This window comes from Salvelinus namaycush, chromosome 18, assembly GCF_016432855.1.
Source record: "Salvelinus namaycush isolate Seneca chromosome 18, SaNama_1.0, whole genome shotgun sequence".
NCBI lineage: Eukaryota > Metazoa > Chordata > Actinopteri > Salmoniformes > Salmonidae > Salvelinus > Salvelinus namaycush.
The window spans coordinates 14,726,872-14,793,989 of record NC_052324.1 but is presented as its reverse complement, the minus strand read 5'-3'; the positions used below and the strand labels follow the sequence as shown (position 1 = coordinate 14,793,989).

Below are 67,118 nucleotides of genomic sequence, written 5' to 3'. Positions count from 1 at the left end.
ACAAAGGGGTTGAATACTTGACTCAACATTTTAAACTGTAAACCAACAAAATGTGGGGAAAGTCGGAGTGTGACTACTTTCTGAAGGCACTGTATATCTGGATAGGTTGTAACTCCCATACTTCACCATCATTCCTGTAAATATCTATTGGGAATGTAATATGTACATTTTCACTCTCGTGATTCTATTTGTAGTGGTATTTTATTTAAACGTTTGAGACGCAATTCAACATCCTAGGTGTATAGTGTGAGATTGTAGTTTTCTTCCCAATTTGAATGTTCAGCGCTCTCCTCCTTCACTGTTGTTTCACTTGTGCCTTCAACGCTGCTCTGGTTAACCTTATGAAACTATTTTGACATCATTCATAAATTGCTGTTTTGTTATGGAAATGTGGGTAGATTTTTGTTTTACATATTCATGGTGTGGAATAAGGAATGTCATTTTCCAACAGTCTTTCAACCATTTGCTGGATGTACTTCCGTAACTTTCAAACTGCATGCACTTATAGTACATATCACGAATAAGGGCTCTGCTTGCTATTCCTCTTTCACATTTCTGATCAGTTGATATACTGCTGGTTGGATTTCAGATTCCTTTTTTAGAACTGTTATGTTTCTCAAAATGGATTCTAAACTTTTATAAACCAAAGATATCCTGGTTATTACAATATCTGGAATGAATCTACACATCATTCTGTGAGGATTGACAAAATAAGCCATTTCCCTAAGCCATGTTTTATAACAATGTAAACTAAGGACTATTGGAGTTTTTGATACAGCATCTGAAGTCAGCTGTTAGCTAACCAAGGTCAACAGCGTGTTAATACTGTCTTGGTTAATCACGTCTGCTGCTGTTCTGATTCCCTCAAGCTGTGGAGGACCATTTTATTTCAAACTGCTAATGCCATATACCCACCTGGGATCTCAAGGCAAAATAAGAAATATAAGTTATTGTATTTTTCTTGCATATTGTAAACATTTGCAGTCAATGTTACACATTGGTCAGAATCTCTCCATTTCAATTCAACTATGCGCCTATGACATTTGCAACACTGTATTTTGGAACAGCCCGTGTGATGAGACCGCAACACCAGTGACTCAGATGGAAAGTAGTACACCCATGTCTTGATTTAAATCTCTTTCAACTTGGGCATGAACATGCTAAACCAAGGGCTGGGAGCTAATGGGACCAGTGTTTCTGGGTCTGTGAACGGTTTTTAAGTCATGACCTTTCAAAATGTGTTATGAATCATGTCACTTAGTTTTATTAAACCATGGACCAGCTTTAATTTTGTATAAATGTCAACATTAAAACACTTTATAGAACATGTGTCACAATTCTGTCACTTGATCATTACAATCCATGTCGAGGTCATTTCATCAGTATTTCTCCCCCCTCCATTTTCACCCACTAGGCGATGGTATCTGACTCCATCTTACAGGCCTTTATAACAGATGCCGGATCAGCGTCATTGGCCTCTCTGGGAAGTAAGATCGCATGGGATAATATTAGCATTGAATTGAAACCATGCCAGTGGTGGTAGCTTATAAAATACTAAATTAATATTCTAGAGTAAATAATTGTAAACTGTTTGAATTTACAGTAGTTGATTGTGGAATGGAAGAAAGTCAAGTGTGATTTCGAATGACACGTTCTCTCACCTAAAATCCAAATGATGAGCCCCCTCTGCAATCAGTGATGAGCTTAAGGACTTTCTCACCTACAGAACAAAAATCATACACATTTTATTCATATCTTACCATTCCATTTGCCCATGTGTCCAGATCTCCATTGGAGAAAATAATGTTGCTGGCTGTGGAGAGGGCTGATCAAGGCAACAAAGAACAGAAACATAAAGAACAAAACATCACTGAAGAAACCATACTATGGAAAAATCAAGCAGACTAGGGTGACATTACAGCCAAGTGTTCTAGAAGCAAGCCATGTGTACTGCATGGGAATTTCAGATGATGTTGAAATGAGCAAGGCAGCAGGGTCATTCCACCAAACAGTTGTCATCTCAAGAATTTAAAAAAGACTATAGTAAGTGCCTATTAAGTGCCAAATAAAGTAACAGGGTTGATGACTTAAAATGCTCAGTCTGATCGTGTGGGCGTGCTGATACAAAGTTAAATAGATTTACATACACAGCTCTGATTAGCGGATAGGATCGTCTAAGCTCTATAGCCTACCCTGCTTACCCATTTAAAGAAGGAGGTTACATATGCAAATAAAAGATAAGTGGTCATTGGTCAGAATAATCAGATTGTGATGTCATGCTGTGGGCCAAAAAATCCATCCCACCTGAACAGGCTGAAATTCCAGGGGGGGGGTTTTTCTTCAAAAATGGTGTTATCATTTTCACAATTTCAGAGTGTTAATTCAACCTCATAGTGTGGAAATATATACACTGCTCAAAAAAATAAAGGGAACACTTAAACAACACAATGTAACTCCAAGTCAATCACACTTCTGTGAAATCAAACTGTCCACTTAGGAAGCAACACTGATTGACAATAAATTTCACATGCTGTTGTGCAAATGGAATAGACAAAAGGTGGAAATTATAGGCAATTAGCAAGACACCCCCAATAAAGGAGTGGTTCTGCAGGTGGTGACCACAGACCACTTCTCAGTTCCTATGCTTCCTGGCTGATGTTTTGGTCACTTTTCACTAGAATGCTTTCACTCTAGTGGTACCATGAGACGGAGTCTACAACCCACACAAGTGGCTCAGGTAGTGCAGCTCATCCAGGATGGCACATCAATGCGAGCTGTGGCAAGAAGGTTTGCTGTGTCTGTCAGCGTAGTGTCCAGAGCATGGAGGCGCTACCAGGAGACAGGCCAGTACATCAGGAGACGTGGAGGAGGCCGTAGGAGGGCAAAAAACCAGCAGCAGGACCGCTACCTCCACATTTGAGCAGGAGGAGCACTGCCAGAGCCCTGCAAAATGACCTCCAGCAGGCCACAAATGTGCATGTGTCTGCTCAAACGGTCAGAAACAGACTCCATGAGGGTGGTATGAGGGCCCGACGTCCACAGGTGGGGGTTGTGCTTACAGCCCAACACCGTGCAGGACGTTTGGCATTTGCCAGAGAACACCAAGATTGGCAAATTCGCCACTGGCGCCCTGTGCTCTTCACAGATGAAAGCAGGTTCACACTGAGCACGTGACAGACGTGACAGAGTCTGGAGACGCCGTGGAGAACGTTCTGCTGCCTGCAACATCCTCCAGCATGACCGGATTGGTGGTGGGTCAGTCATGGTGTGGGGTGGCATTTCTTTGGGGGGACGCACAGCCCTCCATGTGCTCGCCAGAGGTAGCCTGACTGCCATTAGGTACCGAGATGAGATCCTCAGACCCCTTGTGAGACCATATGCTGGTGCGGTTGGCCCTGGGTTTCTCCTAATGCAAGACAATGCTAGACCTCATGTGGCTGGAGTGTGTCAGCAGTTCCTGCAAGAGGAAGGCATTGATGCTATGGACTGGCCCTCCCGTTCCCCAGACCTGAATCCAATTGAGTACATCTGGGACATCATGTCTCGCTCCATCCACCAACGCCACGTTGCACCACAGACTGTCCAGGAGTTGGCAGATGCTTTAGTCCAGGTCTGGAAGGAGATGCCTCAGGAGACCATCCGCCACCTCATCAGGAGCATGCCCAGGCGTTGTAGGGAGGTCATACAGGCACGTGGAGGCCACACACACTACTGAGCCTCATTTTGACTTGTTTTAAGGACATTACATCAAAGTTGGATCAGCCTGTAGTGTGGTTTTCCACTTTAATTTTGAGTGTGACTCCAAATCCAGACCTCCATGGGTTGATAAATTTGATTTCCATTGATAATTTTTGTCTGATTTTGTTGTCAGCACATTCACCTATGTAAAGAAAAAAGTATTTAATAAGAATATTTCATTCATTCAGATCTAGGATGTGTTATTTTAGTGTTCCCTTTATTTTTTTGAGCAGTGTATATTTTTAAAGAACTAACATCCCATTTTTGACTGCACTGCCCCTTTAAAACGAGGGAGGGTTTTTGGACCTTAAATTGATTACTAATCTCATCAAATAAATAATGATCTTCAGAAATGACGTTGTCAAAGCAACAAAATAACCAAAGCTTTAAAATGGTGAAAACTTGGAGAATAGTTGGGGTTTTGTGGGTTAAAATCTTCCTAGAAGTCACAGAGGGTGCTTAGAGAGAGGATAATAGTGAACATATCACAACTCTGAAATAACATATGGAATCTTAAAAAGTGGTAAACAAATCAAAATATATTTAATATTTGAGAGTCTTCAAAGTAGCCACCTTTTGCCTTGATAACAGCTTTGCGCAGTCTTGGCATTCTCTCAACCAGCTTCACCTGGAATGCTTTTCCAACAGTCTTGAAGGAGTTCCCACATATGCTGAATGCTTATTGGCTCCTTTTCCTTCACTCTGCGGTCGAACTCCTCCCAAACGACTCAATTGGGTTGAGGTTGGGTGATTGGGTGATTGTGGAGGCCAGGGGCCTCATTTATTAAAAAAATACTAGAACTTAGTTGTGAGATAATTTCCGACAGTGTGCTTACGTTCGATTTATAAAAGATACTGAGCATAAAAAACCTTGCTTACACAGGTTATAAGAAGCCCATTTGTAACTTACGCACCTGTGATCATATAAATCTCAAATTAACTTAAAATTGACGGCACCTGAACGTGCATTACAGTCAGCGATTTCCCCTTATAGAATGCTAGCACAAATGAGGATTTAGTCAGGAATAGCCATGGACCAAAAGAGAAAAGCAAACTTTTTGGAAGACGAGACCACGGCGATGGTAGAGGAGATTGAAGACAGGCAACATGTATTATTCAGTGAATTAAATAGTGGGTTGACAAAGAAAGCCAAAACAGGTAGCTTGGGAGTGTGTCGCCGCTGCAGTGAACGAGGTGGGGCAGCACGACAGAACTGTAGCTGATGTGAAAAATTAATGGTCTGACCTTAAACTGCAAGGGAAAAAAAGAATAGCCATACATAACCAGCAGGGAAATCACTCACGTCAGGTCGAGACTTGGCATAGAGATAAGATCGTTTCCACGTCAAAGTAATGTTTTATAAATAACTACCTATACGTAGTTTTCTGCGTAAGTCATACTTAAGATCAAAATGGATCAGTTTTATAAATGAGGCCCTAGGTCATCTGATGCAGCACTCCATCACTCGCCTTCTTAGTCAAATAGTCCTTACACAGCCTGGAGGTGCGTTGGGTCAATATCCTGATGAAAAACAAATGATAGTCACACTAAGGGCAAACCAGATGGGATGGCGTATTGCTGCAGAATGCTGTGGTAGCCATGCTGCGTAACTGTGCCTTGAATTCTAAATAAATCACAGACAGTGTCACCAGCAAAGCACCATCACACCTCCTCCTCCATGCTTCACAGAGGGAACCACACATGCGGAGATCATCCGTTCACCTACTCTGCGTCTCACAAAGACACGGCGGTTGGAACCAAAAATCTCACATTTGGACTCATCAGACCAAAGGACAGATTTCCACCGGTCTATTGTCCATTGCTCATGTTTCTTGGCCCAAGCAAGTCTCTTTTTCTTATTGGTGTTCTTTAGTAGTGGTTTCTTTGCAGCATTTCGACCATGAATGCCTGATTCCCGCAGTCTCCTCTGAACAGTTGATGTTGAGATGTGTCTGTTACTTGTGAACTCTGTGAAGCATTTATTTGGGCTGCAATCTGAGGTGCAGTTAACTCTAATGAACTTATCCTCTGCAGCAGAGGTAACTCTGGGTCTTCCTTTCCTGTGGCGGTCCTCATGAGAGCCAGTTTTATAATGGCGCTTGATGGTTTTTGCGACTGCACTTGAAGAAACTTTCAAAGATCTTGAAATGTTCCGGATTGACTGACCTTCATGTCTTATTGTAATGATGGACTGTCGTTTCTCTTTGCTTATTTGAGCTGTTCTTGCCATAATATGGACTTGGTCTATGGACCATAATATGCACTCAGAAGTACGAGATGGGGACTGGGGTAGGTTGACCTCAGATCTCCCCACTGGAAGCCCAAGGTAGGGGGAGCGGGGGGATCTATCAAATAGCACACCTCTAACTTTGTACAGTACTAATGCAATTAGTCAAATCGGTCACACTACGAAATGCTACCAAATAAACCACAATTCATTCATAATACTGTGAATACAGTTGAAGTCGGAAGTTTACATACACCTTAGCCAAATACATTTAAACTCAGGTTTTCACAATTCCTGACATTTAATCATAGTAAAGAATTCCCTGTCTTAGGTCAGTTAGGGTCACCACTTTATTTTAAGAAGGGTGAAATGTCAGAATAATAGTAGAGAGAATGATTTATTTCAGCTTTTATTTATTTCAGTGGGTCAGAAGTTTACATACACTCAATTAGTTTTTGGTAGCATTGCCTTTAAATTGTTTAACTTGGGTCAAACGTCTCGGGTAGCCTTCCACAAGCTTCCCACAATACATTGGGTGAATTTTGGCCCATTCCTCCCGACAGAGCTGGTGTAACTGAGTCAGGTTTGTAGGCCTTGCTCGCACACGCTTTTTCAGTTCTGCCCACAAATGTTCTATAGGATTGAGGTCAGGGCTTTGTGATGGCCACTCCAATACCTTGACTTTGTGGTCCTTAAGCCATTTTGCCACAACTTTGGAAGTATGCTTGGGGTCATTGTCCATTTGGAAGACCCATTTGCCACCAAGCTTTAACTTCCTGACTGATGTCTTGAGATGTTGCTTCAATATATCCACATAATTTTCCTCCCTCATGATGCCATCTATTTTGTGAAGTGCACCAGTCCCTCCTGCAGCAAAGCACCCCCAGAACATGATGCTGCTACCTCCGTGCTTCACAGTTGGGATGGTGTTCTTCGGCTTGCAAGCCTCCCCCTTTTTCCTCCAAACATAACGTTGGTCATTATGGCCAAACAGTTCTATTGTTGTTTCATCAGACCAGAGGCTTCTTCCTTGCTGAGCGGCCTTTCAGCTTATGTCGATATAGGACTCGTTTTACTGTGGCTATAGATACTTTTGTACCTGTTTCCTCCAGCATCTTCACAAGGTCCATTGCTGTTGTTTTGGGATTGATTTACACTTTTCACACCCAAGTACATTCATCTCTAGGAGACAGAATGCGTCTCCTTCTTGAGCGGTATGACGGCTGCGTGGTCCCATTGTGTTTATACATGCATACTATTGTTTGTACAGATGAACGTGGTACCTTCATTTGGAAATTGCTCCCGAGGATGAACCAGACTTGTGGAGGTCTACAATTTTGGGGGGCTGATTTCTTTTGATTTTCCCAAGAGGCACTGAGTTTGAAGGTACACCTCCAATTGACTCAAATTATGTCAATTAGCCAGAAGCTTCTAAAGCCATGATATCATTTTCTGGAATTTTACAAGCTGTTTAAAGGCACAGTCAACTTAGTGTTTGTAAACTTCTGACCCACTGGAATTGTGATACAGTGAATTATAAGTGAAATAATCTGTCTGTAAACAATTGTTGGAAAAATTACTTGTGTCGTGCACAAAGTAGATGTTCTAACCGACTTGCCAAAACTATAGTTTGTTAACAAGAAATTTGTGGTTGAAAACCGAGTTTTAATGACTTCAACGTAAGTGTCACAGACATATTGTTGCATTTTTTTCTGGTTTGTGCGAAATTGTTATGAATAATATAAAACCAGTCTGCACACCACCAAGGTGAAATGGTTTAGTCTTAACTCTTGGTTGACATTGTTTGGGGATGGGTAATGTATTGATGCTCGAGTGCCAAATCAACACAAATTTGTTTCCATTTGTCTTTGTTACTTTTTTTTATATTGATGAGTCTTATTTTTGTATATATTTTTATATTTATATAGTTTTAAATGTTGTGATTATTTATTTTTGTTGTTCCAAATGTCTGAATAAAAATGTCTTAGTGCAGAATGGTCCCAGATGTCTCCCTCGTTGCCAGTGTAGAGGAAGATGTGTCCATAGCTTCTCTTCCAGTACTCATCTAGGACATAGAGCATGACAATAGTCAAAAGTGGGCATGCAGGTTGGACAGAATAAGATAGGCCAGTACAAAGTGTACGAAATGTCAATTGATGGATGCTCATTGCTCACCTGTGAGTAGGTACCGCTCCTCATAGGTGCCATTGCCCATGCTGTTGAAGTGGTCCAGTATTTGGGGAAAGTATTTATCTTTAAATTGGGGTTTTGGGTCAGTGCTGTGCTCATGATTCTTGACCTAATAAGTATGAGATATTCAGAGGAACAAATCTAATGTCTTACCTGAAAATGCCTGTACCTGAAAATGCCTGTACCTGAAAATGCCTGTACCTGAAAACGCCTGTACCTGAAAACGCCTGTACCTGAAAATGCCTTTACCTGAAAACGCCCCTTGCGTCTTGGAGTAAAGGGTGAGCAAAACAATAATGCTAATAAAACAGAGTTGGCATCTTGAAAGGCCTGTTGGTGAAAGCCTCAGCAAATCATTGTTTTTATGAAATGTTCATTGTCTGAATCATATAACATAGGTTTGTTTATTGACCTCTGAACCCAGGCAACATATTGGGCCCTATGCATAGTGGGAGTTGTAGTTCTTTCAATCGACTCAGCTGTGAAGTCCTAAAAGGCCCTTTCACAAGGGAGACACTACTAAATATTGCCCCACTAAGGTATCCCATTATGGCAGCTACAGCATCCGCCTCATGCAGGAATAAATTACTTTTCAATACTTGACTAATTTGTCCAGATACTGTCAATAGATATCAATAAGATGTGAATGTTGGTGGGGAAAAAGTGTAGTCTCTGAAGACAATGTTAAAATCTGTCAATAAATAAAAAACGTAATCCATTAGAGATTGCTGTTGAGTGTGAAACCTCTACTAATAACATTAAGTATCAATTTGGAGAGGCATGTCTCTCGCTCACTGTCACTTTCTGTTTTTCTGTATCAGTATTATCAATTGAGTTTGATTGTGCTTGCATGGTTGCCGAGTCCATATCGGTAAACTACAGCAGACTGGGTTTAGGAGACCAACGTTTCTATATTGAGTACTTGGTATATTTTACAAGGAGGAGTTATTACCTCCAGTCAATTGATCTTCAGAACGCAAAGATCAAAGACGCAATGATGTCTTTTATTATACGATTTTTTGTATATCTTTTTTTTTTTAAGTCAGGTAGAGGAAGAAGAATACTTTTTATGCAAATTGCAACTTTGCAGGAAGGTAACATTTTATTGCAGATACTACAGCCTTTAATGAATAAAATTGAGAACGTATACCATTCTGAGTGTCTCACAAATTATCAGGGAAGGACACACTATAGAAACCGGACACCTCAGTCTTCCTTTTTACATAGAGTAAAAATTCATCCAACATTTGTCCAAATAGTAATCTGTGAATAATTTTGCATCACAGAAACAGTCAATAAATAAGTCCTCAATATTTCTGTTATTCTTTATCTGTAAGGGCTTAAAATATCTATATTTATGTTGTTTGCATACATCTTTCAGACCTCTTTTCCTCAGTGATACTGAGTCAAATATATGTTCTGTATGTATATATATTTTTTAATTACTGTGGATCATTGTGAAACCTCTTGTCCGAATGGCATGCTTAAGATTTTTGAAACAAAATCCTGTTTATAAGGGAAATGCATATTCATATTTACATTGAAACTCCCTGCCACAGGCTCAAACAGTTGGAGGGCGAGGGTAAGTTCATTTCCAAATGATCCCTCAGAATAACATCTGAAACATTTTGACAACCCGGCCATTTCTTGAACGACTAAAAGTAACAAGGGACACAGACTCGAGCCCAGTCTATTAACTGCCAATCTCAAAGCTTGGGTTATGCTGTACATTACCCCACCCTGCTCCCTACCCCCAACACATACACGCTCCACACACATACAAACAATCCAATCTAGAGGCTTACGCTCCATTGATCCAAGAACTACCTATACCTACTAGCACCTAATTTAGCTGATTCTTGGTTTTGGTCAGATGACCTGTTTGAAATGTTAACATGGAAACCAGCTAATGTAGTATATATAATATTCATACATACAGCATCCCTGACCACAGATGGGAAAAATAAGACTGACTTTTATGAATGTCGACAAATAAATGCAGTTCTTGAATTCGCAAGAGTATTTAACAAAACTCAAACACATTGAAATAACACTGGATTTAAGAATGTGCTCTATAGAATGACTTAAATCACGGTTGTTTTTACAAGATTATACCATTTAAAAAAAAATCAACTATAAACAAGATTTTGATGAAAGATATGAAAATTAAAAGGCAAAATTTCTACAAAAATAAATACCCAGTGTACGTCAGAATAACTTGGTATACTGCAGACAAAAGCACTACATAAAAAAAAAGAAGCAAAGCTACAGTATGTCTATAAGTTTCACTTTCCCCTGACTATGGCCTGACACCTTGGATCCAACATTTCTGTAAGCACATGAAAAAAAGGTATAAATAAGACATTAATAAATAAAAACAGAATGAATAAAACATAGGTAATTCTTACTGTTAGTATAAAAGCATTTAAAAAGATCCTTCGGTCAAATCAGTTCATAGCTCTGTCTTTTTGTTCTGTTTTCTCAAGAGTGCCTTTTCATACAAAAATATCAAAATCAGTCCATCTTGTCATAACTCTCTACTTGAACTGGTCGGGGATATGTCCGATCTGAGACTGCATGCTGCTGGTTGGTGGACTCGAGATGCCCTCTGACCAGTCGGACATGTTAGAATGCGGGGAGGAGCTAGACCATTGGTCGGGAGACCCGGGGGAGGGGGTCAGAAAGGGGTGGTCGGGGACCTGTAGCTGGTGGTTCGGGGTGTTGTCCATGGGTCCGGAGTAGCTGTGCTGGGAGGGAGGGGTGAGGTACTGGGTGCTGGGCAGGTTCTGGCTCATGATCTGGGTCTCCTGGGGTAGGATGGTGTGGATAGGCATGGAGCCCTGGTTCCCTGTGCCCTGCTGGAGCTCTGAGCCACTCAGCTCGCTGCTGATGAAGTTCTGGCTGATGGAATGGCCACTGGTGCCAGTGTTAGAGTTCTGGTGCTGCAGCTGGATGCTCTGTTGCTGCTGCTGGAGCTGCTGCTGCAGGTTCTGTTGGTGCTGCATCTGCTGCTGCATCTGCTGCTGGGCCTGCTGCAGAAGGTGGGGCTGCGAGGCCAGCCGGGTGTTCTGCAGGCCCTGGTAGCTCATCATCTGGGACAGGCTGGTGGTGGGGAGCCCGTTGTGGAGGATTATGCCTTGCTGCCCGCCCCCCTGGTGCAGACCGCCCTGCCCACCGACAGGACCAACCCTCATGGGATTGAACTGGCTGGGCTGGCCCATGCTGGCGTGCATCCTGGAGAGCCAATCACACTGGCCATTCATGCCCCCCGAGCCGTTGGAACCTGGAAGGTGGGTGAGACGGGGCGGGAGTGGGTCGAACTGCATGTGTGCCAGCTCCTGCTTGTTGGGCATGCCCATGTGGTTGACCCCCATGTGGGGGTCGGACATCCCCTGGAGGTGGTTGAGCGACATGGACGGGGACTGCTGGAAGGGGGACGTCATCATGGGAGGGGACGCCACGTCAGAGATATACCCGTGTGGAGACTCCAGGGAGTCCACCGGGGACAGAACAGCTGAGCTATCCAGCACACTCCCTCCCTTCCCATCCTGGGAGGCTTTCTTCTTGTTCTTCATGTCCTTGCCGTCCTTGCAGCCGATGCCCTTGGCGCTGGGCTTGCGGGCCTTCTTGCCCTGGACCTTCATGCTGCCCAGGTAGCCATTGGGGGAGCAGAGAGGGGGGGACAAGGTCGTGCCCATGGAGCCTCCATGGCCATGGCTGTGCACGGGTGCACTGCGGACCAGGTTGTACTCATCCATGAGACGGACAATGTCGTGGTGCATCCTCTCTTGCGCAATGTCTCGGGGCAGCCGGTCCATGTGATCAGTTATCTCGCGGTTAGCAAAGTGCTCCAGCAGAACCTTGGCGGTCTCGTAGCTTCCTTCCCTGGCAGCAAGGAACAGAGGGGTCTCCTCCTGAGGAAGACACACAGTGAAAAACATGTTTACAGTGGGTCACAGACAGACAGCTCTCTCTTGCAAAATTGATTGTATCTCAGTAACCACGTTTATATCCTTAGTTTTTATGCGAGCAAAGTCACCATATTTTTAAGAAATCACGACAGCTGTGATGGAAGTTTCAGGACAATTTGATAAACGCTGACAGATCATTTATTCGTTCGACATGGTGGGATGTTTTTGTGTCAGTAAAAGTAATTATGCGAGAAATGGCGGTGGAAACGCCAGAATAACCCTTATATAGAAGTAAACTCGTAGTCACGCGATGATATGGTTTATGGTCCTCCTACTACGACCCGGGAAAGACTGCAGTTTATTAGGCTACAGATGAAATAAGTTCTGATGAACTTTACAGGGTGGTGAACGTGCACGGTGATGAGCTTGATGCTCCTTTCCAATATTCTCACTCTTATCCATAATAATCTCATCATGTAGACTAGCCTACCCACACTGCATCTGTGAGCTGTTGGCTAGAGCACATGTGCCAAAACCAGATTAGGCACACTTGCTATTTAACAGTTTTTGTGACAGATCTATCGGTAGAGTTGAAGATGCAATGGAAACACACTGAACTTCCGATTTGTATCCGGTAGATGAAGAAGTACTGTACATTTGTGTGCACTACGTCATCACGCACAGATTTGGAAACACACCACTGGTGGGAAAACGCGCATCTTTTTTTTACAGGATTTTTGAAAAATATTTGCATGAAAATGTCACCAATTGGATGGAAACCTAGCTACTGAGAATAACCTGCATGAATAACGGTTCAATAAAAAAGCAATGTAGCTTATGGAGACAGCTTATTCTATGGTGTTTTATCAGGCGGCAGAGATGCCTTACCTTGTTGTTCTGCATGTCCTTGTTGGCGCCGTTCTTCAGTAGTACGATAGCTGCTTCCACGTTGTTCACTGCTGCTGCCCAGTGCAGAGCAGATTTGCCTGGTGAAAGAGAGCGGGAGAGACAAACGTTCAGTACACATCAAGCCATGCCTGTCTAAACTGACCTAAAGAAACCTGACTATCATTTCTTTCCAAACCCCACATTATTTCAACATTTTGTAAAATAACATTTTTTATTTTATTCTGCCCATTTCCAATGACAAATGTAACGTTTGATTAAATTCATGGATCGAAAGTGCTCCACTTATAGCTCTGGTTGAAAGAGTACGATGAGGCTAAGGAGCCGATAGAGATACAACATTGATATAAGAGCCCTACCGAAGTCATCGATAGCGTTGACGTCAGCGTGGCAGTTGATGAGCTCCTCCACCATGCCCTCCACTGCCAGGCGGGCTGCCAGGATCAGAGGGGTGGTGCCATCGTGCATGCGGGCATCCAGGTCTGTGGCACGATTCCTGATCAAAATCTACAGGAAGACACGAGCTGGTTAACCTTGTATGAGATTATCTATAGAGATACTAAGGAAGAAAGGTCACATTGCCAATCCAATACAGTAGATCTCTTTGCTACTCAAAACCACAAATGAGTCTGCATTTGACCCCAACCTGGAAGACGCCCTGAGCGTCGGCAGCCACGGCAGCATGTAGCGGGGTCTTGCCCATGTTGTCCTGGATGTTGGCATCTGCACTGGCCTCCAGCAGACGCTTGGCAGCGTCGGATCGGGCGTAGCGGGCAGCGAGATGGAGGGCGGTCTCCCCCGTGCGGTCCGTCTGACTGTGGAGTTTGGCACCCTGGTAGATGAAATCATTGATCACGTTGGCAGAGGCATCTTCCTCCTCCTCGCTGTTGCCGGTTTCCAGACCTCCACCACTGCAGGAGGCGATCATCAGGGGGGTGAAGCCATCTGGGCAGAGGGAGGGAGGGAGAGACCATACTTTAGGACCAGGGGAGTTGACTATACCTCAGCATTGGCAGTCAGTGCACTAGTGCAGGGTCAGCATGAGACGGAGCCCAGTTCCTGGTACAAACGGTAAGAGTCAGTACTTCAAAGCACGGGGAAGATCAAAACAAAACAACAAACAAATCGAATGTGGATTTGATGCGTTTGCCTGGGTGAATCATCACAGCTCTTTTCGATAACGGATTCTGATCAAGCCCGGCATTGGGGAGCTTGGGGAAACGGGCCAGGCTATGTGAAACCTAGGCAGCTGGAAAACTGAGCATTATCATCTCTGAGGGGAGGCTCAGCCAGTCGACCTGGATAGGTTTCTCCTCTTCAAAAGAATAGCGAGCCCCAGATCTCACAGATTCAATTCAGGCTCATTGATCGGTTAGGGAGAGAAAACGTGTGTGTGCTGTGCTTTAGTTCGAGGAGCATGTTACTGTTGATTTTCTTAAAACACCCTTCAGGGGGTTTGACACTTAATAAAAGGGTGTTCTTGTATATTGGCCCGCTATTGGTTTGATTAATAAAGCATATGAAGAGATAGGCCTATTAGTGGTCCAATGATGAATGTAAGCAGGAATCAGGAAGGGAGTTTTCCCCTGGGCTCAGGGCTTCTAGCCGCATGCTTTGATCTGGATCCCCTTACCCTGAGGACACAGGGCTTTAGCTACTCCTACACACACACACACACACACACACACACACACACACACACACATCTGAGGCAGAAAAATACCTTAAAATATGACCATAAGTTTAGTTTGACGTCTATACAAAGCAAGATTTTAAGGTGATATAATTCAGTTGAATAGGAATACATATTTTGTGAGTAATACAAATTATTAGAATGATCATATTTAAATACTTTGTTATTTTTTTCTTCAATATTTGTATCCACATTTTTCCTGCCACTTCTATTGACATCATTATGAAGACCTCTCATCTCTCCTTTTCTAACACCAGTACTGACAACTGAAATGTGACTCAAAAAAACTACTTGGTACATGACCTCTGCACCGTAAATATAAGAGTAGCTGGGGCAAAATACAACAATTCCATACAACAGTATTACTGAAGTCCTACACACCTGATACACACCAAATTAAATACATACATTCTATATTCACCAAAAAATAATACAATTTCATGAAATGTAATAATCAACTCAATCCTTGTCAGTAGATATTGAGGTAAAAAAAAGAAGAAAAAATCTCCCCAAAATCAGTCAAATCCACAGCTAAAATCTGTCTTAATTTCCCTAACGATGAAACAAGTGACTGAACACACCTGGTCCCCGTACGTTGACGTCCATGCAGTCGTTCTCGATCTCCCCCTGAGGGGGTGTGGGGGCGATGGAGGGGATACGGAGATCAGCCGCATCCAGGTGCTGCTGGGTCCACTGGCGGTGGTCCGTCTGGTCATCCAGGTCCAGCATCACCTGCTCCTCAAACTGCTGGAACCAGACCAAGGGGTGGACGGACAATCAATTAGCTCACACCGCATCCAAAGCATTTCATCTCAAACCTATTTGAAAACTAAGGTTTAATTAACCGACTTTTATATATTAAAATGCTGACATTCTGGACAATAAAACCAAAAGCCAATAGAAATGAGACTACATTTTCAATATCTTAATATTAAATTAAAGCGAATTAAATTCAATAGCTTATGTAAATGTATACATCTTGAAACGAAACTGAAATCAAGTGATATTTGAAGGCTATTATCAATGATGAAAAAGAGAAAATCCCTGACTGAATATATTTTCTTCATATATTTCTTTAGGTATTTCTTAAGGAATCCATGTTCTACTCTTATTCCTGTCTTTCTCTCCAACAGTAGGTCCCAATGCCAGTATGTGGTGTCCTTAGACTTCTTACCCTAAAGCGCTTGGCGTCTGAAGGCTCCTCTTCTCCCCATTCATTCTGCTTGTTGTCCATCAGTGATATGTCCAAGGAATTTTTCAGTGGCCTGTGGTCAGACAGAAATCCCATTGAAAATCCGGATGCAGCACGTGAGCTAGCCAACTATCCCAGCTGAGCCCTCTTCCTCAGTGGCAGTGCACCAACACCGAAACAAAAGCATTGATTGAGCCCCCCCACCCTGTCCCGTCCCACCACTATCGCCCAGACAAGTCAATTAATACGCCCGTTACCTAAACCTGCTGCAACATTATCATTAATGATCCGAGCGAACACCGTTCACCCCTCTTTCTAATCGCCAACTACACCCCTCAGCCCCAAAAACTCTCGTTACCGCTCCACACCCTGCTACGACCAAATCCACGAAAAAACAAACTGTGACCCATGGTGGGAAAACAATGTGGTGCCGCATGGAAACCCGGGAAACTTACTTCAATCCCACCGAATCCTCCCCGACGGGCTCTCTCCTCTTCTTCTTGTTGGGCTCACTGGTCTTGAAGCCCTCCGGCAACCACAATTGGCCGTGCTCGCGACGACGCTTCCGTGAGGCGACCATCCCCACGCCCGCGAAGGCCAGGAGAGCCAGCCCGGCTAGGACCACGTAGATGGGATAGAGCTCCGACGGAAGCTGGGGGTCAACCTCACCTGGAGGGGAAAGGGACAACATGGTAAGGCGGACAGCAGCGGAGCCTGAGAAGCCAGGTAGGCAGGCAGGCAGGCGTTGGGTTGGTCGCAGGACTGCTAGTCCAGCTCCTCTAGTCTAGTGAAACCCCCTCCTGGAGCCTGGTCCTAGTTGTCCATGGCCAGAGCTACAACGGGAATGAGGAGCGCCGTTTGTAAAACAAGGTTGGTCCTATTCTGTAATCATCAGAATTGCTAACCACTTCTCATCAAATAGAGCTAGAGATAAAATAAAATATACAAAAAAAACACCACCTCCTCTCCCCTCTCAGCCCAGGGTACCAGGAGACAACTCTACCATTTCTTCTTTAAGGGGAAAAAAGGGAGGGATTAATGAACTTCAAATTACTGCACGCGCTTTAAGCTGTAAAGACGAAGGATTTATTAGGATTTTCAAGATAACAAAGACTCCCAACTTCTAGCACACTCCCGATCAATTTTTCCCCTTCGCTTTTTTTCCACTAACGATTTTGAAATGATAAACTCTCCCAACCCAAACCCTTAGAGATGCATTAAGTCCTGGTATTACATTCAGCGAGGTGAAGGTTGCAGCAGCCTCACACTGTGGGATGAAGTGTGTGTGTGTGTGTGTGTGTGTGTGTGTGTGTGTGTGTGTGTGTGTGTGTGTGTGTGTGTGTGTGTGTGTGTGTGTGTGTGTGTGTGTGTGTGTGTGTGTGTGTTAGAATGGTATGTGGATGGGGTAGGGGGGTGGATGAGTTGATTTACGGCAATTAACCATTTTGGAGCCTGAAGCCATTGGATTTAAACACAGACTGCTGCATTGATTGTTTAGTACATGTGATTCAAAAGTACATTTGTTTCATTGTTGAATACCAAATACACAATCAAAGAACACCCCATCATCACAGTGTGGTGTTGGAGGGTTAAGACCTAGGGGAAGAAAACCTTCACCGTGTGTGTGTGTGTGTGTGTGTGTGTGTGTGTGTGTGTTAGGGGTACAGTCCCGGGCTGTTTCAGCAGTACTCTTGGCCTGGTGACTGTTAGAATGGAAGAAGATAGAAACTCACTGTGAACAGCCTCTATGATGTAGGGAACGTTGAGGTTCCCACTGGAGGCCAGGGCCCCTAGGAAGGCTGCTACGTCAGTGGCACTCTGGAAGCACTCCGTGGACTGCTGGACGCACTGGCGGTTGTCAATCTCCAGGTACACTATGGAGCTGTGGAGGACAGAGTCATGTGACACACGTTAGACCTGATCTAAAAACCTCAGAGAGACGAAAGGATAGCTCAGTGGTTCCTGTTCAGGGAACTAGGAGCAGTTCTTCAAAAGATAGACACCAGTTTTCCATCACAATGGATGATTATACAACACATCGCTACCAAATACGTGGAAGGGCAGTTCACACAGAAACTAGCTCGACTTCCACGTAAATGGGAGGTTTGCATGAAAATTCCATTGAAATCCAGATTCCAAATGACGATTGTTCCCGAACATTTGTCTCACCCTTTGATCTGCATGGGGTCCAGCTCCCTGCGTCTGCGTCTGCTTCCATTGGCTATAGTATACATGCTGTTCTTCATGGAGCTGAGAACGGTGTCAGGGATCTCTGTCCAGCCCACCGAGCGCTTCATGTTGTGTTTCTTCAGCTCCTGCTCACTGCCGTAATACGGGTAGATCATCGTCTGTCCCTTAGCGTCCTGCTGGAACACCACATTGGTGTGGATCACGCGGCTCAGCTCGCGCAGGAAGCCAAGCGAGTTGTTCCGGAGCTGGTCGGGCATGATGTGGACCACGATGACCAGGCGGCCCACCGCCAGCTTCTCTGGCATGTTGTTGGCACAGTCCAGACCGTCCCACTCACACTCTGCGTTGTTGCAGCCCTGGTCACAGTGGCCGTCCGCATAGTGATCTTTACAGTACTGGTCGTACAGAGGACTGGAGGGACAAGAGGAAATAGTATTATTCACTATGGCTTTTAATGGGATGTATATTGTTTAAATAGAAAGCTCAGACTGTTGTTCAGGCCTTGAACTGCTACTCAGACTTGATGTATTATCTACAGCATTAGCTGAATCAAGTGAGTTATAGTAGGTCTGGAGCAGAACCCTGCATAGCCAGTAGGTCTCAAGGTGGATTGGCCTCCCCTTATCGGGTATTGTATTCAGCCCCTGATGGCAAGCGTCTCACTCACTTGCACTGGCCCTCCAGGTTCTGACAGTCAAAGCCATCGTAGAGACACCCGGCGTTGTTGCACTGCTCGTCACACTTCCCGTCGTTGAAGTAGCGCCAGCACTGCAGGGACGACGTGCAGTTCTTCCACGGGTCGTTGAAGTTGAGCGAGCAGTCGCCCCCGTCCCAGCCACACGCGTGGTTGTTACACAACATATCACAGAACTTGTTCCCCTTCGTTTCCTCACACTGGGGGATCTCACAGCTCACCTCCACCTCCGGCGGGGGGGTGATGTCACGGCCGAACCCACCCAGGAAGCTGTAGTCCAGGATGTGACATAGCAGGCCGTTGAAGTTGGTGGGGCAGACGCAGTGGTAGTACGGAGCCTCTGAGCTGTACTCACAGGTTCCCCCGTTGTAGCAAGGGTTGGTGTTACAAGGGTTGTCTGTGGGGTATTCACACTCTGGCCCCGTGAACGAGGAGGTACAGAGACACTTCGGGTTCTTGTGTCCGGAGACGCAGGTGCCACCGTTACGACAGTGAAGATTGCCACAGGAGTGGGCATCGTACTCACAGGTGGAGCCAGTGTAGCCCTGTAGAGGGGAAGGAGAGGAAACGTGTCAATGTAGTAATACTATTAAATGTATTACAGGATGTTGAATGAATGAAAACACAGTGCAACACATCTGCTGAATGTCTCTTATAAGGTGTCTTTGGCAGAACTACGGCAGCAGCCGTGCTTGTGTGTGAACTTACAGGTGGACACTTGCAGATGAAGCCGTGAGGAGTGTTGCTGGCTACGGCACATGTCCCTCCGTTACGACAGGGTTTGCCCTTACAGCCGTCAAACACCGTGTCACAACGCTCTCCTGTAGGGTCACAGAGAGAGATGGTTACATCAAGGATATGAAACGTTCCCTTATCAATAAGACAATCACAGGTTAACGTTTAATGCCATGGAGCAGGAGTCTCCAACCCTGTTCCTGGTGAGTTACCCTCCTGTAGGTTTTCACTCCAACCCCAGGTGTAACTAAGCCGATTCAGCTTATCAACCAGTTAATTATTGGAATCGGGTCCACTAGAGTAGGGTTGGAGCGAAAACCTACAGGAAGGTAGCTCTCCAGGAACAGCATTAGAGAGTCCTGTCATATAGGGTAAATACTTATCATTTGGGACTATAGAAAAAATTAAGGTATTTTTTGGGGGGGACATTTCTCCTGCAAGTCCAAGGTGATTCGTCTCGAAAAAGACTATATAAAAAAAAGTCTACATTATTGTCCCCTAGTCTTTGCTTTCCCATACTCAACCCCATGAAATAACTGTAATTAACATGAAACTAAACCCAATCCTGCGCTGCAGTCACTCTCCAGCCAGATCCATCACATCACCCTCCTGCACGTTAAATATTACCTGTGTATCCAGTACGGCAATCGCAGCGGTAGTTGTTGGTGAGCTGGACGCAGTTGTGTGTCCCGCGGGGGTCACATGGGTTGGACAGGCACTCGTTGACGTCCCCCTCACAGCGCTCCCCTACGTAGCCGGCGGGACAGATACAGTGGTAACCTCCCACCCTGTCAACACACTTCCCCTTGTTGAAGCACTTGGGCTCATTGGTGACGGGGTCTGTGAAGGGGTTGCAGTCATCTATGTTGATCTCACAGTGAACGCCTGAGAGGTAAAGGTCAGGAGGGAGGGAGGAAGAGGGGAGGCACAGTCAGCCTAAACACTCAGACGGGACACCATCAAGGCATCATAGGAGGATCCTACGACCTGCAATGGTTCAATACACATTTTAATTTACCGTTTTGTGATGTTTGCTCTTGTTTGCTCCCTATATAACCACACTTTTTAGGGAGCAACATTCATTTCAACAGTACTTCAGCTGACCTACAAGAAACACACCCTTTATGTCCAGGAGATAAATCAATCCTGCATTTGACGGGGAGGAGAGTTTCAGACATGTGCTGGACGCTGTTAAGCCCTAATTAATGAAGTGTGGTGGATTGAGAGAGGTAGGTAGAGCGAGAGAGAGAAACAAAGAGTGGGAGTACGGAGAGGAACAGAGGAGTGAGGGATAGAGAGTAAGAGAGAGTGGGAGGGTGGAGAAGAGCAGAGGAGAGGAGAGAGGGATAGAGAAAGAGGGAGAAGACACCAGAGGAGAGGATGGACGGATAGAAGTGGGAGATGGTGTGTGTGGAGGTGGGTGGTGGGGCTCTGACCTTGGGTTCCCCTGGGACAGGAGCATTTGTAGGTATTGATCAGGTCAATGCAGGTGCCCCCATTCTGGCACGGCTGGGAGAAACACTCATTGATCTCGTTGGAGCAATTCGTCCCGACGTATCCTGCCACGCACTGAGAGAGGAGAAAAAGCCAAATCAACGACTGACATGAAACAAGGCCGTTTCTGTTTACCCGGCTGTTTTTGCCAGTTTTCCACACAGGTCAGCAAATTCTCCTTCATCAGAGATCTCCACAAATGAGCAGTGTGTGGGTCTGTTTATAAACATCCTTCACCAGTCTAGACAGTGGGGGTTTAATAGGGAGAATCACTTAGAAAGGACACCATTACACTTATTTACACGACCCAAAAACGTGACGATCATTTCAAAGTGAGAATGTCTGACAATGTTTCTACCAGACCAAGACCAGGAAACACTTCAAAACATTAACATTAACATAAACATTTCTGGGGGCGTAGAATCACTGTTCAGCCTAGGTATCGTTTCACCATCAGGTCACATTTGTTATGAGTTTCACCCAGGGCCTGAGAAATAAGTGGATAGTGCTGTGTTCCCAGTGAGCAGCCTACCTTGCAGGAGTACCCTCCTAGGAAGTCAGTGCAGGTGGCTCCATTCTGACAGGGGTTGGGGGTGCACTCATCCACCTGCTCCTCACAGTAGCTGCCAGTGTAGCCCGCCTGGCAGTGGCAGTAGTGGGTGTTCCCAGCGTCCAGACACTGGCCTGAGTTTCGACACAGAGCAACTACCTCCACACCTGGAGGCGGGAGGGCAGAGAGAGGAAGAACATGTAGTCAGGTGTTTATGTTACAGGTGTGAGATTGATACTAACACAACAAAAAAACACATCCAACCTCATACATGCAGGCGTTCACACACACACACACACACACACACACCCAATGTTACCTCTTTGTTTGGCTGCCACCTCGCAGGAGACGCTTGGCACATCGCAGTAGAGCCCTGTCCAGCCGGTCTGGCACTCACAGCTGTAAGTGGTGCCAGTCTGCCAACAGGTGCCCCCGTTCTTACAGGGAGACGAGTCACACCAGCGTACCAGATTCTGAGGAGAAACAGACACACCATAGACACAGTTAGTCACTAGGTGAGTAGACAGGTGAAAGTGACTGGAAATGTACACGGTTGTTTCGCAGCTACAAACATCATTATAGCGAACGTTTGCAGTGCGCGTTAACTTAAATGTATTCATACCACCTTTGTTTAGCCAAGTATTTGATTCCTAAAAGCACATTTTATTTGACAATAGCAACATGGTATATTGCCTACAGCCAGTATAAAGTCACATTTTACTGGGCCTACACTGTACCTGGCAGTTGAGTCCAATGTAGCCCTGGGGACAAGTACACTTGTAGGTTCCATAGCTGTCCTGGCAGGTGCCTCCGTTCAGGCAGGGCCTGGAGTCACACTCGTTGATGTCGTGTTGGCAGTAGCTGCCAGTGAAGCCAGGTGGGCACAGGCAGGTGTAGGTGTTGATGCCGTCCAGACAAGTCCCACCGTTGAAACAAGAGCTGGGGATAAAAGACCATCAAAACATCAATAAATCAATACCAGACGTATCATGTTAAAGCCGGATTCAATGTTTTTATTAGTCCAATTAGTAAAGTGACTTAATAAGTGTGAACATCTTAGGCTATAACAGGATAGTCATTTAGTGTTATTAAACTTTCTGCCACAGGGGGCAGAAGTGGACAGGAGAAAAAAGAGTTTGGTCAAAGCTATATTCATCGTTTGTGACAGAGACGCAACAGGCCATGTGAGGAAGATAAAACAGAAAGAAATAGGAGTCCGAGCTCTCTTCACCTCTCAGTGCAGTCAGGTGTGTTGTTCTCACAGTGTATCCCACTGAAGCCAGAGGGACAGGTGCAGGTGTAGCTGTTGACACAGTCTGTACAGTTGGCTCCATTCTTACATGGGTTACTGTCACACTCATTGATGTCCTCCTCACACTTAGTGCCACGGAAACCAGGCAGGCAGGTGCACACAAAGTTGTCCACTTCGTCCCGGCAGAAACCTCCATTGCTGCAGGGGTCTAAGGACGAGAGCGAGGAGGGAGAAAAGTTAGCTGATAGCTTAGCACACTGGCTGGGGCTCAATAGTCTCGATTAGCTTCCTTTCTTGTATTTTTTTTTCTCCCCCCACTGATCACAAGGCAGATGTTATAGAGATATTTTAGAGGCCTATCGAGTTTTTAACCTATCAGTCATAAAAAAAGAGCCCAGGAGAGGGAGCAACTTTACAGAATTGAGACATGGCCACTGTCTCATATCCACCTGTTTTCATGAGGAAGTCATGAAGATGAGAGGAAAGGAGACTTACTGGGCTTGCAGTCGTCAATGTTGGTCTCGCAGTTGCGACCAGCGTAGCCGGCCTTGCAGCCACAGCGGTAGTTGCCTTTGGTGTTCTCGCAGGTGGCCCCATTGAGACAGGGGTTCTTCACACACTCGTTAATGTCCACCTCACAGGTCTGGCCTATAGACGGTAGGGGAGAGGAGGGAGGGGCGAGGCTTACTACACATACATCACTGAGATCGTTTGCCCATTTTTTTTAATAGATATTTTGTCTATTTTCATATGTGTATATAAATGCATAAGAATGACACAATCTACTATTAAGATATTGCTCCCTCACCTTGCCAGCCCTCTGGACACACACAGGAGAAGTTCTCGTAGTCCTCAGACTCCTGACACACACCTGCGTTCTTGCAGGGTTTGGTGCTGCAGGGTGCCAGCAGGGTCTCACAGTTCTCACCTATCACACACACACACACACACACACACACAAACTTTTAGATAATGGACATTAACTATGCTCAATATTAAAATGCTCATATTATTATCATGTCTAATACTATTGTTTGTTGGAACCAGAGTATCATGACAGGAAGTAGTGGGTGTCTGGATAGACCGCCCCTATGTAGATAATGCTTTCATTGGACATTTAAACACTTCATTCAGGAGGATATCAGGAGGCTTCTTGCCCACAGTGTAAAGCTCTGTGAGTGTTCAAGAGCAGAGCTGTTTGGGCCTGCAGAGACAATTCCCTTTCTGTTTTCACGACACCCAGCGCGGACAGGAAGCAGGCTGACGTTTCCTGCTATTGTCAAGGCATTTGCTGTTCTGTGAGACAGGAAGTCTGCAAACAGGAAATGTGTCAAGCAGCCGGGTCGTTCGTTCCCAACCCCTATTATTTCAGGTCCCAACGCTGTGTGAATTTTTCCAAAAAGGCTGGGAATAAATAACAAATGTGCTTGCCCAAAGGCAGTCCATCATTATCTGTTTTTTCAAATAATACAACAAGGGAGGAAAGGAAAGGACGTGATAAAATATTGTGTTGTTATCAGGGACACTTGCAAAGTTGTCATGGAGGGCCAACGTCAACACACCAGACGCTGGAGTCTTTTAGCCAAGAGGAAGGATTGCTGCTGAACTTTCATCGACAGCTTGGTCTTCCAGAGCGTGTTTTTCCTGTATGTCCAATGCCGTAGAGAAGCAACAACGTAGAGCCCCACAGCAAGGGAATACAAAACAGCACACTTAGACAGACAGACACTCAGACAATACCGGTATATGGGAGTAGGCAGTTGCACTTGTAGCCAGCGACATCATCGATGCAGGTCCCTTGGTTCAGACATGGATTGGAGGCACATTCGTTGATGTTCGTCTGACAACTTGGACCTGGAATCAAAAGGTCAAGAAGATATGAAGCACATGAGTTGGAGTTTGAGTCCGGGTCAAATAGATAAAAACAGTACAATGTATTGATGGTGGGAGTGCGATCTAGAGGACCACACACACAAAGACACACACACACTAACTCACCAGTGAAGCCCACTCTACATGAGCAGACGTATCCGCTGGTCATATCCTTGCAGGTGCCTCCGTTCATGCAGGGGTTGGACTCGCACTCGTTGTTGTTGATGTCACAGTTCTTGCCACTCCAGCCATTGTCACACAGACAGTTGTAACTAAGGACAAGATGGAAAAGCTCAGTATTAGAGAAACATACATTATCTTTCACTTTGATACTGTATATTCATAGTTCCATACCATACATGTAGGGAAGATTTCTAGATGTAAATTAAACACAATTATGTAGTTTCCTTCGGAGGAGGAGCCATGGAGACAGATGAAAGAGGCAGACTCACCCGTTGACTTTGTCTTGACAGTGGCCATGGATACAGGGGTTGCTAAGGCACTCGTTGACCTGGAAGAGGCAGGTGGTGTCATGGTAACCCTCTGGGCACAAACAGGTGAAGCTGTTGATGCCATCGATGCAGGTGCCACCATTGTGACACGGGTTGAGGTCACACTCATCAATGTTGATGTTGCACATGGTCCCTGTGAAGCAGAACCCATGAACATGTTTACTTCTCTGACCCCTCGTATAGTAGCGTCTCAACTTTATACCACTAGGAACGTTTGTGGTTTACAAACGCATGAAATTGGTTTAACAAAAATGATACAAATGAATAATGCTTTATGGTTAGACCTAACATAATATTATTTTGTAGTCTTTGGAGTTTGGACTTTGGTTAGATTTCTATGAAGATATAATTTTGAAGTAAAACACAAAGCACAACCCATACTACACCAGACAATGGACCACACAATGGGCTCTATGTCCCCAAAGTAAATGCATCCATCTCGAGAAACATGGGGTTTTTAAGTCTGCTTTTGTCGGCCAATTGAAGCACCGCAGCCATTCAGCATAGACCAACTTCTCCCCTTTTAAAAGATCAACTTTCAGGAATCTTTCAGGGGATCTTTTCTCCTGTGAAATCCCCGGTGGGTGTTGGTCCTTTCAGGGCCTGGCGAGAGAGGCCAGCTTGTGTGTCTAGGCAGCAGGTTGGGGACAGGGAGGGGCTGGAAAGTGACACCGCCACGGAAGGCCTCAAAAGGAGTGCGTTTGCTCACCATCTGTTACCCCTCCCTCTCTTCCATCCCTTCATGCTGCCCTCTACGCCCTTGTTGTCCTCCCCTCGCCTGAGGTCTGAATAGGAGACGCACACGCACAGCGGTAGGAGTACCCACTTCAAGTCTCCACCTGGGTTGCCACAGTCGGACAAACTGGTCCCCTACAGTATCTACTTACCGCTGTAGCCGGGCTCACAGGCACACTCGTAGCCGTTGATCTTGTCGAGGCATGTCCCGTAGTCACATGGCTTGCTCTTGCAGTCGTCCAGGTTGACTTCACAGTTTATACCTAGGGGCAAAGAAATTAGCATCAAAGTTTCTATCATTACATTTTCACAGGTGAAAGTACATCTGGATGATTTTATTGTGAAGGACAATTTAGAGTTAAGAGGAGAAGTATTTGTGTGTGTGTGTGTGTGTGTGTGTGTGTGTGTGTGTCTGACCTGTGGTGCCCTTGGGACAGGTGCAGATATAGGAGTTCTCGCGGTCCTGGCAGATGCCTCCGTTCCGACAGGGCTGACTCAGACACTCATTAATGTTGGTCTCACACAACCGGCCCATGTAACCAGGGTGACAGTAACAGGTGAAGGAGGCCAGGCCGTCTTTACAGGTACCATAGTGACAGGGGGCTGAGAAACACTCATTGATGTCAGTCTCACAGTGTTGCCCCGTGTAACCTGGTGGAAAGAGAAGAAGTTGGTCGCTGTCTCATTTCTCCACATTCTATTCAGGATGCATAACATATTCAATCAGTGTTGGTGGATTTTTTTAAATCCTTGTTGGTGCTTTGTTGCTGCTTTGTATACCTTCAGTGCAATCACAGGTGTACTTGTTGGGGCCGTCCGTGCACTTGGCGCCATTCTTGCAAGGCGTGCTGGCGCACTCGTCAATATCTATCTGGCAGAGATTCCCAGCAAAGCCTAGAAAAACAAGAAGGGGTGGGGGTGAGTTTGTGTGCACGTATGTGTGTGTGTGTGTGTGGGGGGGGGGGGGGGGGGGGGGGGGGGGGGGTGATCTCACCAAGCCCAAACTATTCCCACTCTTGCCCTGGAACATACATTATGAGAGCCCGCAACGACAGAGGTGACTGCATATTAATCAACATCTCCGCCATACTACAAGCTTTCTGTTTTATTTTATTTCTACTCCTTTTCACCACTTCTCCCCAAAAAAACTGCATCTGAGAAAGGGGGGGATAAAAAGAAGGGGAGAAAAACTTCCAAGGCCTCATGACCAGGGGTGAGAGACAAAGGGAGGACTGTCCGCTCAATGCAACGCGAAGCCGAGCCGGTTGCCTCTTTTGTCCACCAAAACTTTTCCATCACAATGTGCATTCTCCCGTCTTGCACCTCTCCCCACCCACCGCGCCCAAAAGGGCCAGCTTGACCTCTGAACTCAGCTATTCAAATCCCTCGTCATTCAAAATCAACCAGCAGGCTCCCATTTTTTCTCTAGTTATTCTAATCTGTTTTAGTTTGTTTCTTCTTACAACTTCTGTTGCTGGAGCACATTAACATTCTAAGCGGTAAGAAGATGGATTCTGTTTGATAAAGAAATTAAGAGATTCCCCCCCCCCCCCTATTGGAACACAGGGGTCTAAGCCAAGCAGCCAGCCAGACATCCCAGTGGTCACTAACCCAGATAGGAAGTAGCTACATGTCTAGCTGTTTGCTCCGCTCCCAGTGGATTTTCACATTCACAACACAGAGTCCCTTTTGCTTTAGACTGCCCATGCTAACGTTACCTCACACACAACACAGAGAGGAGATTTAGCCCAGGCTCCTGGAATCAGACATTTCAAACTGCCCCAGTGGGGTTTCCATGGAGATGGTGTGTACAGAAATGAAAGGAGAGGACCCTACCCTACCCCAGCCTGGGCTTACACAGGAACAAATTTACATCTCAAGAAGGCAATTCCCCTCTCGCCCCCTCTTAGAGCATAACCGTCTATGTGTCTCAGTCCCCTCCAGTACCCCAACACCGCCTCCTACCCCTTCCACTTTCACCACTGTCTCATTCAGGCCTCTCTCCTGCCCTGTCCCATATACATGGGGTGGCTTTTCAGAAGCTAAGCTCTTGTGTTCTCTGCTGTACCTCCCTACAATTAATTCCTCAGCTTCCTAACTGCACTTTCTCAACACAAGGAGCCTCCTGCCTTTCTCTCTGAACGGTCTTCGATCCGAACCGACTGAGAACTGCACTATTTTCCTCCAGAAATTCTTCCAGCCCAGTAGCTCTGGTGGAAGAATGAAAACAAAAACACATTTTAGAGGGTGAGAAACCTTCCTCTGTGTCGGTCAGCCTCGCGTTTATCCATCAGAGCATTCCTCTGCCCACAAAACCCTCAATTTCTCTCGTCACATAGTCTGACCCCACTGGAACCCCTGGAGAAATACCTCATAAAATCATCGAAATTCAAAACTTTACTACACACAAAACTGAAAGCTCACAACAGCTTCTCCAACTATACAGAAATTCAATACGTGGAAACACAACACTATTTCAGCTGCTATTCTTAGTCCTTCTTCCCTTAGTTCTCAATTAACGTTCTTGTGGCTAGCTACATCCAAACCAAGTTGAACTGCACACTCATCAGAGTTGAGAGTAAAAACTTGTTCAAAGTGTCAACTTCCTCATGGATTTTCCTCCTCGTCGGGAGCTGGCCTGGTAAAGCCTGCCTGAGGCAAGGATTAGAGTCCGCCTCCCGCGCCCGTCCTGTCCGGGGGGGGGTGATCGACCCCCCCTCCTCCCGCTGCGACGCACCGGGGCTCACCTGTGGGGCACTGGCAGTGGAAGGTGTTGATCTTGTCGATACACTTCCCATTGTTCAGGCAGGGGTTGTTGGCGCACTCGTCCGTATTGATCTGGCAGAACAGTCCCTCGTAGCCTTTAACCAATTAGCAAGGGAAACAAGGCACGGTTAGTTAGTCAGTGTACAGTAACTTTGCCAAATTTCCTGACTTTATTAGGTTTAAAGTGTGGTCACTCTTTGATTAAAAAGGTGTCTTTAAACTTGCGAGCAAGAAGAACTTATACTGATGTTGGTAATTAACTGTGTGTGTGTATGTGTGTTACCTGGCATACAGATGCAGTGGAAGCCTCCTATCTGGTCGAGGCAGGTGGCTTCGTTCTGGCAGGGGTTGGAGAGGCACTCGTTGATGTCGTGTTCACAGCGAGCCCCAGAGAAGCCGGGCTGACACTTACACTGGAACGATCCCTTGGTGTTCAGGCACTTCCCTCCGTGCTCACAGGGGTTGCCACCTAGACACAGAGCGAGAGAGAGAGAGAGACATGGAGTGTACCTTAACGAACACATTGCAGGGCGTGCTCCTTCGTGCTGCTGTGTGCTGGTTGCTACCTGTCTGTGTCTCTGCCCTCTCTGGTGTTGAGCGATTCACATTTCTAGTTCAAACTAACCAAACCTATTCCTGTAGTGATCTAATGTGTGTTCAGATCAAATCACATTTTATTGGTCACATACACATGGTTAGCAGATGTTAATGCGAGTGTAGCGAAATGCTTGTGCTTCTAGTTCCGACCGTGCAGTAATATCTAACAAGTAATCTAACAGTTTCACAACAACTACCTAATACACACAAGTGTAAATAGATGGTATAAGATACAGTATATACATATGAGATGAGTGATGTAAGATATGTAAACATGATTAAAGTGGCATTTTTTAAAGTGATTATAGATCCATGTATTAACGTGGCCAATGATTTGAGTCTGTATGTAGGCAGCAGCCTCTCTGTGTTAGTGATGGCTGTTTAACAGTCTGATGGCCTTGAGATAGAAGCTGTTTATGAAAAGCATCCGTTACTGGTCTGAGTCTACTTACCCAGCGAGCACTCGTCAACATCCTGGTCACAGGCGGCGCCAAAGTAGCCCAGGGGACAGGTGCAGATGGCCTTGCCGTTGACGGGGTTGGTGTCACAGTTGGAGCCTTTCTGACAGGGGTTACTGATACAGGCGTCATCCAGGTGACACAGCAGACCTGGCACAGCACAAGAACAACAGGAGACGTTGATTGGTTTAGTCGTTGCAGTTATTTACTTCGTTAAAGTTATTTATGTAGCTGTTGCTTTTCAACCATGTAGTAACTATCTGTGCTGTCAAACACTGGACGAGGAAACACTACCTATTTAGTATCCCTAGTGACCACAAGAGATTTAGCATTAAGTAGTAGATATACAAGTGTGCAAAGCTCAGGGTCAGATAAATGGAAAATCTATGAGAAATGAAGAAGACCAAAGTCCATCGGCTCACCTGTGCGACCATGGGGACACTCGCAAAAGAAGGACGCCACACGGTCGTGGCAGACGGCCCCCTGATAGCAGGCCGCATTTGCGCAGTCGTCAATATTCTCTCCACAGTCATCCCCCGTCCACCCGTTGACACACACACACTGGTAGGCACCGTAGATGTTGTGGCACGTTCCACCATTCTGGCATGCGTTGGGCATCAGTTGGCACTCGTCAACGTCCTCTGTACAGAACTGGCCTATAGGGGAGAACATGGGGTAAATGCCCTTATCAACAAGCCCCAGTGCACACACACAAGTCAAAAGAGTCAAAGAGAGACAAAGATGAGTACTAATCATACGAGTTAAAAGAAAGGAGGCTTCCATTATAGAGATCGGAGTAGGGTAAAAGTTACACCATAATCACTGATGCAAGGACAGATATGTTTTTATTAGCCCAATAGTCTTGGCTCGGATTGAGGGTTAGTAATCTGATCCTAGATCTGTATTTATGACAAACTTCTACTGTGAGTGTAGAAATTAGTGAGCGGGGGGTATGTATAGTTACCTGTGAATTCAGGTTTGCATTGGCAGTTATAGGTGTTAACTCCGTCCACACAGGTTCCTCCATTCTGACACTCGTGTCTTGGACAGTCATCAATGTTGGCGTCACAGTTCTGACCTGAGAAGCCTAGAGAGCACAGGACATAATGTTAAGTACACACATATTAGACAGTGTAGTTTTTATAAGTCCCATCTCAACAGAAGGGGTCATGTTACATTTCCTTGGCTTCAAGTACCTTGGTGTCCTCATCACGAAGGACCTATCCTGGTTCAAACATACCAACACAGTCATGAAAAGGACACAACAACTCGTCTCATGAGGGTGAAAAGATTTGGCATGGGCCCTCAGATCCTCAAAAAGTTCTACAGCTGCACCATTGAGAGCATCTTGACTGGTTGCATCACCGCTTGGTACGGCACCTGCTCGGCATCCGACCGCAAGGCGCTACAGAGGGTAGTACGTACAACCCAGAACATCACTTGGGCCAGGAAAGCCCTAAAAATTGTCAAAGACTCCAGCTACCCAAGTCATAGACTGTTCTCTCTGCTACCGCACGGCAAGTGGTACCAGGGCACCAAGTCTGGGACCAAAAGGCTCTTTAACAGCTTCCACCCCCAAGCCATAGGAGTGCTGAACAGTTAATCAAATGGCCACCTGGACTATTTAAATTTACCCCCTTATTTTATTCTTATTTTTTGCTCGAACTCTTTTGCACAGGCTCGATGTACACTCACTGGACTCTAACCACACACACACACACACACACACACACACACACACACACACACACACACATTCCTTTGGAATTACCTGGATTTCCTCATAAATTGGTCAGCAAATTTGATCTGATCTTCATCTAAGTCACAACAATAGACAGACATAGTGTGCTTAAACTAATGACACACAAATTATTGTATTTTTCTTGTGTATATTGAATACATAATTTAAACATTCACAGTGTAGGTTGGGAAAAGTATGTGAACCCCTAGGCTAATGGCTTCTCCAAAACCTAATTGGAGTCAGGAATCAGTTAACCTGGAGTTCAATCAATGAGACGAGATTGGAGATGTTGGTTAGAGCTGCCCTGCCCTATAAAGAACAACATTCTTGTTTAGTGTTTTACGTTTTGTAGACTCGTCAACAGAGATGTTAGCATGTTTCAGAGATTTCTGTAAGTCTTTAGCTGACACTCTAGGATTCTTCTTAACCTCATTGAGCATTCTGTGCTGTGCTCTTGCAGTCATCTTTGCAGGACGGCCACTCCTAGGGAGAGTAGCAACAGTGCTGAACTTTCTCCATTTATTGACAATTTGTCTTACCGTGGACTGATGAACATCAAGGCTTTTAGAGATACTTTTGTAACCCCTTCCAGCTTTATGCAAGTCAACAATTCTTAATCTTAAGTCTTCTGAGATCTCTTTTGTTCGAGGCATGGTTCACAGCAGGCAATGCTTCTTGTGAATAGCACTCAAATTGTGTGAGTGTTCATGGAAGGACACCACGGAAGAAGCCACTGCTGTCCAAAAAAACATTGCTGCACATCTGAAGTTTGCAAAAGTGCACCTGGATGTTCCACAGCACGACTGGCAAAATATTCTGTGGACAGATGAAACTACAGTTGAGTTGTTTGGAAGGAACACGCAACACTGTGTGGAGAAAAAAAGGCACAGCACACCAACATCAAAACCTCATCCCAACTGTAAACTATGGTGGAGGGAGGGAGCATCATGGTTTGGGGCTGCTTTGCTGCCTCAGGGCTTGGACAGCTTGCCATCATCAACAGAAAAATAAATTCCCAAGTTTATCAAGACATTTTGCAGGAGAATGTAAGGCTATCTGTCCGCCAATTGAAGCTCAACAGAAGTTGGGTGATGCAACAGGACAATGACCCAAAACACAGAAGTAAATCAACAACAAAATGGCTTCAACAGAAGAAAATACGCCTTCTGGAGTGGCCTGACCTCAACCCAAATGAGATACTGTGGCATGACCTCAAGAGAGCAGTTCACACCAGATATTCCCAAGAATATCGCTGAACTGAAACAGTTTTGTAAAGAGGAATGGTCCAAAATTCCTCCTGACCATTGTACAGGTCTGATCCGCATCTACAGAAAACATTTGATTGAGGTTATTGCTGCCAAAGGAAGGTTAACCTGTTATTAAATCCAAGGGTTCACATACTTTTTCCACTCTGCACTGTGAATGTTTACACGGTGTGTTCAATAAAGACATGAAAATGTAGAATTGTCCGTATGTTATTAGTTTAAGCAGACTGTGTTTGTCTATTGTTGTGACCTAGATGAAGATCAGATCAAATGTTATGACCAATTTATGCAGAAATCCAGGTCATTCCAAAGGGCTCACATAGTTTTTCTTGCCACTGTATCTCAATTACCTCGACTAACCCATACCACTGCACATTGACTCGGTACCGTTACCCCTTGTATATAGCCTCGTTATTTTTATTATATTGTGTTATTATTTTTCCTTTAGTTCATAAAGCAAATGTTTTGTACTTTAAAAAAAAAACACTGCATTGTTAGTTAACGGCTCGTTAGTAAGTATTTCATGGTAAGGTCTGTTGAATACCTATTGTATTCGGCGCATGTGACAAATGCAATTTGATTTGATATCAAGGAAGCGTATTGTATATCTGAGTATATTTGTCTCTTTGCATCCCTCTCTCACACAGCCCCACCAAAATTGCTTTGTTTTTCCTAGTTTCAAAATTGCCAGGTTGGTTCCTTTCAAAACAAGGGGAAACTATTTTACAGTTGAAGCAGTCAACGGCCTCATTTTTCAGAGGGGAATGAATGGCAGCGGTGGCATCCCTCCTTTGGTCTGTGTCAGTCAGAACAAACAGCCAGCCAGACCACAGCTTCCCTTCATATAACAGAAACCATCCTGCTCTGGCATTACACAACACACCACCACAGTATTGTCTGGCACCCTGGCTGCATAAGAAAAGAAGAGGGACATTCAGGAGGTTATACTGCCAATTTCACGTAGGTAGAATCTGAGCACCATTGGATTGTTGACAATTCTAGTACTTCTCTTGATTCACAATTATTTCTCTTTGACAGTGGCGTTTCGGTGAGAGCCATGTTTCACGGCCAAAACAGTGTGAGAGGCACAAAGAAAGTGGCGTGGTGCTTACTGGGAGCTCAGTGGAAGTCTAGCTCAGCCTGGCTTTGGAGCAGGGCAGGGTGGAAGTGGTGACCTGTGGGGAGTAGGGAGAGGACGACCAGTCGCGGTAACCCTGTCTACAGGTCTAGCAGGCTCTGTTCCGAGGATGTTATAATTCAGCCATTTCCTCACGATAAGGCCCAATGCTGTCCTGCTCCCCTCTGTTCACACAACACACACATAATGCACTGTGGAGACACTACACACTGCTCACTAGGGCTGGGCGATATAACAAATCAATTTGAATATTTTTTTTGCGCGATATTCCAAATGCCTGTATTGCAAAAAAATATGTTTTATGAGCATTTATGTCCACTTGTTCTCATGTTGTCTTTTTGGTCTTGTCTCCTTCGCTCCTTCTGTAGCGTGTGCAATGACTGTAGGCTGTGTGCACCTTCCTATTTACACATGCACACCAAGCCCCTACGCCTGCCACTCAAAACAACAAACATGACAACTTCTTCCCCTCTGGCAAGCGGATTCAACTCGCTATTTGCATTTGAGGTTTGGTTCAACAGAATGGGTCCTATGGACACCGAAACACATTGAGACATTATTTTACTGTAATAAAGGAGACGTTAACCCTTCTAACGACACCTTTTTGTGTTTCAACTCTTCAAATTGCGCGCAGAGCAGACACTACTAAAACAGGATAATCAATGAACATTGATTCTGGAAAATGGATCCTCAGTTTGTTGAGTGCGGCATTGCGGCACCACGTACCGCTAGAAGCATTTTAGCCAAGGACTGTTACACTAGCTGTCTAGTCTGTTTTTTAAATGTGCAATAAGCCTAAAACACAATTACATACGGAATTTGCAACCCATTCTTATTCTGAGAAATAAGGTAGGCCACTTGATTTCAACATCATAACAAAGTGGACAGGCTAACATGCTGTTCAAACAGTTGGAGACGGACTTAAGGTTGTGTTCCTAACAATTCAACTGTTCTACCTTTGCCAATAGATTCAATATGGCTAAACTTGAAATATAAAGATTAGCTGGCTAGTCACTAGCATGTGGGCTTGTACTTGAGAGAGAGTTTATGAGACCTGTGTTCATCTTCTATAATACCCATTATAAGAAGTTGGTCATTATTAGTGAATGTGCATTAAGCATGGTTCTGGTTAAATTTGTAACAAAAATGGCATTTTCATTGACAGACTTGAAAGCCAGATCGGGGATTATTGCAAAAAAGCATGTTAAACTATTTTAATAAAATAATACTTGACCTTTAATTGTACAACAAAGCTTATTTAGAGAAAACATATCGTGAATCGATGGTAAGTAAAAAATATCGCCCTACAGCTCACACACACACACACACACACACACACAAGTCATCCTGACCAGCCACTAGACAACAGTACCGCTAGTTCATTTCACAGCTGTTTTAGATGTTTGACTTATGATGGATAGACTGGTGGACAAAACACTTAAGCAGCCCCTAAGTGGAAATGGATTGCACAACTTGAAAGTTCATATAGGGGCAAATCCTAACTTAATATATAAAATATCACACATAACTCAACATTCCTCATAGTTGAATGGCCTGATTGTTAATAATTCTGGATACAATCATCTGCTTAATGACCAAAACGTAATGTACAGTGCCTTCAGAAAGTATCCTCGACTAATTCCACATGTTGTTGTGTTACAACCTGAACTCAAAATGGATTCAATATATGTGTTTTCTCACCCATCTACACACAATACCCCATAATGACTATGTGAAAACATGTTGAAAATTAAATACAGAAATATCTCATTTGCACAAGTATTCACACCCCTGAGTCAATACTTTGTAGAAGCACCTTAGGCAGCAATTACAGCTGTGAGTCTTTCTGGGTAAGTCTTTCCACATCTGGATTGTGCAACATTTGCCCATTATTCCTTTCAATATTCTTCAAGCTCTGTCAAATTGGTTGTTGATCATCGCTGGACAACTAGTTTCAGGTCTTGCCATAGATTTTCAAGTAGATTTAAGTCGAGAAAAAAGAAGAAACCCACACGCTGCTCTTGCTACTACGACTGTTCTTATTATCTTTACGTATCGGCCTCAAGGACTTCCTCAAGCTCTGACGAAGGCCTCGAGGTCGATACGTAAAGCTAATTAAAGAACAGTGATACTAGCAAGAGCAGTGTGTGGGTTCCTTCTTTTTTCTCATCTTATTTAACTGTTACCATGCACCTGCAACAAAGATAGCTCAGATGTGCGAGTGCCTTTTGAATTTTGAAGTAAATTTAAGTCAAAACTGTAACTCAGCCACTCAGGAACGTTCATTGTCTTCTTGGTAAGCAACTCCAGTGTAGCCTTGTGTTTTAGGTTATTGTCCTGCTGAAAGGTGAATTCATCTCCCAGGGTCTGGTGGAAAGCAGACTGAACCAGGTTTTCCTCTAAGACTTTGCCTGTGCTTAGCTCCATTCCGTTTCTTTTTTATTCTGATAAACTCCCCAGTCCTTAATGATTACAAGCATACACATAACATGATGCAGCCACCACTGTGCTTGAAAATATGGAGAGTGCTACTCAGTAATGTGTTGTATTGGATTTGCCCCAAACATAACACTGTATTCAGGACAAAAAGTAAATTGTTTTGCCACATTTTTTAGCATTACTTTAGTGCCTTGTTGCAAACAGAGTGCTTGTTTTGGAATATTTTTGATTCTGTACAGGCGTCCTTCTTTTAACTCTGTCATTTAGGTTAATACTGTGGAGTAACTACAACGTTGTCAATCCATCCTTAGTTTTCTCCTATCACAGCCATTCAACTCTGTAACTGTTTTAAAGTCACCATTGGTGAAATCCCATTGGTGAATTTCCTTCCTCTCCGGCAACTGTGTTAGGAGGGACGCCTGCATCTTTGTAGTGACTGGGTATATTGATACACCATCCAAAGTGTAATTAATAACTTCACCATGCTCAAAGTAATATTCAATGTCTGTTTTTTTATTTGTACCCATCTACCAATAGGTGCCCTTCTTTGTGAGGCATTGGAAAACCTTCCTGGTCTTTGTGGTTCAATTTGTGTATGTGTGTAGTACAGAGATGAGGTAGCCATTCAAAAATCATGTTAAACACTATTATTGCACACAGAGTGAGTCCATGCAAATTATTATGTGACTTGAACGTATTTAGGCTTGCCATAACAAAGAGATTGAATACTTATTGACTCAAAAAATGTCAGCTTTTAATTTTTAATTAAACGTAAATCCACTTTGACATTATGGGGTATTGTGTTTAGGCCAGTGACCAAAAATCGCAATTTAATCCATTTTAAATTCAGGCTGTAAAATAACATTTTGAAAAGGGGTATAAATACTTTCTGAAGGCTCTGTAAATGTAGGCTTGGGCCCATAGGGGATCAGATGGGACAACATTAACAGAGCAGTACCTGGCACACAGGAGCATTCGTAGGTGGTGTCTCCCTTCTGGACGCAGGTGGCCCCGTTGTGGCAGGGGGAGGGGTTGCACGGTAAGTAGCGGGTATCGCAGTGCTTGCCCGTATACTCCTGGGGACACTGGCAGCGGTAGGTGCCCACCTCGTTCACACACACGCCTCCATTCTTGCAGGGTGAGGGGTTTTGGGCACACTCATTGACGTCCTGCTTGCAGGTCTGGCCATAGAAGAAGGGGGTGCAGGAGCAGATGTAGTGGGGCTCGAAGGGGGTGCACTGCCCGCCGTTGGCACAGGGATTAGAAGCACAGGGGTCTGCCTGCTGGCACTGCTTACCTGAAAGAGACACACATCTTGTAAATGAAATCAGGATTTTGATCTTTATTTACATACATAGCACCTTGTTTCTTTTCATGTGCTACAATTAGCTGTAACCATGGTCAGTTTGAATATTTTAAAGAACATAAGACCGGTTAGTAATGTTATTTATTACTACTAGACAATGCAGCTTTCCCTCCAGTATTCTGACTACAGTGTGAGTAGTAAATATGACAGTGTTTACCAGACCAGCCAGGAGGACATCTACACTTGTACTCTTTGAGGTTGACCAGGTCGCAAGTGCCACCGTTACTGCAGGGTAAACTGAGACAGGCGTTGTCGATGGGCGTCAGACATAGGCGGTCTGTGAAGCCTGGCCGGCAGAAACATGTGAATTCCACTGAATTCCCCCGGGGCACCATGCGACACGAGCCGCCATTTTTACATGAAGAGTAAGTGCAGGGGTCCTGGTGCTGACACCGGTTCCCCACGTATCCATCCCGACATCTGGAAAGAGAGAGAGAGGCAGGTTGAGTCAGAAAAATAATAATAGCACTAAGGGTTAGAAAAGTTGTATTCAACAGGTGCACTACATTTTTTGTTTTTTAAGTTAACACGAGTCAAGCATGTGTGGCCTGTACAATGCAACATGTCTTTGTCTTGTTTTAATAGATGGAAGATATGGAAACACAGCAAGAGTGAAAGCAAATACCTACTAGTTGGCATCCACTTTCTTACTTTCACCTCTGATGCTTTCAGAGGTCAGTGCAAACAAGGAGAGGAAGCCACTGAGATGTTCCTATTGTGTGCTCATCAATATAGACCTTCAGCAGCCTGGGAAACAGGCTCAGCCTGACACTAACTTAAGTAACTAACTAGTCCCTGCTCTCTGTGAAAGATGCTCTGAGGGCTCAGTCAGGATGTTCTCTCTCTGTCCTGCCCACTGTTTTTACTACACGGCAACGCAGCCATGAGAAACTATGCAGCTAAACAGCACATTTGCCTTGTCACTGTCGTCCTTTTAGACAACGTGTTTTAGGCCATAAAACCCTGACTGCAGGATATGGGGGGCAAGGGGGTGGGACAGGGGGCATCATCCACCCCTGTGATGTTTCTCACAGGTCCTCTTAGAGTCATAAAGTGGCCCCCAGCAAACGGTTCCCAGAGAGAATGAGTGAAGTGAAATTCCAGTGTGCCATCACAGCAGCAAGATTTGTGACCTGTTGCCACAAGAAAACGGGCAACCAGTGAAGAACAAACACCATTGTAAATACAACCCATATTTATGTTTATTTATTTCCCCTTTTGTACTATTTGCACTCTGTTACAACACTGTACATAGCCATAATATCAAATTTGAAATGTCTATTCTTTTGTGTAATGTTTACTGTTCCTTTCTGATTGTTTATTTCACTTTTGTTTCTTATCTATATAACTTGCTTGGGGAATGTAAACATATGTTTCCTACGCCAATGAAGCCATTCGAATCGAAATTGAATTGAGAGAGAGAGGGAACGAGAGAAGGAGAGAGGAAGAGAGCGGAGGTCGGCGGGGATGGATTCGCACATTTACTATTACAATGACAGGGCTTGGAGAGTCCCCCGAGGCAACACAAGGTCAACTCCCAACAAAGGGCCACACACAGAGAGAGAGAGAGGTGGTCAGAGAGGTTTGTGCGATCAGTGAGGTGGTCAGGGTCAGTGGAAAGAGATAACCCACCACTCTGTCTAGGACCTCACTGCTACCAAATGCTCCCATTTGTCATCCAGGGGGTTTGTGTACTGTTTTCCAAATGGTTGGATGGTGAGGGTTGGTCATTGTGGACTGACTCCATTCATCAACACTACACAACAACATTGAGCTGGACTCTGACGAGCTGACGGAATTCTTGTACATAATCCGGTCTCATTTTTGACAAAGGTAGCCCCATGGCCCCCAACAACAGCTCTCAGCAAGAAATATGCTCCACTCCACTCCTTTTTCAGCGCTCATTCATTCAAAGGACAAGGCCGTGTCTATGCCCGTCTTTGAACTCAGAGCTAACATTATGGAGAGTTCAAAGCAGTGTTCCTCCACCTCAATGCCCTGTATTCTTCTACTGTATAGAGTCTTTCTCTCTCTCGCTCTCTGACAGCCAGAGACAAGGGATATAGAGAGATAGCGAACTCTAGAGCCACACAGACACTTTTGGTATCAGTTATCCTCCTAATGAAACTTTCGCTAATTCATTGTCAATTCCCCCAAGGCAAAACATAAAGAAAAATGTAACACAAAAACAATGTTTTAAGTGAGAAGTAGGGATTGGTCTGAAGCCGAAAAATGAAGGAAATTCACATGAAAGTGAATCCCCAAAAAGCTGATTCCTTTCCATTGGAGGCTGTTGTTTTTTTTGTTCTCCAGTTGCAACTAGTATTGTATTCATTTACATCGTTAATAGTTGTTGATTATAGCTACTGTGTCTCATTCTGGGGGATTCCATAATGTAACAATGTCTCAACAACCTTTAAATACCGTTAAAAGTTCTGTCACTCCAAGATACTATCACATAGTTGTCTATAAGTCTATTACTATTAGCCCTAAGGGGGCTAACTAAATCACCTCCCCAAACATTCCCAGGGGGCCGTTGGTTGTGTGAGCAGGGCTGGGGGCCCGGGGCCAAGCAGAGGCCCCCTGTGGGGACAGACGTATGTTTAGACAGGGTCTCTCTCTCACGGGATTAGGGTGGCCAGGGAAAGAAAACATCACATGCTAGGCTGGGCACTAGCTACACAAACATGAAGGGCCTGATGGCATGTCACACTGCTTTAATGCTAGGCTAGGCTACCTCTGGTTTCCAATCACTGGGAAATACTAGAGAATCATCCGTCTTGGGTTACAGGGAGCATGCTTGTCAGGATGGTTTGTTCTAGAGAGATATAGAGTGCGAAGGAGGAGAAAAGGCCATCTACCAAAGTCCCAACATTGCCATATGCTATGTGAGGACTATTCTAAATCTAAACATGATCAAATGTATTTTCCTGTGGTGAGAAGAACACATGCTCAGTTCATCCTTGTTCTCCAGAGTTTCACTACAAGCCCTTTAATTGTTCAGATAATTCGCTATCTTTTTTAATTATGACAGAGATGTAGAAGCATTCTGCCCGCTAGCATTCATAGCAATGCAGTTCTGAAATAGTGGGGGTCTATAAGCCAACCCAGGTCTCCCGGAGAGGGGCACAGCGCAGACATAGCGGGAGCCTGGTGCTGGGGTCGTGAGGCGGGGCATGCGTCACACTCTGAGCCATCGTTCCCAAAAGGCTGCAGCGACTGAGCAGGTGCGCATGTAAATGAGGGGACGGCAGCTGCTGCCTGGCCAGCGCTCCCTCCATCCCCCCATTTATGTGCCCTCCATGTCCCTCTTCATCCCTTTATCCCCAGGAGAATAGCTGGGGCCTGGGCTTCAGGCGTCTGAATGCCCCCCCCCCCCCCACACACATCAGCAGTGGAGGGGGTAGGATGAGTGGCTCCATTGTTTCTCCTCCCCATTCAGATCTAACCACAGGCAGGCCAGGCCAGGCCGGGAGCCTCCAAGCTGAGAGTGTGCATTCAGCTGGTAAACCTTCTCCTCTCTGTTCCTTCTTCCCTCTGTCCACAAACAAGTTTCTCCTCTCCTCTCCTCTCCTCTCCTCTCCTCTCCTCTCCTCTCCTCTCCTCTCCTCTCCTCTCCTCTCCTCTCCTCTCCTCTCCTCTCCTCTCTCCATCGGGCTCATCCCTGGTCTCTCTCTCTCCCTCTCGCCATCTGGCTCATCCCTGGCCTCTCTCTCTCTCTCTTTTTGGTCCTTAATTCGGTCTTCTTTTCACTTCCTCTTTATGGAGCCTTCGTACGGCTGACCGTCCTTTACTCCCCCCTCCTCAATATACCTTCTTTTGCTCTCGTTCCCACCAACTGTTTCCCCCCACTCTCTCTTTTCATGGCGTCCATAGGGTTGTCTGCTTTTGTAAGCCACCATATAAGGATTTATGACTCTCTCTCGACTGGGCCTTGGCTCCAAAAACCTCAAAGTCTGGGCCTGGGTGTTACTTTTCACTGGTCAACCCAAACATACTTAAACGATGCAGAGAGAGACACAAACAAAGCTGTCTGAAAGAAAGGAAATTGAACTGGTTTTGGAGGAGGGGGTGGGATGGAGAGTTAGTGGGAAGCCAGTGAACAGAGGAGGTTGCTGGTTTGGAAGGAATGTTGGTGTTTACTCTAAAAAAGCCCCCCCCCCCCAGTCTCCTGTCCCTATCCCTGAACCACAGTCCTCAATGGAGGCTCTTGGCAGCCTCACTTTACAGGGCTCTGCAAAAACTCACACCAGCTTTTTAAACCAGGCCCAGACCTGCCTGTTCATCACAAACAGCCCAATGTCTCACACTGGGGCCTCAAAGACAAATACATAAAGCACCCACTCCTCTGCCTCGGTCCACGTGGCCCCGCTGCTCAAACACACTCTGGCCCTGGCGTTTGAACAGAGTCAACCTCAGCACGCGCTAGCCAAGAATGCTAACCGTTTGCTCTTTAACTTGGCGAGAAGTCGACGAATAGGCCGTCAGCACAAAATACGTTTCACAGGACACCCACGGCTAACCGTCTTAAATGGCTCACACAGACTATAAAAGGGAAAAACAAAAGACACACAACTACTCTTCTAATTTGAACCGTTCAAAACAAACAGTGAAAGGCAGCTGCTACAACAGACTCCTGGCCACGTCATCCAGAGTACGCTAATCTTGGCAGCAGGTAAACTATCTGCTAGAAAGTTAAATAAAGAACAGTTGAAAAGAGGAGAAGAATCAGAAGCTGTTCAAATATCAGGTGTGCGGCAGGCCGGAGTGATGTTGTATAACAGGGGAACCTCTGTAATCAGGCTGATACTGTTGTTGTTATCCTGTGACTCTCGTCCCTCCCTGCCTGCCCCAGTAGCCTTCATTGTCCTGCTGAGATTGCTTTTCTTCCTGGCCACCAGTAGCCCGTGGCAAAGGGTCTGTGTGTGTGCTCATGTGTGTGTTTGTGTGCGTCTGTGCTGCAGTGTGCAGCGGGCGGCTGAGGATCAGCCCAGGCGGAGAGCAGATGTTGTCATGACACCTGACCTCGGGAGCAGACACCACTCTGGGGGTTTCTCCACTGTTGGGCCAATCTGCCATCTGTCACTCTCGGAGGTCACCATGCACAGAAAGGCACTGTGCTTTGAAGACACACAGGCACGCAGGCGTACACATGAACACACACACGCATATATAGACACACACACACAGAGACGTACAGGCTCCACTCTTCAATACAGCCTACGACAGCCTACCTATGTTCCCCATTCACCTACAGTATTGTAGTGTAGTTTCTCTAAAAGGGTCAAACACACAGCGCTGACTAACTGTAATTAGCACCCGGTGGCCGTCCTATCGCATCTGACCACTGAACATCAGCCGTCATTTTCTATTCATTTCCTGACGATTCGGGGAATGTTGAATCGCAAAACTCAGCAGATGATTAACTGCAGACGAGGGATGTTTAGGTTGGTCTGTCTGCGCTATAAGACAAAAAGAACACTTGACTGTTCCAATTAAATGTTCACCACGACACCATGAATCATTTTGAGAATTTAACCTCTTCAACACAGTATCGAGTATCGAGAAAGTGACAAACTTGACCATTTTGGGCCTGGAGCTAATTAAGTTTTTGGCTTTTCACAGTCCGTCTCTCTTTTACATGCCTCCTCCACCTCTCTCTAAACTGCCTCCAGCCTGGAGTCAAACTGTTCTAGGAACACTTTTTTCCCCTGCCTTGTTTTTCTCCACTCTCATTTCCTGGCTGTTTGGTGTCTGTGCCTCTGCTAAGTATCCTTTAGTCTTGTCTGATCAGTTTGAAAGCACTCCCTCAGGGCTTGCTGTGGTGCTGTGCCTCAGCCCCTCTCTCTCTCTAATCGTAGCTTCCCAGCCCACATCTGGTAGTGTTCATTAGAGGCCTGTTTATTTGGCCCCATTACTGACAGAGCCCATGGGAAAGGAACCGCTCCCCCAGGGACACAACACAGAGCAAGGGGCAGGAGGAGAGGCAGGGGATGCAGGGAGAGGCAGAAAGGAGATAGGAGGTGCAGGGGAGTTATGGTGAGACAGGAACAGGGAAGGAGGCTGCCTGGGGGATTTCTGACTCATGCTGCCTTCTCCTAATGACTGGTGGTGGTGTTGCTACTGCCTAGCCTGCTGCTTTACGAGACTGGGAACCTCTTAAGTGATTAAATGTGGCTGAAGGTGTGTGACACGGAAGCAGACCCTGACGAAGTAGTTACTGTACAGAGCTCAGTGTTGTGTTTGGTTGAGGTCTACCTATGAGAACATTTTATGAAGTTTAGGTGATTCAAACAGATGCTATTGGCTTTAGTTAAGACATAGTTTTACCCCATTCTTTTGCATTTTTAAAGGACCTCCTTATCACTCCATCCAGAAGAAAGCCATTAACTTATGTTTTGTGTTTTCTTTGTGAAGAGTATCCTGTGTGAATTTGTGTGTGTGTGAAAGTTCATAGAACACCTGCCGCTGTGAGGCAGTCTTCTGTTTGGAGTTGAATGGGAAAACCACAAGTAATCATGGGTATTATGGAGTGTGCTGCCTTGTGGGTAATGCAAGTCCCTTTTAGTTGTTCAGTTATGATCCACAGACAGACAGGTGGTCGGGCTCAAATTCATCAAATGAGGAAATGCTCCTCTATTGTTGTTTTCTCTCCTGCCTCGCTGCACACGCGCACACACACAGATGGCCTCGCTGTCAGTCATATTAGCAGGTGATCAAAATGTATGTGATTTTTCTTTGTTATGTGTCGCCCCTCAGACTCAAATATCTCTAATCCAGCGTTGAAGTTCCCCAACGTCAAGTCGCTTCAATCAGTCAGAAGTCAGAACAGTCAGCGGCTCAGTTCAGCCCCTCCTTCTCTCCACTGAGGTTTGTGCCAAAGGGAAGCCGACCCGGGCCCGGCGGCCCATGAAAGCCCAGGGCCCTGTGTGATGATATGATCACATACAATACAGCACCTTTTCTTCCCCCGGTCCTTCGAGGCTGTTTCCTGCGTCTGAATGAAAGGATGGGAGTGGGGGGTGGAGTGGTGGACTAAAATGCTGGGATTCATCTGCCTCGTAGCAAACAGAGGTTGCATTGAAGCATCATTGGCCAGGACAAGGGCTGGCTTTCATTCATGAGTTTCAAGTTCCTTGGTGTCTACATCACCAATGAACTATCATGGTCCAAACACACCAAGACAGTTGTGAAGAGGGCACGACAACACCTTTTCCCCCTCAGGAGACTGAAAAGATTTTGCATGGATCCCCAGATCCTCAAAAAGTTCTACAGCTGCACCATCGAGAGCATTCTAACCGGTTGCATCACTGCCTGGTATGGCAACTGCTCGGCATTTTACCGTAAGGCTCTACAGAGAGTAGTGTGTGCGGCCCAGTACATCACTGGGGCCAAGCTTCCTGCCATCCAGGACCTATATAATAAGCGGTGTCAACGGAAGGCCCAAAAAACTGTTAAAGACTCCAGACTGTTCTCTCTGCTACCGTACGGCAAGCGGTATCGTAGAGCCAAGTCTAGGACCAAAAGGCTCCTTAACAGCTTCTACCCCCAAGCCATAAGACTGCTGAACAATTAATCAAATGGCCAGCCGGACTACCGACTACCGGTCACCACCACACCACACATGCCAGGGAATGAATGGGCCTGCTTCTTATTTCACTTCAGTCAGAGAGTTTTAACACACACGTAGCTAGGCCATCTAGCTAGCTATCCAAAGGGGAATTCATTAAAGCCTGGACAAACACTTGAGAGAATGATTATCCGAGGTTATATCAGTTCCAGCTCTTTGAATACAGTGCCTGCAGATTAGAACATGTCATGGAAACCTTCGCCTCAGGCGCTAACTGGGCTATTTATGTCTTTCTGAAGGAGGGGAGACTGGCTGTTACTGCAGAAGACTTATTTCTCCAGGCAAGCAGGCTCACAGACAGGCAGCACAGGGGACATCTATGCTAAGGTTTGACTCTCCAAATACTGAGGCCTCAGCATGCATCATCACATCAAAGACTTCTCATCAGGCAAAATGTATGCACTACATAGGGAATAGGGCCCCATTTTGGACACAATCTGAGTACAGGACAGGTTGATGAGTGACAGACAGACAGCAATATTGCTCAAAATACCCTGGCTCAGTCTCATTCATACCACATCACCTCCAAATCTCCCTTCTCCAGTGGGGGACTAAGCCCTCCTCTGAAGCACAAGAGGTCACGTGACTCACTGTATCAATTGCCGGTCCAAAAAAAATACAGATATTTTGAGGAGTCTCTTCTGTTTTCCTGCCGACTGAGGCACAGTATGTGAACCCTGGGCACGGCAGCCCTCTCCAGACAGTGCATCTCTCATCTCCCTGGCTGAGGCTCTGAAGCTAAGCCCCTTGATTCTAGCCATCCTAGAGTGTGGATCATATCTCTCTCTTGGGTTCTTATTGGCCCTACACTGCACTGCTTTCTGTTACTGTCATGTCAGCTTACTAGATGAGAGGCCTCCTTCAGATAAACTACCCTGGCCTGCCCTGATCCCAGTAGCTCTCATTCACCAGTCCAGATATGAGGGAGGACCTCAGTATTCATGGCATGGAATGTAAAGTAGGCATCCTACAGTACTACACTGAACAAAAATATAACCGCAATATGCAACCATTTCAACGATTTTACTGAGTTACAGTTCATATAAGAAAATCAGTCAATTGAAATAAATGAATTAGGCCCTAATCTATGGATTTCACATGACTGGGAATACAGATATGCATCTGTTGGTCACAGATACCTTAAAAAAAAGGTAGGGGCATGGATCAGAAAACCAGCCCTTTGCCTCATGCAGCGCGACACATGTCCTTCACATAGAGTTGATCAGGCTGTTGATTGTGCCCTGTGGAATGTTGTCCCACACCTGTGTAATGATCATGCTGTTTAATCAGCTTCTTGATATGCCACACCTGTCAGGCAGATGATCTTGGCAAATGAGAAATGCTCACTAACAGGGTTGTAAACAAATATGTGCACAAAAGTTCCAGAGAAATAAGCTTGTTGTGCGTATGGAACATTTCTGGGATCTTTTATTTCAGCTCATGAAACATGGGACCAACACTTTACATGTTGTGTTTATATTTTTGTTCAGTGTATATAAAACTGAAGCATTGGATGGCACTTTACCTGGGAATACTACTTGTCTCGACTTCAGAGTGGCATTGTTTTAATTGAGGTGAAGGAAGTTCGTGATCCTGTCAGGAATGGGAACATGGCCGTGGAAATACACTTTCTGTATGCTCGAGGAAGGAATTTCATGGAGACCATCAAAACATATAACGTAGCCTATATTATTCAGACAGGTTGCAACACAGACAGACGCCACCAGACCTCACCAACCTGCTCTCTTCCGCTCTCTCTCAATTCAAAGGGATTTATTGGCAAGGGAAACATATTTTTACATTGCCAAAGCAAGTGAAATAAACAATCAAAAATGAACAGTAAACATTACACTCACAAAAGTTCCAAAGGAATGGAGACATTTCAAATGTCTTAATATGGCTATGTACAGTGTTGTAACAATGTGCAAATACTTAAAGTACAAAAGGGAAAATCAACATAAATATGGGTTGTATTTACAGTGTTGTTTGTTCTTCACTCGTTGCCCTTTTCTTGTTGCAACAGGTCACACATCTTGCTGCTGTGATGCACACTGTGGTATTTCACCCAATAGATATGGGAGTTTATCAAAATTGGATGTGTTCGAGAATATTTTGTGGGTCTGTGTAATGTAAAGGAAATATGTGTCTCTAATATGGTCATACATTTGGTAGGAGGTTAGGAAGTGCAGCTCAGTTTCCACCTCAAATTGTGGCGGTGTGCACATAGTCTTCTCTTGAGAGTTAGGTCTGCCTACGGCGGCCTCTCTCAGTAGCAATGCTCACTGAGTTCTCTCTCTCTCTCTCTCTCTCTCTCTCTCTCTCTCTCTCTCTCTCTCTCTCTCTCTCTCTCTCTCTCTCTCGCTCTCTCTCTCTCGCTCTCTCTCTCGCTCTCTCGCTCTCTCGCTCTCTCTCTCGCTCTCTCGCTCTCTCTCTCTCATATCAAACCCCCAATATGAGGCCTTGGGTCTACTGTATCTTATGGGTTCATGGGTCTTCATTAGGCCTAATTTATAACCTGAAAAGACTGAAGGGATCATGCCAATTAACCCACCTGGATGTGGTGAGTCCTCCAGGCATTAACTTATGTTGTCAACAATTCAGTGGGACCTGCCACACAATTCTTTGATTTTGAAAAGACAAAGCAAGCCAGTTTAGCCTACATGGTGAGAAACGCTTGAACATTCAGTGGAAGATTGTGGAAAAAAACTAGCAGCATTGTTGACATTAGGCCACGGTATTAGAATCTGATAGGGTGCACTTAGCTTGCTCTGTTGAATGTTCCCATTTTAGTCATCATTTCTCACATCACAGCCCTGTTTAAAGTTTGCCCAAACATACTGTATACCCATAAACAAACATTTCCAACATTGAACACTAGAGAAGACACAACACAACCTCTGACCTCTGCCTGTACATTCCAGACACATTGTGGGATTGTCAACTCTTGTTACCGTGGGATAATACAAAAAATGAAGGCATAGTAAAAGATACACAAAAGGAAGGCGTAGTAAAGAGAAAATATCAGCCCTCTCCAAAAAATGTGGTGCTCCAGTCTAGCAGGCCACTAATCACAATCTCCATGTTTAATTAGGAGAGTCTGAGGACAGTGACAGGCACAATGATGGCTTTGTGGCCCAACAAGGGGGGCGAAACACTGCCAGACACAATTAAGATGTGGCCCAGAGCCAAAATGGCTGCCTGGGCCTGCAGGAGCCAAGAGCCGACCTGCCCTGATTGAGCCTCTGCGCCAGCCCAGTTTCATCCCACTCCACTGCAGCTCAGTAAGGCAACACTGGCACTCAAATAACAGGCTGGAAACAGAGCCAATGTTCAGGTAGCCTTTGTGCAACAGGGGGTAAGAGGGGTCAGGGGACAATAGAAGTTCTACATGTCGTTGATGTAGAAGAGCTACTGAACGCTTTGTATTGACCTGCTCATTTCACTTTAAAAATGGAGAACAGCAACAACAACCTCACATATGCATTACAACTTGTTTACTAATTTACAGTCTCTTTATGTATCTGTTCACAATTATGAAACCATCCAGTCTAATTACCCTCTACTTCCATCTGTCCTTCAGATGAAAATCTCTCAGAGAGAGAAAGCCCATTCAACAATCAACAGGGGGACAAAACCCCTTGAGCAGGGGGCGGGGGGAAGGACAGGGGCTGCAGCCAGAACTCACTGGGAAGCATCACCCAGATTAGTCACACAGAATTAATCTGACTGGAGAACAATGGCCGCCGAGCTTCTGGCAAAGCCCAGCTGTCGCTCCGTGAAAGAAAAGAGAAACAAGATTTAGGACTAAGAGTGAGTGTCTCCAACAGAGACTTCTGCCGGAGAGAGGGGAGAGGGAGCCTGCATTCAGTAGCAGTGGGCTGGGCTGAGCAGGCTGCGAGACACACAGACACAGCGACCCCCCCGGTGCAGTCCTCTTCAAAACCCACACATCTCATTCATTCGCTGGCCCAGGCCTAGGTTGTAATTGTCTTCCAAGAATAGGCATGTGCTACTCTCTTAGACAACTGAAAATGCCTTCAGAGGCCCAAGCTAAGCCTCAACTCAACATGATAAAATTAAACAACTTCATGTTCTTGGATATGTAATTTACTAAATGCTCTCTGGAATGTATAATGTGTGTTTTATGCAGGTGTTTGCTGTGCATATTTATTTCATGTAAAATAAAGGGATTTGAAACTTACTTGCACTCTCCATTTCCATCAGCCGTGGCCTCACACCTCCCCAGGTTCAAACACGACTCGGTGGACATAGAGCATCTTAGGCCTGCAAACAGAATGAGTCAATACACCACACACACAACCTCTTAATTCTTTTCACAATTGAGAAGATTTTGATACAGTCATCAATGGATGGTTTTGGAAAAGCAACAAGACGTGAACAAAATAACATCCAAATGCTTGAGTATTAAACAACAGAAATACCCTTCATGATGATGATTGTATGGACTAGGTGTGACTACTGCCACCTTGAAGTGCAGTTTGTGGTGAATGAGACTTGACACACCGGTAGGCGCATTCTTCCCTTTGCAGCTGTCCCAAAGAATGTACAATATTTGGGGAGTAACATAGCGCTGCAAAATGGTTCTGTGTAACTCGACTCAAACCTGCCTCAATGGTTAAGGCTCGAGTTTTCATATTCCTGTGAAGTTATGGGCTGAACAGTGAACTTTCTTGCAAACGCAGAGCGAATGGCGCAAGCCGCATCTGTGAGCCGAGAGCACAACGGTTAGTGCTATCCAGGATCCTATGATGACAATACAATATCCTGCCTGGCTATCTGTAAATACAAGATAAATGTGAAGGTGCAATATGCAGAAATTGCTCCACCATTTCCTGGTTGCAAAAATTCTAATTGTTTGCCTAATTTCAGTTTATGTGACAAAACAAGAATGTATAGTGTACAAAATCATTGTACCACCTAAAGCGCTGCGAAATATATTTTCAATAACCAAAAATATTGTATTTTCAGCTGTTTGAAGCTGGTGTACAAAACCGAAAGTAAAATGCAAAAACTAAACTTAAGAACTGTAATTATAGAAATAGCGCACATAGAAGAGATCTACCACGTCTTAGACTTGCTTTCATTGAGAATGACAGATCTATAACTCACATTTCTATGTCAATTTGGTGGGGTCACCCACAAAGTTACATATCCTCCTGAGATCCATAATTTCTGTCCTCTAGTGGACATCAGATCTTGGTCCGTACCTGAGGCCATACAAGCCACTTTATTGAGTCCTGTTGTCCCCTTGAGAGGACATCCTTGCCAACTTTATCTTCCTGGTTCTTAAAATAATGTCTGCTTCACATTTTATGGAAATTTAAAAAGTGTGTGTAATTATAATTTATCATTTTTGTGAGTTTGATATTTAAATTGTTTCTAGTAAGTGAACATCTCAGGAATAGTTAAGTGAGTAGTCAGGACTGTGTCACATTAAATAATAGTTAAATAAGAGCTTATCAGGAAATATCCTCTGTAGTGGACACCCGGATATCGCAACTATGTTTTTCACCTACTGTACCCACTGACTGTAATGTAAATGTTATCATATTTACGTCCTAATGACCACTAAAGAGGGCAATTTTGCACTTAAAATAACTGATAAACAACATTTAAAAATAATAATAATAATGTTGGTAACATGTTTTCTTTCTTCACCTCAAACACTTATTTGATGTAAAAAATATTTATATATATATACACAGTACCAGTCAAAAGTTTGGACACACCTACTCATTCATGGGTTTTTCTTTATTAAGACATCAAACCATGAAATAACACATATGGAATCATGTTGTAACCAAAAAAGAGTTAAACAAAATTAGATTCTAATTCAAAATATATTTTAGATTCTTCAAAGTTGCCACCCATTTCCTTGATGACAGCTTTGCACACTCTTGGTATTCTCTCAACTAGCTTCATGAGGAATGCTTTTCCAACTGCCTTGAATGAGTTCCCACATATGCTGAGCACTTGTTGGCTGCTTTTCCTTCACTCTGCGGTCAAACTCATCCCAAATAATCTCAATTGGGTTGAGGTCGGGTGATTGTGGATGGCAGGTCATCTGATGTGGCACTCCATCATTCTCCTTCTTGGTCAAATAGCTGTTACACAGCCTGGAGGTGTGTTGGGTCATTGTCCTGTTGAAAAACAAATTATAGTCCCACTAAGCACAAACCAGATGGGATGGCGAATCAAGGCATAATGCTGTGGTAGCCATGCTGGTTAAGTGTGCCTTGAATTATAAATAAATCACAGACAGTGTCACGAGCAAAAGCACCCCACACCATCACACCTCCTCCTCCATGCTTCACGGTGGGAACCACACATGCGGAGATCATCCGTTCACCTACTCTGCGTTCACAAAGACACGGCGGTTGGAACCAAAAATCTCAAATTTGGACTCATCAGACCAAAGGACAGATTTCCACCGGTCTAATGTCCATTGGTCGTGTTTCTTAGCCCAAGCAAGTCTCTTCCTATTATTGGTGTCCTTTAGTAGTGGTTTCTTTACAGCAATTCGACCATGAAGGCCTGACTCCTATGAACAGCTGATGTTGAGATGTGTCTGTTACTTGCACTCTGAGGCATTTTTTTGGGCTGCAATCTGAGGTGCATTTAACTCTAATGAACGTATTCCCTGCAGCAAAGGTAACTCTGGGTCTTCCTTTCCTGTGGCGGCCCTCATGAGAGCCAGTTTCATCATAGCACTTGATGGTTCTTGCGAATGCACTTGAAGAAACTTTCAAAGTTCTCGAAATTTTCAGGATTGACTGACCTTCATGTCTTAAAGTAATGACGGACTGTCATTTCTCTTTGCTTATTTGAGCTGTTCTTGCCATAATATGGCCTTGGTCTTTTACCAAATAGGGATATCATCTGTATACCACCCCCACCTTGTCAAAACACAACTGATTGGCTCAAACGCATTAAGGAAAGAAATTCCACAAATTAACTTTTAACAAGGCACAATTGTCAATTGAAATGCATTCCAGGTGACTACCTCATGAAGCTGGTTGAGAGAATGCCAAGAGTGTGCAAAGCTGTCATCAAGGCAAAGGGTGGCTACTAATAATCTCAAATATAAAATATATTTTGATTTGTTTAACACTTTTTTGGTTACTACTTGATTCCTTATGTGTTATTTCATAGTTTAGTGTTGATGTCTTCAATATTATTCTACAATGTAGAAAATAGTAAATATGAAGAATAACCCTTGAATGAGTAGTTGTGTCCAAACTTTTGACTGGTACTGATATATATATATATATATATACAGTTGAAGTCGGAAGTTTACATACACTTAGGTTGGAGTCATTAAAACTCGTTTTTCAACAAATCCACACATTTCTTGTTAACAAACTATAGATTTTGCAAGTCGGTTAGGACATCTACTTTGTGCATGACACAAGTAATTTTCCCAACAATTGTTTACAGACAGATTATTTCACTTATAATTCACTGTATCACAATTCCAGTGGGTCAGAAGTTTACATACACTAAGTTGACTGTGCCTTTAAACAGAGATGAATGTACTTTGGTGCGAAACGTGCAAATCAATCCCAGAACAACAGCAAAGGACCTTGTGAAGATGCTGGAGGAAACAGATACAAAAGTATCTATATCCACAATAAAACGAGTTCAATATCGACATAACCTGAAAGGCCGCTCAGCAAGGAAGAAGCCACTGCTCCAAAACCGCCATAAAAAAGCCAGACTACGGTTTGCAACTGCACATGGGGACAAAGATCATACTTTGGGAGAAATGTCCTCTGGTCTGATTAAACAAAAATAGAACTGTTTGGCCATAATGATCATTGTTATGTTTGGAGGAAAAAGGGGTAAGTTTGCAAGCCGAAGAACACCATCCCAACCGTAAAGCACGAGGGTGGCAGAATCATGTTGTGGGGGTGCTTTGCTGCAGGAGGGACTGGTGCACTTCACAAAATACATGGCATCATGAGGGAGGAAAATTATGTGGATATATTGAAGCAACATCTCAAGACATCAGTCAGGAAGTTAAAGCTTGGTCGAAAATGGGTCTTTCAAATGGACAGTGACCCCAAGCATACTTCCAAAGTTGTGGCAAAATGGCTTAAGGACAACAAAGTCAAGGTATTGGAGTGGCCATCACAAAGCCCCGACCTCAATCCTATAGAAAATGTGTGGGCAGAACTGAAAAAGCATGTGCAAGCAAGGAGGCCTACAAACCTGACTCAGTTACACCAGCTCCGTCAGGAGGAATGGGACAAAATTCACCCAACTTATTGTGGGAAGCTTGTGGAAGGCTACCTGAAACGTTTGACCCAAGTTAAACAATTTATTAAAGACAATGCTACCAAATACTAAATTAGTGTATGTAAACTTCTGACCCACTGGGAATGTGATGAAAGAAATAAAAGCTGAAATTAATAATTCTCTCAACTATTATTCTGACATTTCACATTCTTAAAATAAAGTGGTGATCCTAACTGACCTAAAACAGGAACTTTTTACTTGGATTAAATGTCAGGAATTGTGAAAAATTGAGTTTAAATGTATTTGGCTAAGGTGTATGTAAACTTCCGACTTCAACTGTGATATATACATACATATATATATATATATATATATATATATATATATATATATATATATATATATATATATATATAAATAATCGGGTCTCATGAGCATATTGCAAAGAATGAAAACTGATGCTGGAATATATTCTTAACTGTCACATTTTAAGACGCAATTTTAAGTAATACCCTCAAAAATAAGATGCCTCTGAAGTTCGAATGCAACAAGTGCAACATTCTGAGATCGTTCTACAATCAATGTCACTTCTTCCCATTTGTTCTTCCCTGCACATCAGCATTTACTGTGCACTAATACGATTTTATATGAGTGAATTCATGGAAAACATCTACGTAATAAATGTACAATTTCACTTATTTTATGAAATTGTATCCACTGTGTATCGAACAAAACACGGTTGAATATTGTTATTGCGCTTACCTCGTGTTAGAGCAATAAGCGACAACAGGAAAGTTAGTTTCACAAAGAAATGATGCATTCCTTCTTTTCTGATTTAAAATTGATGTATAATTCCAATTGGAGTTATCATAGATCCTGTTAATTTTCCTCTTCGACAGTTAAAAAAACTTCCAATTCATCATTTCATAGATCCAAAAAAGTAAACGTTTGCGGCGTGTCTCTAAACTTCGTACATGCGATGTTTTCACTCCAGCTTCGGAGTTGTAAATGACTCAATTCCCGTAACCACATACAGGGGCGTTATGGTTCCGCGCCACTAGGTCTACTTCGCCCACGACAGCTATTCATTATTTTATTTAATCTAGAAATGTTCTGAGGGGGAGTGGGAAAATACGCCCACCCTGTAAAACTATAAAAGTATCACATTTTTTAAAAATATATATATATATATATCCCAGGCGTTTCCTGTTGGTAGATTTAGCAATCACTGACAAAACAGATACTTTAAAGCGACAGTATATAGAATTTCCAGTAAATCTAAGCTAATTTCTATTAATAAAAACATAAATATAACAGAATGAATCTTCAATTAAACCAGGTTAAAACAGTTAACCCTTAGTTTGGAAGAATATGTAGTTTGTGTTATGTATGTCTTATGTCATAACCAATTTATAACCAAATTAAGGACATATTCCTACATTGTTTATATTTTTGTTGGTGGCCCACACTTTTATTGTATGCTCATTTTACAGTGTGGCTTTCACATCACTAAAATACAGATGTAGAAGCGAGTCTTATCTTTAAGCAGCCCAAGTGAAGGTGTTCTCTGGTTACTATCATTTCCACATACTCAACATACAGACAAAATCATTCTGTTTTGCTCTCATACTTTTGGGAAATGTGTTTGTTTTTCACAGAGGTATTCATGATTAACATATGTTATCTAGCATGTGAACCATGATAACAGATCTAATCCACCATAGCTGGAAAGTAAACGCTGACAGTAGGCCTGAAACAGATAAATACATTCTGGTTGTGCTTAATCAGCAAACACAGAGCAGGTCAGATTTCAAATTTATTCCATCCAATAACACGTTGACATATAATCCTTTGTATCTTTTTTTAAATCCTTTGTTACGGATATGGGCTTTGCAATGTCTAAATATCATGGGTAAAAATCAAGAAGGCCCTTAATGAGAATGTTTTAGTAGTTTTATGGTGACTTTGGTTTCTTAGGCTGGTATGTGTATCCTAAATGGGTCAGATCACAATCAGATCGTCAGTACAAATGTCAACTTCCATTCCCAAACAACATTCATTCATTTCTAAATTTAGCAATAATTAATTTGGAACTAATCATAACCAAAAAGAAGGGAAATATTTGCAACTGGTGTTTTTTATGCCTGCAGGGCTTAATTTGTTCAGTGGTGAATCCATATTTCTGTATGACATTTAAAGGAGCTGCATACGCAATAGGACCTCCAGGTAGAACATCGGAGTGTGGCATGAGGAAGACTGAAGCAAACGTTGTGGCCCTGGGGCCTGAGAATGGGGAGAAGGGTTGGAAGAGGAGATCATGGAGAGAATGGTAAAGGAGTGAAGGGTTGTGGGAGAATATGATGGAGAGAAGGTAAAGTGGTTGATGAGGTGGCGATGGTGACAAAAAACAAAAAGAACAACCTGTTTTTCTAACTTTTACAGAAAAACATAGATAAAAGCAATGCAAATTATATAATCGGTTATGGCTTTATCTCCAATGTGATACAAATTTACATTTGTATTGTGTCACATTCCAAGGCTGAGTGTAAACAGCATTTGTGTTGCCATTTCAATGGCCTCCATTCCAGTAGCTATTACAGATGCAGGACCATAATATTCCACTTAGAAAATGGTTTTATCCAAAGCAATTTACAGTTCAGTGAGTACACATATTTTTATTTCAAGTTTAAATACGTAAATGGGGAAACAGTGCCACGGATTGTTTTGTTGATGAAACGGAGGAGAGGAGTGACCGGCAGCATAAAAAACAAACAAATCGCAGTACATATTCTGCTTTTCTATCGCTTGTGTAATGATGTCTGAGGGGGAAAAAACTGTGTTTGTTGTTTGAAGTGACATCTTTGTTGTTATAATATCCCAAACGGACGTGGCGGTTTCACCAAGTATGGATTCCATCTTTAAGTATATGTGATCCCTATGGGGATTGAAAGCACTACCTTGAGCTTCCTAGAGCCACGCTCTTACCAACTATCAACTCAAGCCACTGAAAACACAGTGTAGAATCTCACTATTTTGATCACTCCCTGGAAATGAATTGTGTTTTTCTACCTGTTTGTGCCTGTCCTGTCTTGACTTGCCTAGTTAAATAAAGGTTAAATAAAAAAATATATACATGTAAAAGTTGGCTTTGTTAGCACTCCAAATTGAGTTTATCATTGTTGGGAGAGGCACTAGTTTCAGTTTGTTTTAGGTTGAGATTGACTATTTCTGAGTTAATCTCAGAGCAATCACTGGTTGACTAAACATTGACATGGTTTATCTAAACAACGTGGTCTCAGGGCAATTCGTTTATTCTGTAATTAAATCTGTGGCACTCATTAGGTTACATTGTGAATGGAAGCGGTCATACATACAATATTATCCAAACTATAGAATGTATAGTATCATACGTTTTACCCGGTCGTACAATAGCATATGAATCGGATGACGAAATGTATCATACGTCTTGGTAGCCAGCAGAACCGACACTTTAGGCTTGCTTAGCAGTCATTCAATCTTCTCAGTGTAACAGTTGGGATAATGGGACAATTCGGAGTACAAAGCACTTCTCATCCCTGGATTGAGGTATGTTTTCAGAGCCTTATCTCGCGGCGGCTCTGTGGTGTCTTACTTTAAGCAAACATCCTCTCCGACCCAGTAGTATAGCTGTAAGCAAGCCTAAGGTGTCGGATCTGCTGGGTAACATCTTGGAGGACGTATATTATTCTGCATGTTTCTCTGAGACCAGGTTGCACCATAACAACAAAGGAGAATTATGGGGAGAATTTACGTTGGCGGATAATTTACATAGAAAGTTAGGAGAAGTAAAACGACAAAGGGCAGGTGAATTTACGTAGCAGGTTAGGTCAATTGGGTTACGTTTAGAATAAGGGGAAGGGTTAGCTAAAATGCTACAGTTGTCACCAGACCTGACTCGAACATGCAAACTTTGGATTGCCAGACAATCACGGATTACACCCCCCATCCGTATTATGCCCACCCATCCTCACCGACCAACCTCCTTACTTTTGTTTCTGTCAAAAGTAACTAGATCATTAGTAGGTATCATACATCTTGGAGGTGCTGAGAAATACACTACATGACCAAAGGTGAACACCTGCTTGTTGAACATCTCATTCCAAAATCATGGGCATTAATATGGAGTTGGTCCCCCCTTTGCTGCTATAACAGCCTCCGATCTCAACTTACCATTTCTGTATGGACCTCGCTTTGTGCTTTGGGATCCTGAGTGGCGCAGCGGTCTAAGGCACTGCATCGCAGTGCTAGAGGCGACACTAGAGACCCGGGTTCGATCCTGGGCAGTATCACAACCAACAGGGTCGGTAGTCCCATAGGGCAACGCACAATTGGCCTAGCGTCGTTAGGGGATGGTTTGGCCGGGGTAGGCCGTCAATACTGACTTACCTGGTTAAATAAAAAATAAATGTGCACAGGGGCATTGTCATTCCTCAAACTGTTGCCACAAAGCACAGAATTGTTTAGAATGTCATTGCATGCTGTAGCGTTAAGATTTCCCTTCAATGGAATTAAGGGGCCTAGCCCAAACCATGAAAAACAGCACAGACCATTATTCATCCTCCAACAAACTTCACATTCGGCCTAGCGTCGTTAGGGGATGGTTTGGCCGGGGTAGGCCGTCAATACTGACTTACCTGGTTAAATAAAAAATAAATGTGCACAGGGGCATTGTCATTCCTCAAACTGTTGCCACAAAGCACAGAATTGTTTAGAATGTCATTGCATGCTGTAGCGTTAAGATTTCCCTTCAATGGAATTAAGGGGCCTAGCCCAAACCATTAAAAACAGCACAGACCATTATTCATCCTCCAACAAACTTCACATTCGGGCAGGTAGCATTCTCCTGGTATCCACCAAACCCAGATTTGACCGTCGGACTGCCAGATGGTGAAGCAAGATTCATCACTCCAGAGAACGTGTTTCCACTGCTCCAGAGTCCAATGGCAGCAAGCTTTACACCACTCCAGCCGAAGCTTGACACATGGTGGTCTTAGGCATGGGTGCGGCTGCTCGGCCATGGAAATCTATTTCATAAACCTCCCGACGAACAGTTCTTGTGCTGACATTGCTTCCAGAGGCAGTTTGGACGCGGTAGTGAGGGTTGCAACCAAGGACAGATGATTTTCACGCGCTTCAGCACTCAGCGATCCAGTTCTGTGAGCTTGTGTGGCCTACAACTTCGCGGTTGAGCTGTTGTTGCTCCTAGACGTTTCCACTACTCATTAACTTTTTATGGCTGCAGGGGCAGTATTGAGTAGCTCTGTTTAAGGTGCCCATTTCAAACGGCCTCGTACTCAATTCTTGCTCGTACAATATGCATATTATTGTTATTATTGGATAGAAAACACTCTCTAGTTTCTATAGCCGTTTGAATTATGTCTCTGAGTGGAACAGAACTCATTCTACAGCACTTTTCCTGATATGGAGTGAGATTTCAGAAATCTTGGCCCCTGCTCCCAGGTCAGTTCATAAGTCCCTGTGAAGGCTATGATGCTACAAACACTGCCTACGCCTTCCTCTAGATGTCAGTAAGAGGTGACAATTTGAATGGAGTCGATTGCGCAATCAGGGCCTGTATAAAACGCCAAAGACCGGATGTACCGTTCTTTTCCTGCTGCGCCTGACGCACGATGTACGTTGGACCTGCTCTCTTTCCAAGCTTGGGTTTAGCCAGTAATATTTCGCCGGTCATGTTTTTACTCGTTATAGGTGTTAAAGACATCATAAGGTAGTTAATTTAAACCGTTTTATAGCAATTTATATCCGTTTAGTGCGATTTTGAGGCAATTCTTGGTGATGCACTTTGAAGCGCCGGGCACGTTTCCAGTACCGGTCGAACGTTAGTGGGCATTTCGACGGACAAGAGGACATCTTTCGACCAAAAGAAGATTAGACCCAAGAAAGGATACATTGCCCAAGATTCTGATGGAAGATCACCTCATAGTAAGAAATATTTAAGATGATAAATCGTTGTTCTGTCGAAAAATTTTAAACGCATATTCCGCCATTTTCTTTGGTATAGCTTCGCTTGGCGAACCCTGTATTGCACAGTAAGGATAATTTTAGAAATGTAATTCAGCGATTGCATTAAGAACTAATTTGTCTTTCGATAGCTGTCCAACTTATATTTTTTTAGTCAAGTTTATGAATAGTTAATCATGAGACAAGATCACTGTCAAATATGGCGCCCGACATTTTCAGGCTAGTTTTGCTAGTTTTGTCATTGTATAACCACGTTTTTTTGTGGCTAAATATGCACATTTTCGAACAAACTCTATATGTATGTTGTAATATGATGTTACAGGAGTGTCATCGGAAGAATTCTGAGAAGGTTAGTGAAAAAATTTATATATTTTGGCGATGATTACGTTATCGCTCTCTTTGGCTAGAATCAATGCTCTGGTAACGTTTGCACATGTGGTATGCTAATATAACGATTTATTGTGTTTTCGCTGTAAAACACTTAGAACATCTGAAATATTGTCTGAATTCACAAGATCTGTGTCTTTCCATTGCTGTGAGCTGTGTATTTTTAAGAAATGTTTTATGATTAGTAATTAGGTAATACACGTTGCTCTGTGTATTTATTCTAGTCGAGTTGTGATGGTGGGTGCAATTGTAAACTATGATTTATACCTGAAATATGCACATTTTTCTAACAAAACCTATCCTATACAATAAATATGTTATCAGACTGTCATCTGAGGTTTTTTCTTGGTTAGTGGCTATCAATATCTTTATTTGGCCGAATTGGTGATAGCTACTGGTGGAGAGAAAAAATGGTGGACAAAGAAAAATGGTGTCTTTTGCTAACGTGGTTAGCTAATAGATTTACATATTTTGTCTTCCCTGTAAAACATTTTAAAAATCTGAAATGGTGGCTTTATTCACAAGATCTGTATCTTTCATTTGGTGTCTTGGACTTGTGATTTAATGATATTTAGATGCTACTATTTAATTGTGACGCTATGCTAGCGATGCTAATCAGTGTGGGGGGGGTGGGGGATGTTGTCATAGGTGTACCGACCTCGGGCTTGCAGCCATAAGAGGTTTTAACAGCACTTACAGTTGACCTGGGCAGCTCTAGCAGGGCAGAAATTTGGGAAACTTACATGTTGGAAAGGTGGCATCCTATGCCGGTGCCACGTTGAATGTCACTGAGCTTCAGTAAGGCCATTCTATTGCCAATGTTTGTCTCACAGAATGGGACCGCCGAGTGCTGAAGCACGTAACGTGTAAAAATTCTCTGTCTGAGGTTGCAACACTATCGAGTTCCAAACTGCCACTTGAAGCAACATCCGCACAAGAACTCTTCGTCGGAAGCTTCATGGAATGGGTTTCCATGGCCGAGCAGCCGCACACAAGCCAAATATCACCATACACAGTGCCAAGTGACGACTGGAGTGGAGTAAAGCTCACTGCCATTGGAATGAGATGTTCAACGAGCAGGTGTCCACATACTTTTAGATATGTAGTGTATGTACAATGTACAATACCAGTCAAAAGTTTGGACACACCTACTCCTTCAAGGGTTTTTCTATATTTTTACTATATTCTACATTGTAGAATAATAGTGAAGACATCAAAACTATGAAATAACACATTAATTCATTTATTTTTTAAATTGAACGTTTAAAGAGGAGCTGGTTTGGAGAGACCTATGTTGCCATCTACTGTAGTAACAACAGATCCTGATAAATAAGAATACACCATTTTCCCATTTATCTCAGCACATGGACCAAGAAGGCCATTTTCGAATGTTGAATTGTACTGTAACTTACATGGTGAAAAATACACATTCATTTCATTGTATATCCCACCAGGATTGTTTTTAGATTGACTTCAAGCTTTATTAGCTCAAATCCAGACAGGAGCCATTATTTTAGAAAAAGATGTTCATATGATTGCGAAGATATTCAAAACCTTGCCGAGTGCCTATCCAACTGACAATCTCTTAGAAAAAATAAACTGTTGGAACCAAGACTTAAAAGAACTCAAATGTACGCTTAATCCAGTATACTGTAAACTAATGTATAGAATTTATTATACAAGAGACAAAATTCACAAAGTCTACAGCACAATTGCAGTCTTGTCTTAAGTGTAAAACGAATAATGACTCAATAATCCATGCTTTCTTTTTATAAAAGATAAAGTAAATGTCTTTTTTATTATTTGAATTCCTCCATTATAAAAGCTTCAAGTCTTTCTCTCTCTCTCATTACTTGTTACTTAGATGAATGTGTCTTTTCCTAAAACCAGAGTGCCATCCATCCCAGTTCAACAATCCTAAACTAGTCCAATATGATCCATATCTCTAGATCTATTGTTGTTGAGATGAAGTGTGCAGTTAGTCCAACCCACCCAGACCATGCAGCACTTTGAGCTGCAGAGAAACATACAGTGATTGTTTCTGCCTTATGAAAACCAAAACCATCCCTCATCACCCCTCCACATACCCATGGAAGAAGTGATCAAAAGTGAGTTTTTGGGCCTGAATGCCATAATTGACGATAAAAGGTTAAAAAACAAATGTATCTCCATAAATGATCAAATAGTTTGACAACCCTGTTTGTAAGCTTTTAAGATATCAACCTCAACCCTTTATATTTTCCAGTGATGAAGACATGGATGTCTCATGTCTTAATTTCTTGTTATTCTTAACATTTTGGTTAATGTGTATATTGTTGTTGTATTGCTAGATATTGCTGCACCGTTGGAGCTAGAAACATAAGCATTTCGCTGCACCTGTGATAACATCTATATAACTGTGTACATGACCAATAAACAAAACAAAAAATATATTATTGTATAGTGGGGTATGCAATATGGGTCAACTTTGAGCACCTGTATCTCTTGAATGTTTTGGCATGCAGGTCCAAAAAGTAACTTTCTGAGAATTTCTACAATTAACAAAGGTTTTGTTCAAATCAAAAGGGTTGCTGTCAAAAAGTGATTGAAATCAAATGCATTTACCTGTATGATTTACTGTACATGTAATTGGTTCCAGTGTTGACTCATGGCACTCCACTGGATTATATAGCAATGTGGTGAAGTGTGAACAAAAGAGGAACTTGTCACGCCCTGACCTTAGAGATCCTTTTAATTCTCTATTTGGTTAGGTCAGGGTGTGACTAGGGTGGGCAATCTATGTTTTCTATTTCTTTGTTGGCCTGGTATGGTTCACAATCAGAGGCAGCTGTCTATCGTTGTCTCTGATTGGGGATCATATTTAGGCAGCCTTTTCCAACCTGTTTGTGGGATCTTGTTTTTGTGTAGCTGCCTGTGAGCAGCCCAAAACGTCACGTTTTGTTTTCTTCTGTATTATTTTGGTACTGTGCTGTTTAGCCCTACTAAACTTTACGTTTCGTTTGAATTATACATTTTTTCCCGGTGTTCATTGAATAAAGTAAGATGTACGCCTACCACGCTGCACATTGGTCCACTCATTCCAACAACGAGCGTAACACAACTAGCAAAGTTTGTTGAAGTGTGAAAAACTAACAACTTTCTCTCCTGCTACTCTCCTCATCTTCGTCCATCACACACACACACACACAGGTGTGAGTATTAATTTTACACTATTTGTTGAAACACCTTCTGTGTAGCAAAATGCTTGTGCAAGGAACACAAGCATTTCGCTACACCCGCAATAACATCTTCTAAATATGTTTATACAACCAATACAGTTTGATTTGATGTGTCACATTTCCCATTGACAGTAAAATGACTCTAAAAGGCAATTGATCTATCTAATCCTTTGAACGATCAACTGGTCAGTTTCCTCTTGTGACCATGGGCGCTGATATCCACACCAGTCGTGTTGTTTCAACTTCTCTCACCTGTTTGTCTCTGAGCTGCCCTTTTACACCAAGAGGAAACATTTAGGCTGTGGGGGCAGGGAGGGCCAGGAGACTCTGTCGCCTCGGTTACACCACACAAAGTGCAAAACCTTCCAACCCAAACACCCAACTCCCCACAGAACACCTCAAAGGGCTCCAAGGGATCCAATGAGGCTGTTTCAGGGGTTGTTTGGTTTGGCGGTTCCCACCTAATGACAGCCCTACCAACCTTTTGTCCTGCTTCTTGTCTTGGGGACACTGGTTAGGTTAGCCTGGCAATTACCATGTTGAGTGCGCACCAACCTCCTGTAAGAGGCTATAGGATCTAATCAAATCAAATCAAACTTTATTTGTCACATGCTCCGAATACAACAAGTGTAGACTTTACCTGTGAAATGCTTACTTACAAGCCCTTAACCAACAGTGCAGTTCAAGAAGAGTTAGGAAAATATTTACCAAGTAGACTCAAATAAAAAGTAGTAATAAAAAGTAACACAACAAGAATAACAATAACGAGGCTATATACAGGAGGCACCAGTACCGAGTCAGTGTGCAGGGGTACAGGTTAGATGAGGTAATTTGTATATGTGGGTGGGGGTGAAATGACTATGCATAGATAATAAACAGCGAATGTAAATTGGCCAGTGGCGATTTTATTAATTGTTCAGCAGTCTTAAGGCTTGGGGGTAGAAGCTGTTGAGGAGCCTTTTAATCCTAGACTTGGCGCTCCGGTACCGCTTGCTGTGCGGTAGCAGAGAAAACAGTCTATAACTTCGGTGACCGGAGTCTTTGACAATTTTATGGGCTTTGCTCTGACACCGCCTATTGTATAGGTCCTGGATGGCAGGAAGCTTGACCCAAGTGATGTACTGGGCCGTTCGCACTACCATCTGTAGCGCCTTATGGTCAGATGCCGAGCAGTTGCCATACCAGGCGGTGATGCAACTGGTCAGGATGCTCTCGATGGTGCAGCTGTAGAACCTTTTGAGGATCTGGGGACCCATGACAAATCTTTTCAGTCTCCTGAGGGGGAAAAGGTTTTGTCGTGCCCTCTTCACGACTGTCTTGATATGTTTGGACCATGATAGTTTGTTGGTGATGTGGACACCAAGGAACTTGAAACTCTCAACCCACTCTCTACAGCCCCGTCAATGTTAATGGGGGCCTGTTCGGCCCGCCTTTTCCTGTAGTCCACGATCAGCTCCTTTGTTTTGCTCACATTGATGTCCTGGCACCATACTGCCAGTTCTCTGACCTCCCTATAGGCCGTCTCATCTTTGTCGGTGATCAGGCCTACCACTGTCGTGTCGTCAGCAAACTTAATGATGGTGTTGGAGTCGTGTTAAGCCACGCAGTCGTGGGTGAACAGCGAATACAGGAGGGGACTAAATACACACCCCTGAGGGGCCCCAGTGTTAAGGAGCAGCGTGGTAGATGTGTTGTTGCCTACTCTTACCACCTGGGCGCAGCCCATCAGGAAGTCCAGGATCCAGTTGCAGAGGGAGGTGTTTAGTCCCAGAGTCCTTAGCTTAGTGATGAGCTTTGTGGGCACTATGGTGTTGAATGCTGAGCTGTAGTCAATGAACAGCATTCTCACATAGGTGATCCTTTTGTCCAGGTGAGAAAGGGCAGTGTGGATTGCGATTGAGATTGCGTCATCTGTGGATCCTAATCAATGTAACATATGACATGACTGTTACACCACCTCCAGGCCACCGAGCTTCTGAATCATCCAACATGAGAAAATCTGAACATCTAATTGATCATCTTGCTTATAATAAAACAGGGAGTTACAGGCCATGGACAGTGAAATCAGAATAAGGGAGATAATCAACATGATTACTATTACATTGATTTGGGAGTTATATCAGCACATATAGGATAGTGGACCCTACGTGGTCTTGTCAAAGGGTGTGAAGAATCAAAAGTCATATGGAATCAGGTGATAAATTGTGGTATTTACTTAGAGGTGCAGAAGGTAAGCTGAAACTTTGGAATATGGAAGTATTGAATATAAGAAGTGGACGAACACTGACATGAACTTTCAAAATAATAAACAATAATCTAAGTGGCCAATTCACTGAACCTAGCTGCTTCTAAGGCAGATTGCATTCAAACTAGGCAGAGCGCCAATAACTTTGACAGTGTCAATAATTCCTCACACAGCTGAGGTTAAGAGAGCCCTGGGACAATATGTCACTCCTGCCTAAGCTCTCCTGAAATGAACAACCTGAACAGGTTAAATGCCCAACCACTAACACTGGGATAATCCAAAATGCACCTTCCCAGTTAACAATTCTTGAGAGAGAAAACGTTTTTGTAATTTTACCCGTAATGTTCCCCTGATGTTTGAGTGTCCAGTTTTCCTTTAGTTATAGGAACATGATATGTATGTTAGCAAAAACCTCCTGAGAACCTATTTAGCATGTTTTGGCGTTCGAGTTAGGAGAACATTCCTTAAATGTCAAACAGAACGAACCCAGAACGGGGTTTCCATGTTCTCAGAATATCCCAAATTATTGTTCTAGACACGTTTCATGTGGCGTTGCAAGAACATTAATGTATCGAATGATGTTTAAAACATAGGAAGATTTGTCATGGTCCCCTAGAGGTTTTTTGAATTAGCGAAGGTACATAAAAAGGGCGTCCTCCATGCGCATAAAACAAAGGCCTTGTTTGCTAAGTTCCCTGTATTGTACATTGCTCTTCGTTACCTCCATTAGCACAGTATACATTATCCCAACTGTGTACAACAAATCCCATTGTTAGGGCAGAGACATTCTTTTTATAATTTTGTATTATTATATTTTTTTTTTATTGTGTTATTGACTGTATGTTTGTTTACTCCATGTGTAACTCTGTGTTGTTGTTTGTGTCGCACTGCTTTGCTTTATCTTGTCCAGGTCATATTTGTAAATGAGAACTTGTTCTCAACTAGCTTACCTCGCTAAATAAAGGTGAAATAAAAAAAAGTGTCCATCCCATCTAATACCTCCCACACCGAGACAATACTACAAGCAGTCTACAACTACCTGAAAATAGGAAAAATACACCATTGTATTGCAGTCTCATTATTTGTGTATCAACCACAGATTAATGTATCCTACCCCTCTAGTATTGTTCTTATGAATGGCTGCAGGATATGGTTTACAAACAGTATTGTTGGATTATAGGTTATACTGTCAAATGGGAGGAAATGCTGGCCTGGGTCCTTGGCTGCTGCTCTCCTGAGGAGATTGTGTTGGGAGGGGGTGACAATAAGAAGTGTGATACGGGGTGAGTATTCCAACTGCTGATATTAGGCAATGGTGTTTGGCACCATGATCCATCTAAAGCCTTTTGAGTTGTCTGGTGACTAGCCAGTATTTCTAAACAATTTTTTTAGCCAACCCAGTCCGGATCGACTGCCACCCACCAACACTCACATTACTGTAAGGGACTGAACAAGACACTTAAAATGGTTCAAGTGGTGGCTAAAATCTCCAACACCTAATCACAACTAATTAGGTTAATATCGGGTTAAAATGTCATGAGATGCGTAAACACACATTTATCACTTTTATGTTGGCCACTGCAGCCACTTCCCAGTATTGTGTCCTTGGTGCTCCAGCTACTGTAGGGGGACACAATGTAAGGACAGGCAAACCAAGGGTTAATAGTAGTACCTACCTCAGTGCTGTGGAACCGTGG

The 67,118-nt window shown here is 43.8% G+C and overlaps 1 protein-coding gene across 2 annotated transcripts; it reads right to left on the bottom strand.

Moving 5' to 3' along the window:
* Positions 1-10,110: 10,110 nt before the first annotated feature.
* On the bottom strand, positions 10,111-54,539 carry LOC120063122 (neurogenic locus notch homolog protein 1-like). Of its 2 annotated transcripts, none has more exons than XM_039013299.1 (34): positions 54,313-54,539; positions 49,494-49,575; positions 37,819-38,081; positions 37,254-37,592; positions 30,677-30,799; positions 30,135-30,368; positions 29,707-29,862; positions 28,941-29,126; positions 28,639-28,752; positions 26,672-26,785; positions 26,309-26,542; positions 26,044-26,154; positions 25,097-25,289; positions 24,771-24,916; positions 24,513-24,626; positions 23,581-23,700; positions 23,268-23,420; positions 22,752-22,980; positions 22,258-22,459; positions 21,840-21,993; positions 21,503-21,687; positions 20,913-21,045; positions 20,104-20,361; positions 19,450-19,562; positions 18,715-19,286; positions 18,027-18,458; positions 17,591-17,739; positions 16,313-16,526; positions 15,840-15,930; positions 15,247-15,412; positions 13,619-13,917; positions 13,332-13,479; positions 12,955-13,052; positions 10,111-12,069 (listed from the first exon to the last, which is right to left on the bottom strand). In XM_039013299.1, exons 1-34 carry the CDS (start codon positions 54,368-54,370, stop codon positions 10,693-10,695), a joined length of 7,560 nt encoding a protein of 2,519 aa, XP_038869227.1. In that variant the 5' UTR covers positions 54,371-54,539; the 3' UTR covers positions 10,111-10,692. The 2 variants fall into 2 exon arrangements, with proteins under 2 accessions (XP_038869227.1, XP_038869228.1); XM_039013300.1 differs by having other exon boundaries at positions 15,247-15,409.
* Between the last annotated feature and the right edge of the window lie 12,579 nt (positions 54,540-67,118).

Excerpts from the sequence above, each read along its gene's own strand:
- LOC120063122 (XM_039013299.1), bottom strand. The coding sequence starts at position 54,370 with ATGCATCATTTCTTTGTGAAACTAACTTTCCTGTTGTCGCTTATTGCT. Across the intron at positions 26,543-26,671 it reads CACCTGTGATTGCACTGAAG|GTTACACGGGGCAACACTGT; the intron begins GTATACAAAGCA and ends TCTTTCCACCAG. Across the intron at positions 13,053-13,331 it reads CAACGCTATCGATGACTTCG|GCAAATCTGCTCTGCACTGG; the intron begins GTAGGGCTCTTA and ends CTCTTTCACCAG.